Source organism: Pithys albifrons, chromosome 14 (genome assembly GCF_047495875.1).
Source record: "Pithys albifrons albifrons isolate INPA30051 chromosome 14, PitAlb_v1, whole genome shotgun sequence".
NCBI classification, from domain to species: Eukaryota; Metazoa; Chordata; class Aves; order Passeriformes; family Thamnophilidae; genus Pithys; species Pithys albifrons.
The window spans coordinates 8,467,132-8,535,639 of NC_092471.1; the positions used below are offsets into that span (position 1 = coordinate 8,467,132).

Consider the following 68,508-nt stretch of genomic DNA (forward strand, 5'->3'; position numbering starts at 1 on the left):
TGTTGGCAAATGTGATCCTTCTGCTCCATGGTGTGTCTCAGGCACACATGCTGGTGTCCTGTGGCTGTATCTGGGCTCTTGTCTGATTTACCAAAACCTATCTGGCCTCTTTTGGGCAGAATTTGCAGAAGGATCACTTCAAGCAAAAAATCTTAGTATAGTTGTTTATGTGTCAAATAGATTAAGGATTAATTCATCCATATAGAACAGGTTAGAATTTGTCCCCAGCATGTGGCACTTAGGGACATGGTATAGAAACTTGACAGTTTTAATTCATGTTTGGACTCAGTCATCTTAAAGATCTCTTCCAACCTAAATGATTCAGTGTTTCTAGCTTAAAAACAAAGACGTCATGTGCATTTACTTCCTTGGCAAGATAATTGCCCAATGCAGCTCTCTGCCATTGTGAAAAACCTAGGTCATCTTCCCTGAATAACATTTATTGAGCTGCCACTAGAGAAAGAAGATAATTTTGCTGTTAGGTGTAAAATGTCTTTAGTCTCCCCATGCGTATGGGTGTTTGGACTGGAGCAGATGTGTGGATACTGCTGAACTGCTGAAAAACCTTTGGCTGCAACACTTTGGTATGTGTGAGGTTTGCACAAAACAGATTAACTGTGTGACATGTAACAGGTTAGCAGATGGTCAGAACAGTCTCTGGCATTACTCTGGGCTGGCAATCCTGTCTGACACGGATGCTTGTGTGGGTGATGGAATAGGGGAATGATGCACTAGCATTTGATATGTGAGCCTGCAACTATGGCATTGCAGGGCTCTGCCAGAAGTGCTGGTAAACAGTACTTTTAGACTGTATTAGCACAAATGACCCCAAAAACTGGCCTTTCTTGGGTCCATGTTAGATAACTAGCTTAGTAACTACCTCTCAGTTTCTCTGCCCTGAGATCAGAAATGATCCCAACTGTGGCCCTTCCTGTTCTTTGCTCTGTGGCGTTGCCTCTCCAGTGGCAGAGCACTTCCTCCTCTCCTGTCCCTTACTGAGCTGCAGCTCTGTTGTCACAGATTTGGCAAGGGGTGCTGGCAATGTGGCCTCTATTTCTGTTCTCTGTGTACATATATACACATGTGGCGCATATATATATATATATATATATATATATATATATATATATATTTGGCACTGAAGGCTTTCAGCATCACTGGACAAGGGAAGGCCAGAGGCTGCAGGTCAGGTGTGAAATGCTGGGTTTCTAGTGCAGCAGAGAAGATCAGAACCAGATATCTGTAAAAACATCCTAGTGAGCAATGAAGAACTTGAACTGTCCGAGGAAGTAGTTAAGGACAGATGAGACATGTATCTCATAGGCAAAGGTTCAGCTGATCCTGCCTGAGGCAAGATCTATGAGCTGGACTTGCAAAGTACCTCCCAGGCCTGTTTTCTGTGATTCTGCAAGTCTGTCCTTTAGGTTCACACAGCACTGCCTGGTATGTTTAGCTGGCCTGATGGCTCTCAGCCCTCAGGGCCCCTTCACTGTGCTCAACTCCAGAGCTTTTGAGAGCTGCATGGTACACTCAGCCCAGGCGGTCTGCTTGGCTCAGAGATGCCTTGTGAGAGTAAAGCAGGAGAAATTTTCCATAAAAATAACATGCCCAGGATGGAGTACACTGGTGGCCCCTTGTCCCTCAGGACAGGGGTAAATGCCCAGCCTTGCAGTGCTCGTGCAGCAGTGCAAGGGGAGGGGGTTATCATTGCCCTGGGGGTTTGCAGGCTCCAGCTCACCTGAGAGACAGCATGTGGGGATGGGGGGTGGAATGGCATCTTTCCCATCCTACACCTAGAGAGCAACTGTTCAGGGCAAGAGCACAATGAGATGCAGCAGCTTATTCTCAGGAAAACTGCAGGAGCCACAGACTGGCTGCCATTCTTTGTGCTCAGTCACCAGGATGAACAACCCTACTTAGGTGTCAGCTTTTGTCCTCAGAGTGGCTTGCCAGCTTGTGAGTGGAATTCCTGATTTACTCCCACTGAAGCATAGGGTTTTCTATGCCACAAAGTGTCAATAAGCACTAATTAGCCAGTTTATGTGCAGTGATTTTGCCTGACTCCAAGGCCCATTTTCATTGTCCTTTATAAATCCTGTTCATGTTGCCAGGACTCCTAGTCAAGGCTCTTGGCGTGCTGCTGCAGCCCCATCAAAACGGAGATTTACTCCAAACTCTACTGTTGTTGCCTGCATGTGGAGTTAGTAGTTCTCTTTGTATCACCCCAGGTTAGAAAGCCTTTTTCACTTGTCTTCATAACTTCTATTCCAATAGAAATACACGTGTTCACTGTTCTCACCATGGTGGAAAGAGAAGTTGTATTGGGTTATTGAGAAATGCTGTGTATGTGGTTGGGTTGCAGTAAAAGAAAGCTGCTCTTTTGTGGCTGCTTGGGTCCCAGACTTTGATTCATTATTGCTATGCTGAAGAAAAGGTTTTCATGGAGACTGAAATCTGGCTTCAGGTAGTTTTCAGACAGTCAGGTTTCTGCCTTGGGTCAGGAATTCTTTGCTCTTTTTCTGACATCTGTTTCTGTGGACTTTAAGACGCAGATGTAAATTTGGTCAGGTTTTTTTTTGTTATTTGTTTGGGTTTGTTTTTTTTTTTTTGCTTGGTCATCAGCATTGCCAGAAGTAAAATAGCTTTTGATAAAATCACTGATTTGAGGCAGGCATGCTAGAACCAATGTCAGGGGGTTGCTGGCACCTAGATTCAATTTTACCTCCTATGAAATACAGGTTTCATAAAATGCTCCATGACTTCTCTAAGCTGTTTCAATTCTCTTATATTAGTTTAGAAAAAGTATTTCATCTTCTTCAAACAGTCCATTTTCATGACTTTTTGGCCTTTAAATTCAATCTGTTGTATCCAAATTAGTTGGCACAGCACAAAAATACAATACTGGAAAATTAGCTGCCTTACAGAAGCAGTGGGCAAAATTCCTGCTTGCAGTACAAATCTGGAGCAAATTTAGTGGCTTTATGACAGGTCTGAAGGGAAAGCAAAAGGGGACTATTTATTTTGATGCCAAATTATTTATAAATGCTATACAAATTGTGTCCTTGCAAGAACATCACTCTTTCTATACACAAAAATATTTGCATGATGACTATATAGCAGAGAAACTGTGGCACTAAACTTTCAGGCACCTGTACTGGAATAGCTCTGTATCATGGTTTTGTTCTAAAAGATGCTGCCCTTGTAAGTCTTTGCACCTCAGGGGTTTTTATGGCAAACTTATCATTCTTCTAGATAGTTATAAATGGGACCATAATGTATATACAAGGCCACAGTAATGAAATATATAATTAATTAAAACACTATGCAATTTAAAGTTCAGTTCAAACTGTCAGTGATGTGATATTACATTTTCAATGCTGCTTTCATTAAAGATACTAAAAGGAAAAAATAACTGAAAAGCCTTTGGCTACCTATTGAAGGAGGGGTGTGTGTGAATTTTATTGTCCATCTAATTACTTGGCTGAAGAGTCTGAGATTTAAAATCCCATTTCCCACCCAAGTAGGGATGTTGGATACTGTTTCCTGGCCCAAATCCAAGCCAAAAAGCGAGTTTCTGCATACCAACGTGCCCCTGCTGCTAGAGCTGAATGTACTTCTTGCTGATTTCTCCTGAAAATATGATATAATGTTGCTTTTGCTCTCTGCTCCACAGGCAGGTGACTTGACAGAGTGCGTAAGCAAAATAATGAGTGACATTTTGCTGGTCCTCAGAGCCCCTGCCAGAGAACCCTGGTAGGTACAGACTGGTGGCCTGAGGGTCCCTCACTCACCAGACCATTACCTCAGTTTAATGGTCAGTGGGAGCCAAAATGCACCTGGTGTGTAAAGGTGGGATGTAGCTGGGGGCCAGCTGTGAGCCTCCATATTTTATGAAAAACATCAAGATCCTCTGGAAAAGCTCTCTAAGAACTGATGGATAATGTACATTGTAGAGGAAGCCCCTTAAGTGTATTAGAGAGAAAAATCTGTTCTGTTTTAAATTACATTTATTGATTGTCTGTGCAATATTGGGCTTGAAAAGGGTACTGTGGGAAATGACCGTGTCATGCGTGGGAGTGTTGTATGAGCTGCTCTGAGCTTCTCCAGCTCCATCCATGGACCAAGTCCTGCACCCTGTGGGGAAACCTGCTGGGAATGATGCTCTACCTACCTTCAAGCTCCTGAATTCAGGGCAGGGCTTGTGTCTCATCTCTCGCTGTCCAGACAAATCTATGTGATTTGCTATGTAGAGCAGCACAAAATTCCCAGAAACATAAAACATGTTTATTTTGCCTCTGTGTGGTGCAACACAGCAGTGATCTGGTGAGTTAAATTGTTGCTATCTGGAAGACCCACCACAATGTCTGCAGCCAACCTGATGATTTATAAAGAAGCAAAAAATAGTGAACTAGACAACAAAGGATGAGACAATAAATTTTTCACATTTTACCTCCAAAGAATAGTAATGTATTGAACATTCAAAGCTCTTAATTAAGTATATAAAACAATCTTCTCCTCTCTCTCATTTAATAAGGTTTCTAGAGCAAAGCAAAGGTGTGGAGTTGGTCAGACTCTCCTCAGAGGATTAAGGCAAATTGTATAAGTTATATTTAATTCAATTAATCTTTCCAGATAGGTCCTAAATCATGTCATCAATCTATTTCATTCCACAGGCATAATCCTTAACGTGCAGCTGCCTTGCACAATAAGCCAGGGAGATGTTCAGTTGCATTCAAGGGAAATAAATTTAATTATAAACACATCATAGAGTCAAACATTTCCCGAATTTGGAATTCAATGTCTTGTCAGCCTTCCAGCAGAGAACAGCATCAAACTTTTATAGGGTAGCAGGCTTTGTCCTGAATTTATATGTACTGACAAGCACCTTAACCAGAGGAAATCATAAAAACTATGCCCTCTTCTTTTTTTCAACATTTTTAAACTTGAAGCTATTTTTATCTTTAGTAGAACTATCCACAGTTTTAGAAAAAGCCAAGAGTGCAGCTATTAGAATGTGTCAGAAAAGGAAGAAGTACAAAAACCTCCCTGGTTCACATGGCCACAGCATCCCACTTGAGGGCTGCAGGTGTGCAGAGGTGACACAAAGCATTCACAGCCCAGGTTTGTGACCAGAAGTTCAATATCTTGCTATATTTGAAACCTGGTCGCTCCTTTGATGACAGTTGTTACTCAGCAATTCCACCAAGGACCTCCTGTGTGGAGTTGATCTCACTCTGGGACTTGGTAAGTAGAGGTATAGTGGGACCAGAATGACCTAGTAAGCCATGACGTGGTGTGCAAGGAGGGACAAGCACCCCGCTGAGAGGGCATTAGGTTCTCCCAGGGGTGCAGAAGCCAAGCCTTGTGTGTGCACTGGAGGATTGGAGCTCTCCAATGGAGCCCTTGCTGAGCAGCAGAGCCTTGTTAATGCTTATTGAGCACATCATAGGGCATCTGGATTTATGAGTACAGGACTAATTCTGTTCTCTTTTTTTTTACTTGTTAGTATAACTCAGTATTCTCTTCTTAACCCTACAGATGTCCAGTTCTTTCTGGTTTCCTTTAAGAGGAATTATTGACAGGGGTTTTTGCCACTTTTTTTTTTCTAGTATAACTCCAGGTTATGCTAAATATTCTGTAATTTAAAACGGAATATTATATAACAAATGTTTTCAAGGAATTTTTAGGCTTTGGAAATTCTATGAAAAAGGGCAGAAAAGAAACCTTGAAATCCCTGAAGCATCATCCTTTTCCAACATATTCTCACAATGTTTCAGTTAGGGAAATGTGAAGTTGTTATACTTTAAAGATTTAACAAAAAAAAGGTGTTTTCATTGCTCCTCTGGTGTTAAAATGAGAGTCCAAGCAGCGAGCAATAAAGGTGTGAGAGGCAGCACGGCCCAAGGTACTCATGCAGGCTGAGCAATGGGACTTAGTGTTCTCAAAAGAAGGTTGTGTATTAGTGTACTACATGTCATAAATCTGCAATGGCAGAAAACTGTTCTGTTAATAGCTTCATTTAGTTCAGAATAAATTTTTAATCTTCACTTTTTGCAGGCTTAATTATTAAAGCCACTTTCACACTAGTTGCAGAACTTCACGCCGGCTTTGGCCCCACTCAGGGAGATAACAAGTTTTTATTGCCATGGCAGTTTTCCAGTGACTTGCCAACTCCCACCTACCAATTCAGCTTCTCCCATCTTCCATGGTTTGCATTTAGCTTGTTGTTTCTGATGTTGCAATGATAACTCGGTTTCACTTACAGACAAACCAAAGTTGTTCTGGTCTCAAAGGCTTGTGGTTGCTTCCACATTGCCCATTTTGGTGCCTATGTGGGATGCATTGGTGTGGGTTTGTATTTTCTCTTCTTAAGCTGTTCTGCACAACAGTCATATTTTATTAACCACCGAGACAGAGAAACTCTGAGCTGAGGAATAAGAAATCTGACATTTTCCTCATGCCAGGGAGATGCTCTGGAGTAGGTACTGGGAGAAAGGCAAGGTTGGTTGTGGGGACTCAGCCCTGAGTCCTGGGACAGTAGAGAGGCACTGGGTCACCAGCAGTGGGCTGCCTCCCCCCGCACACTGTGGGAAGGTGGCAGCTCCCCTGCCTGCATCGCGTGCAGCAAGCCCACTGTGCCTGCAGCAGCACTTCTGACACAGCAGCAGAGAAAAGCTCTGACATGACAAAAACAAGTGAGCACAGAAGCCCAGAGGCAAAGCTCAGGGGAGGAAGAGGCCACATTTTTTCTGGAGCGTAGTATCTGCTACATCTCTTTCCCAGACACCCTACCAAACATTATCTTTTCATATTACATTTTAATTTAGGTTTTGACTGCTTTTCCTAAATGCCCCTTAAATATGCTTATAATTTAGGGGAAGGATAGGAAATAGAGAGAGGTAATTATCTGTTCAACCCTCCACTGCAAACCCATGTGTCAACTAGAAAATCTCAGTTTAACTCAGAGGAAAGCAGAGCCCAAGCACTGCTTATTGGCCTTCCTTAATATGCAGCATCAGTCAGGTATAGCTATTTCACATGATACCTTACTAATGGTTTCTCCATGCTTGCCTGAGGCGGTGACAGGACAGGTGTAGGAGAGCAGGATCCTGCCCATGCCATGGAGAAGAGACACCTCTAGTGTCTCTTCATGCTGAGCTGCATCAGGACCCATTGTTTTTAGATGACATCTTTATCTGTGCAGGATTTGCCAATCTCTTGGGTGGCCTGGGACACCTTGCTAGTAAATTCAGCTGCTTAAAATTTCTACCTTTTCATTTTACATGCTTGACATCTTCCCAAGGTGACTTAAGCTTTCACTGATGAAACACTTGGCAATATTCATGATCCATTTTACTGAAGTTTTTAGAAAATTTTTGTTACTCAAATTGTAGGATTTTTTTATCTGTGAGGAACAAGATACTATTAATGAAAAATAGGTGATAAACTAGATACTATTGGAAAAAAAGGTGCCAAATGCTTCAGTGATGGATTGTAAGTGTTTTCAAGAGCATCTCAGTAAATCCATAGCAATATTTTCTGTATCTCATTTTTCTGACTGCAATTAAAACACAATATTTTTCTCAACTCTAAGTGCTGTTATAAGGGCATAAAGCTAAAGATGACATATATCAAGGTAAAGATGTCACTCTTGCCTGTGGTTAAGCTCTTAGACTATAATCTATTTATCTTGAAAATCGCAAGGATGAGCATGCAGGTCCTGCCAGGGACGGCAAGATATTGACTGACAATGCAGAAGCAAATGACAGTGACTGCTTGGGGTCAGACGTGTCTGGAGATGGCCCAGAAACTGGACTCTGACTGCTGCTGCAGGCCCCTGCCCCAGGGAAGAGCCAGGTGATGGTGTCCTCATGCACCATTGTGGGGAGGAAAACTGAGTTATTATCACAACACTCTTCAATCTGACTGACATACAGAGGTCGCAGGCTGCCAATGTTAAAATGACTTTGAAGTATTTTATAATTACAGATGACAATCTCCTAACTCAAAAGCATCTCATTCGACCCAGGAGAAATCTGTATTTGACCTCCTGATAGGGATAGATATGGTTTTAAGAACTGAAAATTAGTTATTTTCCTGTGTACAATTAAATCTGGCTGGACTACACTGCCAAGACCATCTACATTCGCCCTTGTGATGGAAGGCAATTTGATAAAGGTGAGTGCTGCAGTGTAGTGGACAAACTATAATAAAGTTCAGTGAAAACTGAAGCCAGTTCACAATGGGAGAAAAAAAATTGCAGTGCTTTTTTGGGAGTGAGGGAAATTAACTCTGGGGCCAATTCGCAGAAGAGTTGTGGTTATGTCATTGTTACAGGAAATTTTCAGAGAAACAACCAGATTTTTCTGTCTGAAATCTATGCTCTGGATCCCACAGCGATGGGACTTGTGGCAGGAATCGATGCAGGGCAGCGCTGGGGCCAGGTGAGGAGACACTGTGTTGGGAGGTATACAGAGCAGTCCTTTCTGATCAGCAATTTCTGAATCTCTCTACAAATTTCCATCCAAGTGGATATTTAATTATCTTATGCTTTTCCCTGGTTACATTTAAAACACTGTATTTAGATGCAGTAATGTGTCATGGAAAAAGCTTCTCTAGAAAAAAAATTACACCAAAGGAGAAGCAAGAGATGTAACAGAGAGGAGAATGTTTTCCTGATTGTCTTTGCACCCATGCAGTCCCTGAGATGATCTGTTTTCATTACAGCTCTGTCTTTATGGGTGTTGGGTGCATCAGAGCCTTGTGTTGTGCTTGTGAGGTGTAATCTGGCAGTGCCTGGAGGACAGGATGACACCTGCACCCTATTTTTGGGTCACCCAGAGTCAAGGGAAAGCCCTTCAGGTCCCAAGTTTGGCAGCTGGGGCTGCAGTATATGCTTGGAGGGAGGTACAGCACCTGGGATGGACAAGTCTGGCTTTAAGGCTTCATTTTCAAGGTAACTTTTCAGAGTTACCTTACAGAGCTCAGGGGTAAAGTGCAGCTTTCTAGACCTCGGCACTTGTTTGGGGACAATGTGTGGGGTGAGATTTCAGCTTCATGTGTTTGAGGACACTGGGAAGACTAATCCAGGATAAATTAGATCCAAAAGACAAATGTTCCAGTTTCAGTGACATTGCATTTAGGTGCAGCAGCAGAGAAAAATGGGAGAATTTTTACCTTCAAGATTTTCTTTGTTTTACTTGGCTAGTATACCAAAGTCAGTCTGTATATTGTTGTGTGTTTGCATTCATTTTAATTATTGCTAAGTATCCTAGCCTGTATGCCATGTAACAGTACCACCCTCCTTCAGTTTATCTGTGTTCTCTTGGAGATTGCAGCACCAGTTAGTGCCTCTTCTGGTGCCTTAAAAAGGAGGTCTTAGGGGTACACAGACAGACCTGATTTCTTCAGTGTATGTTTAGCAGGGAACTGTCCCATGGAGAAAACCTGAGGAGAGAAAGCCTTGAAGCTGGGAGTGGGCTTTGGTGGAGGTGAAAAAAATGATGGAAAAAAGGATTTGCAAATGGTATTAGGCTGCTTTGTGCCCTTAGAGAAGTTAGCAGTGGTGATGAAGCACACATTATGCTACTTCTGGTAGGCAACATTATTTTACTTTGCAACCCAGTAGGCAGGTTAATCAGTGCAGCCTGGCTCTCAATATGTCAGGATAGAGACAAAGATCCTCTGCCAAGGAGGAAGAGGAATCCCTGACTTGCTACAGTCGAGTTAGATAAGCCACCCTGTGAAAGGTGCAGGCTGTGCCTCACAGGGGCCCAAGAAGAGCACCCACAGCTCTTTTGAAGTCAGAGGCAGCAAAACCCCATGGTATCATCATATACTTGGTTACAGCCACGCTCCTGGAGTCAGTCACACAACTGCACACTGAGTCGTCTACAAGAAAACTGCCTGACCAGTCTGGATGGAGAGAAGGAGTATAAATGTGCCTAACAGACTTCCCTCCATGCAAAGAGTCACCAGCAAGAACTTGTTTTTTAGCAAGAATGAAGAGCAATCTATTCACATTCTGCTGCATTAAATTAACATGACAGATTAGCTCACAGCAAAGGACTATTGCGGGGGAAGATGTCTGGAACAGCTTGCTGGGAGCAAAGTTCTCTGAAAGTCCTGTGAAAGGCTGTCCTTTGACTAGTAAAAGACCAGGCTTTGACCAGTTTTGAATGGGGTCCTCTTTGTCCATGACATTTTAGCCTAAAGAAATGCATCGTTAAATCCTCCTTCTCCATGCTCCATCCTGGAAATCTCATGGCAAGAGAAGAGTTGTAAATCAACTCCTACCCTGCCTGCAATGCATAATAAGCTTATCCCTCTGCTTGATAAGTCCCTGAGTAGTCTGGAAAGGGGTGTGTATAAAGAAAATGATGTTTCTGAGATGTAGCCAAGCAATACTAGTTTTGGTGCATCAGGGATGGAGAATTACCTGCAAGGCAGTAGATTCACCATCTGATGGGGGCTATAATTAAGTGCAACACCTGCATGAAGAGGCTGCTGGAAGAGATGTCTGAAAATACCTTCAACAGAGGTTTCCCACTCATGAGGCTCTCTCCTGTCCTCCCCTTTAGACTGAGCCCAGCTCTGAGCAGACCAGTGAGCACAGATGGACTGGGGGAGCTTTGACTCATCACTGGTGACTCAGCACATCCTTGGCATTGGGGTAGTGTCAGAGTTCATGCTCCTGCTGTCCTTTTCTCTTCTGTCTTAGCAGTTGTAGCAAGTGAGGAGCTCTGCTTTTATCCCACCTGAAAACAGGAGAGAGCTGCTGTGTTTATGGCCCTTCCACTTCTCCAGACCTCTGGAAATGGATCTTTGTTAGTGTTATTTTCAGTCATAATGAATTCTTTTCCATTCCTATCACTATCACAATTCCAGTGCCTGATCAGTCACATTATTTTCACTTATATTCAAAGCTAATTGATTCCCAGTGTGGATTTTCTCTGGAGCAGAAAAAGCAGAAGCTTTCTCCACCCTCAGCCCTGCTCTTTCTGCACCAGGATGGGGTTCTTCTCTCTCTCCCCAGTCAGTTAGGGGCAGACGAAGACATCCATCTTGAGTGCAATGAAATCTTTGCAAATCCCTGAGGAGCTGGTAAGAAGGGACAGGGGCAGGTGATTCTTTTTCTGTGCTGACACCAGGGTCCTCCAAGCACTGTCAGTACCAGCTCAGACAATACAGGAGGAGCAGAAGTCCCCCCTGGTTTGTGGATCAGCATTAATTAGCCTATAGCTGATGCACAGACACTTGCTATTCTTTGCCTTAAAAGTCATCATTCCCAAATACGGGAGGCAATCGAAGACAGGTCACAGACATGGCCCCCAGGCAGCCAACCTTGCAAATAGTGATTTCTTTTGGCAGGAGAAAGGAGAAAGAATGGATTTTGCTCTTGCATATCTGTGTTTAGGAAGAGGGTCTGGTTTCTTTATAACTCCTCCTTAAAACCTTTATAAATGTACAGATACAGATACATAGAACAAAGCAAAAAGTGCCCTTTTACTTGTTTTCTACATAAGCAGGATTAGGGCTCAGCTTCCTCTTTCAGCTGAAAGAGTCAGAAAACCCAATGCCATGCTACAGCCTCTTAAGGGAAAAGGCTGGAATCATATCCAAGGCTTTAATATTTATCAGATGATGGTTTCTTTCTTTTGTTTGTTTCAGAGAATAGGACATAAATAAAAGAAGGGGCACATTTCTCTTAAAATCCAAGGGACAAGATGTTGAATTTTACATTTCTATAGCAACATATGTATTAGTAATATGCACACAAGGAGTAGCAATACAACTATAGCAATCTAATATTAGAGATCAAAAATAAAGCAAAGCAGGGAATTCAAGCATGTAATTTGTTCATTGTTCATTTATCAGCCTCAACAGGACAATTTTTGTATCTGAGCCCTGGACTCAGGGGAGTTGCATCATGCAGGCATGGAGGCTTTCTTTGAAAAGAGCTGTTTACATTAAAAAATAAACAATAACAACAGCAACATTCTTCTCACTGATCACAGTTGAAGAAAAGCAGTTTTATTCCCAGCAAAAGAAATTTGTTAAGAGAATTAGTGGCTGTCTAAGGCACCAAGCTGTGTGTGATAATGAGATGGGTTATAAATAGTGTCATTAATTCACATGTCCTTCTAACACATGCCACTCCAGTTAATGTACAAATCCCAAATCCCTCAATGCAAAATACACTGACCTCCTCATTAAAGCATCTAATGGCACAAAGCCTTGTTTGCACGTAGCTGCTGCCTACTGCTCCAGATCAGGAATAATTTCAGGGCAGCATTTCTGCTCCTGAGCTGAGAGAAAGTATTTCTGTCACCAGAAAATAAGACTGTCCTCACATCTCATCATCCCTTTTCCAGGTGCTGGGGAATTTTATGGGGCAGCACACCTCCCTGTGCCTTGCAAGGAGAGGCTGCCCTAACGCCAGTGCTGGGTTGCTTCTCCATCTTCCAAAACCTCTGCATGTCTTGTAGCATCCTTTGAAATCTTGCTGCTGGACCCCTAAAGCTAAATGCACCTTCTTCTATCCTCTGCTTATGCTACTAGAAGCAACTTTTCTGCCTAGAAAGACTCATTGCTGATGGGAGCTGGCACTTGTCTCTATAAAAGACTCATCCAACTGAACAGGGGGAGATCCTGCAGACTGCCCCCCCTCCTCTGCAGGCAGCCCCTGAGGTTTTTCTCCTGTTGGAAAAGAAACACTCTTTACCAGAGGCAGAGATGAGGTGCTTGCTGTTCCTGGGGTGATTACAGAAAGAACCCAACACAGTATGCACAACTGCTAGTGAACAGCCTTATACCAGAAGGAAAGGCAGAACAGACCATTTTATTTTTTCGATTTTATTCACCATTTCTTTTAATAGGCCTCTGAAGAAATGAACATTCTTCTGGAAAGTGCCTGTGGAGAGCAGTTATCCTCAAAATGGTTTGTAGGTTCCAGTGAATGCATTCTGCTTTGCCTCTCAGGGCACTCTGGGATGTGAAAGCCACAGCCCTGTACAACAGGGACAGCAGCTGAAGGAAAACACTGTGGAAACCCACAAACTGCACTTATTCTCTCTGTCAGCATCACATGCAACCTGAGTAATATCTATCCTGTTTCCATTTTAAGAGAGAGGGTGTTTTCAACAGATGGGCAAACTACCTCTCTGCTGTATCATGGCTTTTGTTGGTGAGAGTTTCCATGGTGTTCATGTTCTTTCTCAGTATTAGAGTTAGCACCATTTCATTATCTCCAATGAGGCTGTTTAAGTTGCCCGTCTTGTTGATAAATTAGGCCCTGGTAATTATGGGTTTTCCAAATAATCTAATAAGGATGCTTCTGCTTTGATGAGTGGAGGGCAACTGTAAAAGCAACATTTATAAGATATTTATATAAACTGGGATCAGCAGGAATGACTTGCCTGGATGGTGGTGATTCCCTCTGCCCTGTACAGCCAGAGCCACTGAGCCAGTTCTCATTTCATTAAAGTGTTTGGGGGAGTTTTGGTTAAAGCTCTCCTGACCCTACCCCAGCTGATCTGACTGCACTGCAGCTGCACTGGGCATAACACATCCCATGGCACAGGTTGCCTTGTGGGATGGGGTTGGTACATTCCCACTGGTCAGTTATGTGTCATGGAACTACACTTTGGGTTTGGTTGGTTGGTTTTCTTCTCAGAGACTTTTCTGTTTTGGCTGTTGCAAGGATGAATCCACACTGTGGGAAAGCACAGAGCTGTGTCAGAGTGGCTGTGCTGCTCAGCCCCCTCTAATGTAAAACACTCAGAAAAGCTAGAGCTAAGGTGGAGCAGGAGACTTGTACTGTGTGTCCCTCTCTTGTGCTGGCTGTGCTGTGCCATGATCCAGCTGCTGGAAAACCCCTTTCCAAATGAACTCTAATGAGCCTGGCTCTTGCTACTTAAAATGCATGCATATGGATTGGAGTAATACAATGGTAAATAGTAAGATGGATGAGCACTGTCTCGGCCTCATCTGTGTTTTGGGGAGATTTCATTCCCCAAGGCATCTTCCTGGAGGTTAAGTCATGGAGGCAGAACAACCTGAGAGATCTCCAGGGGATTGAGGTTGCTGCTTTCTTTCCAATTACTTTCTGTAGACTGTTCCTGGGATTGATGCTTTGGAGTGAAAATGCAGCAATATGTAATCCTGCAGTCCTCAGGTCTCTGAAACACACCTGCATTTGCTTGTGCAGAGACAGAAGGATCAAACCTGTGTTGGAAAATCTCCCTGCCCAGGGTTCGTGGGAGGTAATTCTGCTCTGAGTGTGCTTGCCAAGCCCAAATGCACTGAAATCATATTGACTTACAAATCATGAGATGCAGAAAGTAATATAACTGGTGTTAATTTTTTTTTCCTTTTAGGATGTAAGTCTTCAAAATGCACATATTTGGGCTTTATTCTGAGCGTTTCAGTGAAGCAAAGAAGATGCTGAGAATCTCCCTGTGATCACCTGCCTCTGGGATCTGCAACTCCACAGATGGTACCAGCTATCAGAAAAGCTTTCAAAATCACAGGGGTTCAGAGCTGTCTTATCTGTCTGCAGCAGGTAACATGCTCACTGTGGTATCAGGGAAGTGTTACTGGTGGTGTACAAGAATATTCTGTATAATGCCCAGTGGACACATTTAAAAAAAGGAGCCATGGCAAAAATGTGGAGAACAGGGATTCAAGTGACCTCCAGGAAGGACTAGGCAGGACTCAGGGTGAACAGAGTGAAGAGGGAACTGGACTGTGATTTTGGGTGAGGAGCTAAAGAACAGCCCAAGTTGTTCCTCCAAAACCAGCCAAAAGTTGCAAATAGCCAACATCTATGAAACCTCTACAGATATCTCATTATGTGACATTATTCCTTTCATAATCTATGCAAACACACTCTGGTTCTGCAATACAATGCTGCTGGTTGGCCAGCACTGGCTTCACTGTCTGTGCTGGGGTTCTTGTTTGGTTTCTGCAACTTTGGGGTGAAGATGGGTCTGTATGTCAGGCTGGAGACTAATGCCAGAACTGCTGATTCAGTTTCTGGTCTGACATCAGCAGTTCCTCCACGGATTAAGTAAGACACCTGGCTTTTTATCCTGAGGATAGTGAACTTTACCTTCATGACAGCTGCAGGCCTGCCTTCATTCACCTTCTGCGATTGCTCCAAGAGCTTCCAGTCCTGGAAGTGGCATAAAACATATATAGCTTTTTGTGGCAGAAGTTAAAAGTGGCTCTTTTATATTGGTAGATGTCACACACTGACTGGCTTATAAATATAACTTTAATGCCTAAAAAATGTGATAATCACCTTTATACTTGCCTAATTACATCGTTTTAAAGTGAATTACTGATATCGTATATTACTTTCTTCCCTTACAGTGAATGGTCTCTCCCTGCTGTATTTTATTACTTATTGTAAATTCATTCAAGCAGTATATTTTGCTTTCAGTAAGGTACCTTCAGTTACTTTTTCTGTCCAGGATAAATTGAGATAAATTTTGCCTGTGCCTGGGTTTTGCTCATGGCATCCATCTTTGCCCATGAAAAGTTACAGCTGGAGTTGAACAGGACTTGAGAAATGATAATATCATAGTGCAGAAAGTTACAGCTCACCAGTCTGCAGTCAAACTCTGAACAGAGGCTGCATTGAAGCAGCCAGGAGTTTAATAGGAAGTGAGATACATAAAGGAATGTGATGTATTCTCTAATGTTTATTCTGATAAAGTAATAAGAACATTACAAGAAAATGACACTAGTTATTTACTGTGCCATTGCAAGATTATACAGTAGCATATCACCCCAGGCACCATGGCTTGTCACTAGTTTCCATTTTAGCCCTTGGAGGTCTAAAGATTTATTGCTAGAGTTATAGAAATGTTGCTAGAGTTATAGAATTTTTTCGTGCGTGGGGGAGGGAAGACTTCAAATAAAAGATATCTCCATCCTGTTGTTGACAATTCTATGTTCCCAAGGCTTAGCAGATCTCATAGCTATGACCACTGTGTTGTCAAAATGTAATAAAAGCCTTGAGGCTGGCACAGATCACCTTCCTGCAGAAGTTGCAGAGCCCCTGTGAAAACCACTTGATTGAAGGCTCAGTTTCACAGCTCTTACAGTGGGAATAAGATGTGACCTGGAGGTCAGTCAAGCTTTGCAGTGGCTCTCTGGAGACTTGCTTGTGGTAATGAAGTCTCCTTGTTTCCATGCTTTTTGGGAAATCCTACCAGGTGCCCCAAGATGCAACAAGATGCAATACTTTTATGGGTCCATCTAGACCTTGGTTTGGGCTCCCAGCTCTAGAAACCCCAAGAGCTGGTCCATAGCATGGTCCAGTAGCTGTGTTGGAATGGATGTTGGCAGATACCTCATCACACAATGCCTGCTGTGGTAAGTCAGAGAAGTAGCTCAAACATAGAGTCCGTATAGATGGAAAAATAGTAAATATTTGGGTCTCCCAGGTTATGGGTCTGCCTGTAGCCCTGGGATGGGTCATCAGCACTGAATGGCCCAAACACTTTTCCTGAAGCAATGGAACCATGAAAAGCAAAACTGTTCTCTTCTGCTCCCCTCCAAAGTGTCATCATTCACTCCTCACTAACATCAAGTGTTTTATTTAAAAGGGTTTAAATATGCAAAGTTCATTTTGGATTTGTATTATTAGAATTTTTAAGTGGACAAGGGTGCAATTTTCTCATTACAAGGGAGAAATGTCACATTTTAGCTCAATGAGTTTTCAGTGCCACGTTACAAAACACAGGTAATGAAATATGCAGACTTTTAATGACAGTGAAAGAAAGCCTGGCAGAGCTCGGCTTGTTCTCATGTTCTCAGAGACACAAACCTCTCTTGTCAAATTCACATGGCAAGGGAAGGGAAACCTTTCTGGGAGCTTTGGCTGATTCTTGTGACAGAGTGGTTTAAAACATATCTTTGGGGATACTTCTGGGCATTGCTGGAAATCCCATCAAACCTGACTATTTGAAGCCAAGCAGTGTGTTGAAACCTCCTGTGATTCCAGTTCCCCCTGTGAGGGCTAACAAAATGTTTTGCTCTCCAAATTTCCCTTATTTTCTTATGATACTGATGAAAGGGCAGTGTGTATGCTAGAGGGGACCAGAGAACTTGTGGAAGGAGAAGCCTGGACTCGGCTGAGCTGTCTGCATTGGCTCACCATGGTAAAACCTCTGAAGTTTATTCTGTCTACACAGGCTGCTGAGTGGAGAGGAGCAGTTCCTCCAGAGATTTTAGCTTTCTGTAAGTAAAATCAAATGGTTTTTAAATCAGAGTTGAAAGCCAGTTGGGATGGATTTTGTTTAACTTCCCTATTTGAATAGCTCATGCTGTTTGAATACTTGTCTTTTTATTAGCTCACCCATGTTGGTGATACGTATGTCTATATCTTGTATCTTTGAAAAGAATAAGAAGCTGCCATGTAGGGATACAAACAGGTATTAGTCCATGTCTGATGTAGTGAGAGTTGGTGTTATGGCCTTCTAGCCCAAGCAGGGCATGAAAGTCTCAGTGCATCAGGTGCTACTGGAGCATTTTTGCGTTCATGTTGGCCATTCTCACTGTGGTTGGTGTCTTTCAGGCTGTCAAGAACACTGGGCTCACCACTGCACTGTTGTTACCTTGCAATAACCTTGGACACACTGTAATAGCTGTGAAGGGCAAGGTCACCTCTGACACTTGCAAAGCCAATTAGGACTTATAGAGCACTAAACTCAGTTTTCTTCAAGCCATTTCATTTTATTGATCAGACATGTTTTTATTTCCAGATTACTCACTCTTGGGAACCATCCAGGTTTCATAGTGTGAAGGACTGTGTAAAATGTAATGATTCAGCACTCCCAGTGTGGCTGTCTGTGGATTTTAACCTTTAAGCCACATTTAGGATGCAAGACAGGACTTGAAGAGCACCATCATATATCTGATGCTCTTCTGAAAGAGTTCTCCAATTTGCATTTCCCTCTTGTCCTCTTTAAAATCAAAACACATCCTTCAGCTTTTTATTGGTTAAATCCTAGGGGTTTTCTGGAAGGGAGATTCCCAGCATGTAAGAGAGTTCACCAATTCAGACTCTGTGTGGACTGATACTCAATTGATTCTTTTTCCAAAAATTTTTGTCCAATTTGATAAGTTTTTCCCATGGCTAATGGGTCTTGGATCTGATAGGTGGCACTTCCGGTGAGAAGCTGGAGCTTATCCTTATCTCAGAAAGTGCTGCACAGCTAAATACTATCATTGCTTCTTTATCAGGCTTGTGAGTGCTGGCTCCAGGCACACACAGGCATTTCTTGGAGACTCTAGCACCAGCAAAACAACTTTACTGGCAATCTAATGCCTTTTTGCATAGGAAAGATACCGTATTTTTGCCTCAACTGAATTAAAGACTTAAAATCCCATGAAAGAAAATGCAGTGATTCTAGATCAAGAGAGAGAAATATACAATAAACATTTTAGTATTTTAAGCAATAAAAAGAGCCTTATGTCTTATAAATATAGGCACTTAACTTACCACGTGTATGCATGGTAAGTACATGCACATAGTCCTCTGGTGTCCAGAAACTGCTTGAAGGGCACAGAGCTGAGCAGATCTGCAGCTGCTGAAACTGCACTTGTAGGTGTTTCTTCCATTTGGGGAGATACCTTGGTCTAAGAGTGACTCTGGGAAGAGCCGTTGCCCTGAGCCAGGGTGCACTGGGAGATACAGGGCAGGGAAACCTGTGCTGGTTCTCTGTGAGTCTGGCTTATGTTTAAAACCATCAGCAGCCTATTCTTGTTACCCTAAGTAACATGGAAATCCCACTTACACTGTTGATGACACATAGGCTGCCAGGATATAGGAAGCAGAAACAAAGATACGTGACTGTGGAGTGACAGTTGGAGCATCTTTGTGTGAGGGATCTACAGAAATATCTGCAGAGCTGAGATGGTTGAGCTCTCTGCAGTTATTATCCTAACCAAGCCAACTGTGCCTTCGGGGCCAAGTAGTCCAATAGTCCCATGAAATTCAGCTGATGGAAATCCATGCTGTCACACTTCATTAGAGGATGGCCAGGGACAAGGATGAGGAGAAAAAGTTAGGCTGGTTGCAAACGCCTCATTTCCTTCAGAAATCAGACTAAAAGTTTTCCCAGCACATAGGCTGGCTGTGAGCAGCTCTGAGTATATGTGGGAAGAGAATGATGGCCTGCTGAGCTAAACAAAAGCAGAATGCTCTGAGCGCTGCTGAGATGTAGAACCTTTCCAGAGCAGCAGCCCGGCCTCAATTTTGTGAACTTCCATATTTGGTTGTTGTTTTGGTTTTTTTTTTTTAATTCCTCATCATCATCTCCTCCTTTGAGGTTGTTATGGCTGTGGCTGCTTAGGTCCCTTTATCCAGCCCATGGAAGTTCATCCCAGGGAAGCACTAAATGAAGAAGCTGCACAAAGATATCCAGGTGCTGCTGGCCCTGGGCTGCCAGAGGCCATCTGCAGGACACAGTCCACCTCTCCTTTGGAAAATACACCACCAGTGCCTTGAGTCTGGTGTGATGTTCTGCTTATGGACATCACAGAAAGACAGGAACTGGACTTTTAATTAAGTGGCAAGCTGTGAGTGATCACACTTGCAAACATTATTCCCCTGACCTTGTCTACAAGCCAAGAAGGAACTGATTCAAACAGATTTTCCCCTTTGCTTGCCTGAGGCTCCCATTCCTTCCTTGAAACACTTCTTCTAATTTCTTTTGAGAAACAATACCTCCAAATAAGGTAGCAGAGAATATATAATGAAATATGAGAAGAATTCTGTGGAATCCATCATAATCTCATGTTCCCAGTTCACCTCCTTGCCTCAGATTTCCTTTGTTCCCTGTCCATCCTCCCACCAGCCTCCCTGTTGTTCTTTTTCCTTTTGACTGCCCACTTTCACATTAATTTTGGCTTTCCTTCAGTCTTTTACTGCAGTATCTATTTCTTGAATTTACTGTAATTTGACATGTTGTTTAATGAGTCACTGCTATAGATAGAGTTTGAAGTAAATCAAATCACACAAACTAGTTCTTACAGCTCCTTCAAACTAATTTGAATTCATGCCCTTTTTTCTTCTGATAAACCTTTGTGGATTCTTTCTTCCACACACTCCCCCCAAATGGTGGTAAAGTAAATAGATGTATTTTTTGCACGTGGTGATGACTATATGCTGGGGATCAAGGAGTCCCTCAACTTCTTTCCTTTTCCCTCTGCACAGGTTATAAGCTAACACACCACAGAAAACCTGAATCACACCTCCTTCCTCAGAACCCTTCTCTAATCCTTTTATCTTCCAGCTAATTTAACTTTATGATCCAGAGTGAGGAAATTCCATGGCAGCAAAGTGAGTGTGCTTCTCCCTTTGCATCTTTCCTAAAGAAATGCAGCATAGTAGCAGCACTGAATCCCCAGCACTTTTCTGGCCAAAATTACTTTCTTCCACCTTTTTTCCATCATGCTTTATTGAACTTCTTTTCTCTAATACAGTGGAAATAATGCTTGCGCTTAGAGGAACCCGTGCTCTCCAAGTGACACCTAAATTTTCCATACAGCTCCACTTTGGTTTGGTGTTTAATCATCTTCAGAAATTGTTCCTAAACTTGTATATGCTACTAAGAACTTTAGTCTTAAAATAACGTTGTGCTGTGGTGGTGTGAGATGATTAGATTGGCAAGGATTTCTGTTGTGGTGTCATCATAATTTTCATTAGTACAGTGAATTATGACAGCTTGTTCTCTGCTCAAATTGATATGATTACTACTCTGAAACCCTGGCACATTTCACTAACACCTGACATCTGGAAGAGAAAGGTGGGAGGCAAAGCAAGCTCGCAAAGTTGCTGCATGGTATACTCTGATACTCTCTTAGAATCATAGAATCATAGAATCGATTGGCTTGGAGAAGATCTCAGAGATCACCGAGTCCAACCCTTCATTTGTTCCAGCAGCTGCTGCAGCCAAGGGTAATGGTCTGTGTTGGTCAGCAGAGCTAATGAAATTCTTGAGATGATAAAACAAATTACTCTTGTGATTAGTGATGGAAAATACCATCAAACAATGTGTTTGCTGAATAGGCAGCAACAGCAAATAGCACATTCCTATTTAGATTAAGGTAACATGTCAGACATGGGTGGATGAATTGGGGAACTATTTTAAAAAGAAGAGAAAGCATGCATGAAGTGTACAATTGTACATCAAATTGAAGGCCCATATCAGAACAGAAATGATTGTTATAGCTTGTTAAATAGAAGATTGTTCTACCAGCAAAACTGTAAAGGAATGTATTTCTGTCTCATCTAACAAAGGATAAATGCCAGCCCTTGCATGATGGCAGTCCCCAGCATGCTGGTACTGCACATGTGACATTGCTTCTGCCCAAGCTGCACAGACCAGGGTCTAGCACAACATACCTCAGCCTTGAGCCCAGCTGAAAGGAGGGCCACAGATTTACATGCTCTTCTCTTGTGTGGGTACAGTTCAGGCAGGTGCTGTGACCTGAATGGGAACAGCCGCCACCTCATCCCTGTTCTCCCTTTAGTGGAGGCCAGTGACTCTGTCAGATCAGTTTTCACACTGCAGTTGGCTGCAAGAGCCCCTTGGTGTGGGATGGTACAAGGGCTGCCCAGTAAGGCCAGGTACACCTACACTGGTTTGGCCACAGCCCTGCCTGTGACCCTTGATAGTGCATCTGATGCTGCTGATAGAAAATGATGCTGTCAACTTGCCTTGCTCCATACCTGACATTTAACAACAGCAGCAAAAGGAGCCACCGAGAACAGGGCAAGTTCACAGTGGAAGTGAATTTTCTTTGTATTACCAGAGAAATTCCTTTTCTGCAGCATTAAGCCCCTCACCAGCAGCCCAAAATGCAGACCATTAGGAATGTTTTTAAGTGCAGACATATATATTCCAGCAGTCACCACTGGTGATGATTCTTTGCACAGTGATCTTGTTCCCTGTGGAGTCAGCAAGTCCCACACACTGCCAGTGCTGTGAGTGTCCGACAGGGAAATCTGATTTGTACTTCTACCATTAAGCTTCTATTTCCAGCCCTGAAAATTATGCTGGGTGACACTAGGCAGCCTGGCTCCGTAGAACAGTGTAGACAAGACTGTCAGATTGCTGCCTTGGCAGAATAATCTGCTCTGACATTGAGGAAACCATTGTACAGGTAAAACCAAGCCCTGACCTAGCCAGAGACATGCACGAGGGCATAACACCAGCACTGCCACCCTAAGAGCCCTGGATGTGCCACGTGTGACACGACTGCTGAGGGCTCACCTGGCACCAGGAGTCTCCAGGCAAAGCTGAAGTGCCTTCACAGACACTTGTGCATGAGTTGCAACTATATGAAGCAAATCCCCCTAACCCTGGTGGTGGAGTGTCCCCTGCAAAAGGGAGCTGAGGCTGCTCATAGCAACCATACCTGTGTCAGGCTGAGGTGCAGACAAGGGAGGCTGCAAAGGGCCTTGGCACTACAGCCAGCTCGTAGCAAAAAAACCACACAGTCTTTCAAAACTCTATGTTCAGCTTTTCTTACAACAGGGTGAGGACTTGTGGCTACCATTATCAGAGATATTTTCTGTACAGCTGCATATTAAACATTTAAGAAAGAAACCAAAGCCCATTAATCGCTAGCATATTTCTTACTACTGTGCTGGCCAAGGATTACTTCAATACTTATTTTAATGGATTGCTTGGCTATGAACGATTTTAAGGTTAAAGGTCTTGCAAAACTCTTTTTATAAGCTTTCTGAAATCTAATCCATCACTAATTTCCATATGTCTTGCACAGCACTAGGCTAATGTAATGCATCACCACATAAATCCCTCTCTGATAAAATTATCCCAGGTATTACAAAAATTCAAAGCATTGTTCTTAGCTATGTGAGCCCTTTTCAGATGTCTCACTAGCTGAGACATAAGCCTAGTGTGTTCAAGATTTTTTTCCTTCATGACAGCTGGAATAGGAAGTTTAAGATGACACCTGGCAGCTTAGATTTTCCACATCAGCAAATGTCACAGACAGAACTGGCTTTTTTAATGACAGCTCTTAATAGAGAACAACTAACTTCCTACTCTTGTGTCCTCAGACTCAATTTTTGGCCCCAGTTCACGTGTTTTTCATTCCACAAGCCAATCCACTTCCTCTAATGCCATGTAGAACACTGATGCGACTCCTTTGCTCTTTCATCATTGATTTCCTCAAATAATTTTGGTATTCTCTACCAAGAGACATCTTTACCCAGGATGTATAACCACTAGTCTAAGCATCAACAGTGTTCTGCTTCTGATAGTTGTCTTGTTGGTTGTCCAGCCATGAACTCCCACAGAGGAGACAAGGAACATTACGCATCTAATTCTGGTACACACAAGTCTGCTCAGCTAAGACCAGACAGTATTTGCCTTGTCTACCCTCAAGTTATTAAGAAATTTCCTATAAATGGTGGGAGGAGATGAACACGAGAAGCCAAGCCAGGCTTATCACAGTATATCTTACGGGCAAATTTATGTCCAGGGTCTAAGAGAAGCAGACAAAAATCTGACTTTTCCAAAGAGGATAAGGAAAGCTTGAAAATACAAGCCTGTTCGCACCTCACAAAGCCAATGCAACACCTGAAATAGTATAAGAGAGGAGATAAACTGGAAAGGAAGCATTGTTAGTATATTGGCAAAAACATGGTGATAGGAAGTCTCACATGTAGAGTCATATACAGTGGTTGTGGCAAGAGAAATCATATATCAAAGCCTGCAGACAAGTAAAGACAAGAAAAAATAGACACCACATCAAGTGAGCAGTGATTCAGACAAGGCAACTGTGCAAGTTTCTGACATTATGTCAGCAACAACAAAAATAAATTGTGTACATTTAGCTGTCCTCAGATGCAAGACCTTCTCCAAGAAGTCCGCTGGGAAACAGCACACCGAGGAGGAGCTGGGAAAGGCTCCAGCAGGGAGATGAATAACTATCCAGGAGTAAGTTTGTTTGATACTCTGTAATGCAGCTGTATCACATCTGTGCTGTGCCAAAGCCGATTGCCAAGCCAAGGTGAGCCAGCGTTCAGAACTAATAGCGGCTGCTGAAAGCAAAGGCAGACACGAATTTACAGAAAAACCAAAGGTCTCTGACACCATCTCTGAAGAGATTTGTTGTTTTAACTGAATATACCTGACACCTTAAAGTCCTTGAATACTACCAGCAGTACCCTTGCAATGAACATGAAAGGAATACAAAATTCACCTTTGGCTAGGAAAGCATCACCTCTCCAAGGCTGCTCAGGGATAAAGTATTTCAGGTATTTCTGAAATTAGGAGATGCTCAGGGGGCTGGACTTTTGCCCTCACCAGCAGCAGAGGTGGCTACTTTCTGAAAACAAGTTTTGTCAGGGCTTGCAATGGAGAGGACTCACCCCACTGGGTTATTTAATGCAAGTCACATGAGAGTTCTTAAAATTGCAAGCTGCCAGCCAGGTTTCTGAAGCCAATATGTTTCTAATAAGTGCTTGTTTTATTTACAGGTTACCATTAAAGTGAAGATTTGGATCACATTATTAAAATAATGTTGCTGAGAATGATGTGACCAGAATATCTATTCATGCCTCATGGTCATAAATGATTTATGCCAAGCCCACCTCCATCCTTCCCCTGTACTACCTCATATGTGCTGACATTTCTTCGTGAATATTTAAGGTGATGTCTACTCTCATCACTTGTTCAAAATCAAACACGAGCACACTGCAGCACGCAATGGGCAGCAGCTATTCAGCACACAGCACACCGACAGGCAGTGACTGAACACACCTTTGTAAAAAGGTAATACTTAAAATGCTGCTTAGGGGTGTGGGGTTGTATAACTTTCACCAAAAGCCTTTAAAACTTTACCTGAAAAGTGATATTGGAGTCCTGTTACAGCCTTTTCTTATTTTGGTGCAGGAATTTTTGATGGGGTAGGAGTTAAGTGGGGGTGATGGCATCAAATGTGAAGAGCACCTGATTGTCTCAGACTCCAGTGGGAGATTTGCCATCCCAGCGCAATGGCTGAGCCTTTCAGAAATCTTCCCTCAGTCCCAGAGTCCTCTTGGGAGTTTGTTTTTCCTAGGAGGTCTGCTGGTGCGTGGGCAAGTACGTGCATTAGCCAACTAAGTGACAGCAGAGCTCACTCCTCCACAAATGTGCTGACCTTGCATGACAGCATTGGTAGCAAAAGACATTTCAAGATACTCCTGAACAGGGACACCAGGTAACTTGCTTGATTATTGAAATGACACACCTGATTGCCTGCAGGGCCGTGTGTTATGCTATTGTTAAACTTTCTCAAGATATATTCATATATATAAAGAAATCCTGTGCTTTGTTTGTTTGTCTTCTCATCACAACCTCTTAGACATGTTCCTGGCCTATGATCGGGCTGTCAAAAACAGAAAACACAGTAATCTGTCCCCAGTCCCTGTGGGATTTGTGCTGCAGAACTACTGGAAGATGCACATGATATAAGGACAGGGACTTGGGGTTATTAATAGCACCTGCCTCTGCTATGCAGCTTTGCAGCTGAGCACCACCCATGCAAAACAATCTCTGCCTACTTCTGCACATCCTGGGTGAGGTATTGGAAATAATTCAGCCTGCAAAATAAGGACAGGCTGGATGCAATGGGGCTGTCACATTTACAGGGCACTGTGTCCTTCTCCCTCCATCTCCTACACCTGAACCCTCCTGTGGGACTGGGATGCCCCCTGGGCTAAGCTATGGTTGTGCTCCCTCTTTGTCATGGGGTCTCTGCCAGAGCTGCATGACAATGTGATTGTCACAAGGTGCTGCTAAAAGCAGAAAGAAGGAGATATTGAGTGCCCTCAAACTTCCCTCTACTGGTCACATCTGCTCTGTCCATGTTCTCTGTCCACCAGGATCATCCTGGCACAGGGCTGAGTTTACAGCTCACCTTCCGTATGATGCATCCAAAAGGGAAAGACTTCTGACAGCCTTCCAAAGCCCTTGCATCTTTTAGGCACTACAATGAAATACCAACATTTCGGCAAAATACTATAAGCATATGTGTATCCCCATCCACGTTTTCTTACAGTACTCTCAAAGTCAGGTGGGAGCTCCACTCCATTATTTTGGCTTGCTTTTTACTCCTATGAGTGGAAACAAGTGTCACAGGGCCATTTGTGATGAAGGGAACTGCTCGCCTCCATCTCCCCATGCTTCCTTAGTTCTTTTGTTGCAGTGACTCTTGCTTGGAGAGTGCTCCCTGTGTATGAAAAGCTCTCCCTCCTTACAAGCCCCTGGAAACACCACCTTGAGTAGCTTTACACAAATTACACCAGTACCTTGTAAGGTTTAGAGAGTTTTCATCACCTCTGGCAATACCACAGCAGTCTCATCTGTGGGCAAACTCGCCCAGCCACTGCCCTTTGTCCATGTTGGGATGGACAGGAGCCATGCAGATGACAGCCATGCTGAGACTGGGGACATCCTTCTGTGTCACTGCTACCACACGTTCCCTCTGTAGCATTACTGTCTGTTCAAAATATCCTCTAAATAAAATCCTATGTATTGTTCAAAATTTTTACATCTAGAGACTCTCCTGGGAACCTCTCATTATGCTTTTGGAAGTAAAGAATTGCTGTAAGTGCTTCTAAGATTATTAATGATATAAACATTTTGGTTGTTCAGACCCATGAATATTCAATCACACGAAGTTGGGCTTTTGTTAGATTCCAATCATGATTAAGGTGTTGGACAAAGCAGACACTCTCTGGGACACTTTGCATGTGTATTTAGGGACTACATAATAACTTGTATCATTGCTGTAGTTGTGAATACTAATTGCAATGTTAATGGGAAATTATCTTCTTCTAAACATAAAACCAAAAATTATAAGCATTTTGTGATTGTTTGATTGCAGTGTGTTGGCAGGAAGAGCTGGAAAATGTCCTGGTGGTTAATCTCTGCTTGTCTCCCCTTCAAGGGGAAATAGTGAAGCATATGTGCAGGCCAATTTGAACCTGCAAAGCACCTAACAAGATGTTGGTGCTCTACAGTAGAATGTGTTCTGTTTAACTCAATAAAAATGCTCATTGCAAGCAGTGATATTGTGAACCTGCCAAACAAGAAGGAGCCTCCTTTACCCAAGCACTGATCAGACATCAGAACAGGCAACAGCATCAGCTTCAATGTGATTTATTCACAGCACAGTCTTCAAATCCTCTGTGCTGCCATAAAGAGCCACCAAGTGATGAAGAGCTTCAGGAGAGACTGAGTGAGGTGTGCTGAGTCTTCTGGGGCCTTTCCCCATTGCTCACCCGTGCCTGGGCAGCAGCAAAACTGGGCACTGCAGAGCCCGGGCTCTGCTCCAGCTCCACCCTTGCTGGTGCTCTGCTCCATCCAGGAGTGAGAGCTGGCGCCAAAGACAATGCATTAGCACAGTCCTCTGGCAGCTTGTACTCTTTATGGCAACCGAGGTATTTGAAATACACCCGTGTCCTTGTGCACCAGGATGTTGACAAAAATGAAGGAAATTTAGGGGAGCATCCCAGGGGGAATAATGACAGGCTAAATGTTATCTTTATTACAGCCACATTAGTGTGATTAGAGAAGGCGGACGCAGCGCAAGAGGCATGTTCTGTCCTCTCTCAGTTTTCCATTACTGAAGGTATTAATCCAAAACCAAACCCACCCGTCCTTCCCAATATCTTGCTCACATCTTTCATTCTTCTCCCTGCTGCAGTCTGTGAGCCTTCAGCTTGTTGCCATGCTTCAGATGATTTTTAAAACATCATCACATGGTAGGTGTGGATAGTTAATACTCTCGGATGTATTTTTAAAACATCATCAGATGGTATCTGTGGGTAGTTAACAACCATGGATTTTCTGTGCATCATTTTCCCAGCACAGGGACTGCCTTCCTCACTACACACAACCTAAATACAGAAAGCTTCACCTCTAAGAGGGCTACATGGTATTGCCAAGTCAGAGCAGTTTTTGAGCACTGTCCTGTGCAGTCATGCACCACGCTTCACATCCCTAAAGCATCTGGAAAATGGGCAGAGGGACTTCCCCTTTCAGAAAAGGGAGAAATATCCTCTAAATCTGAAGGACAGAAAGACAAGGAGAGAGCAAGGGCAAATGGTGTCCAGGGAAATAATCACCAAAACTCAGGAAGCAAGAACCTTGAAGGAAACAGAAAATTGAGCTTGAATAATTTTCCAACTCATTAGCTGTTGAAATGGAGCAAATTCTACATCTGGATCTGGCTTCATTAAATTGCTGGATTGAGTCACATTGACATCTTATTGCCTAAGCCCATCCCTCTCCAATCAGACTAGGAAGCCCATCCCTTGGACAGGCAGTGCTCAGCAGTGCTGTCCCATTCAAGACATACCACTCAAGCAGCTCTAAGATGCCCATTCAAGTTTTACCACCAGCCTTTTGAACCCAACTCTGTTTTTCAAAGTCAAAGTAGCCCACATTACCTCATTCCCTGAAAGTCTGGAGGTAAAACAAGCCTGTACAGAGCTAGCATAGCTTACAAATGCTGCTGCTCCTGCTCTTCAATCCCACCAAGATGCTCTGGAAATGCTGCACTGTGGCAGTGCTGGGGGATGAGACTCCAGAGCACCAGGCTGCAACAGGACAGCTGGCTGTTGAACTGTGTAACACACCTCCAGGATGATGACAGCTCAGAAAATCTGTGGCCAGGAAGGCCCAACGAAAAATCTATTAAAAAATAGATACACTCATTTAGTCCCCTTAAGTCCATTTTTAGGCACCTACATACATTGCCCACTTTCCAGCTGGGACAGACGGGATTTAAGTTGCAAGGAACTGAGATCAAGCTTTGCAGGATGCCTACACATTTCAGCATCCCACACACTTAATACCCGTGATTGTTACAACATAGCAACGAGTCTGTAATTAGTACAGACATTGCCACAGCTGCCTTTGTATTACTTATGAGTCATGCTACTAAAATATTCTTTATTCATTATCCAAGACCTTTTCATTCCTTGCCAGCCATTACCATGTTGCAAGCTACACAGGCCTGTCAGGCCTGTCAAAACCAAGTGCTTTTTCATAGGGATCTTCATATTTAATTTGACGAAGAGTTACTTTACAAAAGAGTGAGATCAAAAAGGTTCTACTCTGCACAAAAGAAGAAAGAAAAACTTAAACGCATCTCAAAGTAAGGGATTTTTTTCCGTGTTGCTTCTCCAGGCATACATCTACAGTTAGAAGAACCACTTTCAAACTTGGCTTAAATTGTTCTGTAGGTTAATTAAATATTGGTATTTTAATGCCTTTTTAGTAACCAGAGAGGAAAAATGCTCATGAAAAACTCAAACTGAATAGAAAACTTTTTTTCTTCTTTATTATAGTGTATGGAATAGAAAGGGGAAAATGTGGCTGAAATGTACAAGCAAATAAAAGTAGTATCAGAAAATTCCTTTGGGCAGATTCTGTTCTAGACTACTAGTACTTACTAAGGTTTTTTTTATTCATTGTGTTATTAAATCACTGGGTTGGAAAGTCCTGGGATCATTTCAAGCCACTATCTCATTGATTTCTTATTCCTAAAGCATTCTTAATATAAGATTGTCATTAGAGCTGATGACAACGATCCCCCAATTTCCCTTGGCAGTGAACTAATTGTCTAAATGTTCTTGCTGCTGAAGAGGAACACTGACAGATTAATTCAGGCCCTGAGATCAGGTTTGTAAATAAATCAGCAGGTTAAAAAATAGTAATTTGACAACGTCAGAAAAGCTCCTCTGAAAACCACAGGAGAAAATGAGTGCCTCAGCCTGCTGACTCCCAGCTTCATGCAGCCAGAGGGATGCAGGGAGCAGCATGGCAGGAGAGCATCCCACTGCACAGCAGGGCCCTTGGGTGCTCAGCTACTGTTGCTTTAAAGACAGTACATTTTGGTGTTTAGATCACATCCATTATTCCTTACTGCTGGAATGCAAGCTGCAGACAAAGCTGTCTCCCTGAGTCTAATGTCTTAAGGGAATGGTGTTTCTCTATTCAGTTAATTTCACAATCTCCTGTTCTGCGTTTCTGAAATCTTCAAGTTTTTCTTGAAAGTCACTATTCTTTTCAGATTTGGTTCTGTACTTTAAAGACTTAGTTTTGCCAAAAAAGTGAAATTCCTGAATTTGTATTTTGGAAAATATACTCTCAAATGTTTCTCCCTCTAAAGTTCAAAGAGTAGCTTCAATTTATTTCTGGAATTTCTTGAATCCTGTTTCAAGCACTTTTCTGTTTGCTCCACCTAACTGGTTAATGTATTCTTTGTTCTGCTCCTGTTTTCTAGTCCTTTTTCCTTCTTGCTAACTTATTTAGCATTTCTCTTTAGCATTTGGAAAACTGCTGTATTTATGCTCCAAATAGCAACAACTTTTCCTCTCAGGTCTGCACCTGAGCTGGAGCATTTTTCCTGAGCCATGAAAGCACAGGAGAAAGGAAAATGTCAACCTGGTACCTGTTGTTCCAACATTGAACTAGTGTAACAGATTGCTGATGCTAGTGATGCCTGAGATGGGCCTGTAAAGTGTCAGAAGAAATCAAACTGAAGTCAAGAATAATCATTGAACTATTCAGTTTAGCAATCTAATTATTTCCCAATTAGGAAGGACATGACAGAAGTGCAGTACATAATGCAATGAAGAAGAGAGAAAGAAAATTTCTTAAGCATTAATCTAGAAATAAAATCAAATTTCTATTTCTGAAATGAATCAGATTTTTTCCTGCCCACAGAAAGAGTCTCTTCACCACCAGGAATGTATCACTGCATCGGCACAACAAAGGGGACAGGACCAAAGCAACTGGGATGAACCACCCAGCAGGGAGCCAAAGAAGTGCTGGTTTTACTCAGCTTTTTTGCCTCCTCTTTTGCTAGTTCCTTTGACCAGGACTGAAAGCACGTGGCTAAAGACTCAGTGGTAAGTTTAAGGCATCATTTGTTGTGGGCTAAGAGACATGGGTCACTAGAAGGTTCATCTCTAGGAATGATCAGAGCTGCTGTTTCCAAATCATGGCTGAAGGAGTTTAAAATAATGGAAAATAGCACAAAACTACTTCTGAGAGCAGAGTAAGCTTCTCTGAAGCACTAACAGACTCTAAATTGTAAATTTCTTCATTAACTCATCTTGCTAGTGAAGAAATGGGGCTTCAGAGGGAATTCAGAAATCATTTCTTCCACATGAAGAATTCGTGCACTTAATTTGTTGCAGTAAACCTCTGTTCTGAATGCTGAGGAGCTCTGTGTTAGCCAGATGATGAAATGGCATCTGCCTTAACTGCTTTTTTCCCCATTTAACTAGTAAAATATTTCCATTTCAGTGATGAGATGAAAAGCACAGAGGAGAAAATCACAGGAGAAAAGAAATGCCCAGTTTTCTAACCAGGGTTTTAGAGTGAAATAGCTGATATTGCCAGATTCAGCACAAAATAAAATTATGGAGAATTCTTTTACAAAGCATTTACAATGAGCAAAAAGTGTTTTGGAGGAGTATACAGTGTACAAGTGGGATTTCAAAACAACACAAGGGACTTAGAGAGATGCATCTCTTTCATTACCAAAACTGTTAGACTTGGATCTAAAAACACTGACAATAGAAGGATTTACAGACTTGGGAGTCTGAAATCTGAGTCTGGTTTCTGTAGATTTCCAGTTTTTCAGAAGAAGGTGATTGAAAACTGCAGTCTCAGAACCATGCCTGACAATTGGCTCTGTGCACTGATAACATCTACCCCACTGAAACTGCCTCCAGTAACACACAGTGCAGCCTGTGACACTGTCCCTGCAGGACAGTGGGACCTCACTCATTGTACTTCTGGTTCAGCATTGGAGATATTAAGGACCCTGGCCTTTTTTTCTTTTAAACAGTGTCTCAGATACTGGATTTTAACACAGCTTACTTCATGGGGAACATGCCTTTTTTAAAAACAAATTCTGACTAAAATATTAATAAATACTTTTCCCAAATACTCCTTTTTTCCCTCCTTCCAAATACTTAATTCTGATATATCACAGACAAAATCTTACTGCATATAAAAATACATTGTTGAATTTGAAGTGAAATCTGAAGAGTTTTAATTGCTCAGAGCCTTGGGAGGCCCCAGCCCCATCTGCAGCAGGAATGCATTCAAGGATTCAGCCTCTGGATTAGTCCCATGGCTCAATGGATGAATCTAAGGTTCAAATCTAAAAGGCTTGGAATACCCAGGTGGCTGAGCCCAGAAAATTGCTTTCCCCACAGATTTTTTTGCTTCAGGGTTTTTGCTGCAGTCCCCCTCCCTGTATTAAGTGCAGAGTCCAGTGTGTAGTTGCCTCTGCTGCTGAGCTGTGTATAAGGGACCTGCAGACCAAAATTTCCAGGAATAACTTAATTACTATGCCGAGGCTTTAAGAGCTGAGAAAATGGATGATTGCAAAGCATATTTCTTATTCTTGCAACATTTTGGTGAGTTCTTAGCACAGAAAAGGCATCATTCCCAAAAATGATCAGGAGGGGCAACTGCAAACCGTTATTTATCTTTCATGGTTAACACAACATTTCGGGCTTAGTCACAGTGTGACAAGCTCTCTTGACATTGCAGATGTTGTTTAGATCTTCTCCCTAGTGCATGTAACATATGGAACTGAAGAATCAACACTTCCAAATGGTCACATGTTAAAGATGTAATACAGGGGAACAGCAAATATCAGTGTGAGGGAGCCCTCACTGTAGTCCCTGCTCCACTGTGGGAGTTTCCAATGCCTTTCTCTACCCTTCGAGGTTTATTTTGCTGGATGATGATATCTCTGTACCAGTGCTCTGTACCATTGTCTAGAAGAATGATCTTTGTCCCCATAGGAAAGCAGCCATAGATATCAGACAAAATAGAGTACAGGTTTGTAGCTTCATTATCTGCTTTAGCAGCTACAAATATTGCAAAGATAAAACATGAAGGGAATTGTATGTATTTCTATAAATGGCAAAAGGCAAAAAATAAAAGCATAAAACTACATATGTCAGAATTTTTTTGTTGTAATTAGCAAAACATTGTTAAAAACTGATTACTGAGCATATCCATCTGATCACTATTTATAATTTCAGAACACCATCCTGGTTATACCCTGCACACTCTGCTCAGCAGCCATCTCAAAAAAGCCAGGATTTTCTCTGTAAGGAGAAATCTGAACATGCCAATTCATTTACCAGTGTGCTACAAGCCTTGCTACGATCAAATTGCATCTCCCCGTCAGAGTTGCCAGAGTTACAGAAAGCACAAGATAGCACCAGGGAAGAAAACAGGTCCCTAGGAAAAGTTATAGAAGTGATCTTGTTAGAAACAGCTGAGCAGCATGGATAATGAGACTCCTCCTCCTGTCAGTAGGTTGTGCAGGGACTCTCAGACCAGTGCTGGGACAGTTCAGCCCCCTCTTGCCATTTAAATGTTATCACAACAATTCCTGTAAGTTTCTAAATTGAAAAAATAATGAACAGTACATAGAAATTAATCATGGGCTTGTACTGAGAAAGCAGTTAGACAAAATATAGAGGACCTTTACAGTGTCACATTTTTGACATAGTACTGACTAACAGGAGGGGATTCTGTTTGTCTCTGCTCTGCTTCCAGCCTAATCGGACCAGTATTGATAACAAAGCACATTTACTCCAGCTGGCTTTGAGCTTGCAAGTGTATGTGCAGCTCAAGTTAGGGCATAAAGAAGTAAACAACTGTCTCCACTCTGCTCTTCACAGGTTTCAGGAGAGGATGGCAACAACTTTCAGGTAAGCTCAGTTCAAATCCTGATGAAGACCCACAGAGAACTGGGTGAATGGAGTGAGCCCACACTGAGCCCTGTTTCACCCACCCTTGCTAAGCTGTGCCTGTGCAGAGAGCAGCTGCTGTAGGCCCTGCCCAGCTGTGCTTGTGCAGAGGGTCTCTAACCTTGACATGGCCTTGGAGGAGTTGGGTGTCTGTGTGGCCCAGCAGCACTTTCCTCACTGTCCCTGCACTGGACCAGTCCTGCCTGGGCACCCTCCAGGCACGCATACTGGCTTAAACTGCCTGTGCATAAAATTTCCAGCAGAGCTGATGTTTCTATTTTATTTTATTTCCCTAAACCACGGCTAAGACTGGTTTTATCAAGTACCTTTCTACTCTAATAAAATGCCATTGTCACTTACAAAGGAAAGCCAGAGGCACAGCAGATGAAGCTGTCCAGGAGAACACCAGTGACAGCATTGCAGATGCACTTAGATGTGATCAATTTATGATAACAATGCTGAGCAAGGGAGCAGATGTGGCAATCTCCCAGCTCAGGTTTGGATACTGCATCTCCTGACACCTTTAATCCTCCTTTTCTCTGCTGATTTTAGCTCTGAATTTAGTCTCTCACCTGCCTGAGGGTTATCCAGCACAGACAGCAGCCTCACCTTCCCCACCAAGGACTGATGGTGAAGAGCAGGCAGGCTCCTGATGTGCTTCTAGAGTGAAAAACATCCATGTTTCCTGTTTGGCAGCCTTAGACATTTTACTCTTGCCTCCATGTTGGGCTGGATGTCAGTTTGTACCAAGACAAGGACCAGTTTACTGCAGAAAAGCAGCTATTGTGCTGATTTTCTTTAAGTGTTCCTAAGTGGTCTTTCATACAAAATATAAATTACCTTGCCCATCACTTCCCTGACAAATAGCTTTTCTGTATTTTTTATTGAACAGCTGTAAACACATCACTTGGTATTGTACCTGTTACACATGCTTAGAGATCTTTCTGCCAGCAGTATTTCATCTTGCAAAAAGTGAAATATTGACAAAATACGTGGTCTTTGAGGTAAGATGTGATGGCCAGCTGGGCTGAACCCATCACTTAAAGGAACAACAGTCCCACAGAAATTTAGATGTTTCAGAATGATTGTGCTGCCTTGCCTCAGTTTTCAGAATCGCAGAGCAGTCTGAGATGGAAGGGTCCCACAAGGATCATCAAGTCCAAGAATACCTGGCTGACCATAGTTTTGCTATGTCTGAAATTGATAGTGTGATGGACACCAAGGCTATTTGATATGTTATTTTATGGCAGTGTATTGTGGTTCAATCCCAGCCAGCTACTGAACCCCACATAGCCACTTGCTCACTGCCCCTGGTGCGATGGGGAAGGGAATGGGAAGGGTAAAAATGAGAAAACTCACGGGTTGAGATAAAGATAGTTTGATAGGTAAAACAAAAGCTGCACATGGAGCAAAAGCAAAAAAAGGAATTCCTTCACTGCTTGCCAAGGGCAGGCAGGTGTTCAGCATCCCCAGGACAGGAGGGCTCCCTCACACCTAACAGTGACTTGGGAAGACAAATACCATTACTCTGAATGTCCCCTCTTCCTTCTTCTTTCCCAGCTTTATGCCAGGAACATGATGCCACATGGTCTGGGATGTTCCTTGGGTCAGTTAGGGTCAGCTGTCCCAGCCCTGTCCCCTCCCAACTCCTTGTGCACCCCCAACCTCCTTGGTGGGGGTGGGGTGTGTGTGAAAAGCAGAAAAGTTCTTGACTCTGTAGACACTACTCAGCAGTAACAAAAGTATCCCTGGGTTATCAGCATTGTTCCAGCACAATCCAAACCACAGCCCCATACCAGCTACCATGGAGAAAATTAACTCTACCTGAGCCAAAACCAGCACACAGTGGTAAAATGAAACACAATAAATACACAGTATTTATGTGTGAGTTATGGCATTTAGACTCACTTGAGTGAAATTTCAAAAAGCAACTCAACAGGCCACATCATGCCTTTGAGGTTTTGCCTAGTGAGGCTTTCTAGCCCCAAGAGCTGCCCTGTGCATCCTCCCTGACAGGGACAGTCACTCACTCCTCAGCAGTCAGGTGGTAAACAACAGTGCTTCATATTCTGTTTCCTTAACCACCTGGAAAAGAATTTTCTCACAGTGAAACTTAAACACAGCACCTCCAAATTGCACTGTGCTCAAAGGAGTCCCAGGGTGCATGACACTTGCTGGGGTCAAAATGCCAGCAGGATGCTCTGACTCTATTTACCTGCAGATTTGGCTACAGCTCTGGCACTCAGGATTTCCCAAACACAGGGCTATGATGTGGTCCCTTTGCATGTCTTCCTTTTTTCCACACTTGCCACCCTGGAAAGGCCCTCTAATACAGATTCACTGAACTAAACCACCAGGCACCAACACCTTGATAAAAGCTTCAGTTGACTCCTGAAAACTGAATCACCAATGCCATGAACGGAATTTCATGTTCTTCATATTTTCTGCCTATTTAGATGGGTAACACTAAGGGGTCACACACAGTGTGAACTCTATGGTAGCTGCCCCTTACAATGTCCCACTCATGAAGCCAAAGATTATTTGGCTTTTGTGCTATTTTACAATAGTCTTAAACATAGGAAGAAAAACAAAAATGCCTGTTTTGCACATCACTGGCTATTAGGCTATGTCTGGTTACATCACATCAGTTGACATAATAAACCAATGTCTACAGATAAAATGTGACACAAATGTCATGTTGCATCAGATTTGAAAGGAGCTGGCAGCTTTTACACCATGGATGAAAAATACCAAGTTCAATCATCATACCTGTAGGTCTTCAGGATAAGGCAATGCAAGCCACCAACTGCAATCCACATTTTCATATTCTAATGGTGCCTCCGTAGCTTATAAAATGACGATTTTTACTCTTTGTTATATGTTCCTATTCCTTCCCAAAAGTCATAGAAACTCTGTAAAGACTAACTAGGACAAAGCATGCATCGACAAGGAAATCATGTACTGAAAAAAATAAAACATAGAGCCTGTCTCAAAAAACCCCACCAAAATCGATAACAACCTTTCTATTGATTCAAAAAGGAAATGGATCAAAGTCTCAATGCCTCAATAAATATTTTTACCACAAAACTAGCTTGCCACTAGAAGAAAAAGCTTTTTTTTTTTTTTTTTTTAGGCCTGGGGGAAAAAAGCAAAGCAAATTTTTTGTATCGGAGCAGACAGATTACAAAGGAGAGGCAGCACTTAGGTCATGTATCAAGTGCTAATACCGTGTTGGATTTTTCAATGTTGTCCTCATTTACCACTCATACAGAAATTTTGCAATGAGGGAAAAACAAGGCTGATGTTTGCACCAGGACCGTGACTCATGTCCATGGCCTTCAAGCTACAGCTGGCAGAGAAAACATGGTACTGAGGCATCAGAGAACCCACTGGAATGTGCCTCCTCCTCATCCAGCTTCTGGAGCTGTTTTCACAGCTCTGAGACCTTTGGAGCGCCTGTGCCTGTGGCTTCTAAACCAGTCTTTCCAGAGCCATATCATGTAGGAGATAGAATCCTGACAGTCCTCTGCAGGGATTCTCCTTAGACACAGCTGCAGCTCATATCAATTACTCTCAGCAACCTGGGGGTGTTTGTCATGCAGTGCCTTAGTGGGATTCTGCCTTTACAGCAGATTATTGTCAGGAGACTGAAAACTCCTGTGCCACACTAATAAGGTAATGCTCTGACAACACAGTTGGTTAATAACTTTTCTTGCAAGCAGAAGACAAGTCAAAACTACAGAATTGCAGTCTGAAAAGGGAAGAAAAGAGAAAATGGCCAGCATCAGCACTGTCTGCAGTCCTCAGACATCACCTGCTCACCAGCACACTGCCTACACACTGCAGCATTGAGACGCAGCAGCGTGTGGAGAGCATGAGCTAGCAGAGGGATTCTGCTCCCCCAAGTACATCACCTGGATGCTTTCTTTACATGCTGATTTTCCTCCTCTCACAATATCATTTATACATCAGAAAAGTTTCCCTTCCCTGATTTCATTTACAGTGAAAGGAAAAGGACAAGTATCCCTGCAGGGACTGGGATGCTGAGCAGTGAGCTGAAAGTTTTTGTCAAGGGTAGCAGCAATTAAAAGGACACTGTGCAGGTCATGTTGTTCCCTACAAACTTTTAATAACCTCCCCCTTGGCTTTCTATCCACCACACAACAATGCTTCAGAAGAGGAGTGTCCTCTGCACACAGGATCTTGCTCTGCTGTGCTCCTCATTTTGTTATGAATCTTCCCTTTCTACTTGATGAGAGCACTCATCTCTTACTTGCCTTTTTTTTTTTTTTATTTCTAAAGGCTCTAATAGTTCCACTCCTTAGCCCAGTTCTGTGGGAAGAGAACACATGCAAGGAGATCCTGGGGGCAGAGGGACCTGTTGATAATTGTTGAAGTAATGTTCAACTAAGATTTTCAGTATCTTAAAGAGGTACCTCTGCTCTTCTTCAGGCTCCCCACAGTAGCTGCTGTCAAGAGCAGGCTGCACAGAAGAGAGACCCCATCTCAGAGGCCAGAACTGCCCAGTGAGTTTGCCTTTTGTGCAGACACTCTGATAAAGGGCAGCTGAACAAATCAGACCTTTTCTCTGAAGTGAAAACATTTCCAGGTTATCCTCTTTATCCTTCAGATTGTTATTCATTGTGTGCATTAGAGGAGCGCCTGCAGGTGGACCCAAGCAAGGTATTAATTCAATAATGTATCCAGCAGCTTACCAGTAGACTAAGAGTCACATTGCAAAACAATTCATCTTCCACCCTGTTCATAAGTGAAAAACAGGTATCTTGAGGCTGGTAACCTTTTAGAAACACCACCGTGACAGATTCTGCCTGACAGATTTGATATGAGTTTTGCCCACTGTATAAATATTGATGGGTTTAATGCTCAGCATTGCAGACTTAATCTTCTTAGCAGGTACATTTCCAGATCTAGAGCTGTGCTGACTGCAGGGTCCTCCCCACCCCAGCGTGGCAGCGATGAGCTCAAGGTGTTATTTAGAGTCATTAGCCCTTGAAAGGAAAAAGTTAATTGACAAGTGTTCACGGATGTTGTGTACTTGACTGTCTCAGGGGAATCGCTCAATTAATATTCTCTCAGCCAAGTGGATTCAGGATCATTAAGAGCCTCTGACACACTGAAGAAGGGATGGGGAAGACACACAATCGAGCAGGGACTCCTGTGATTGCACTGCTCTCATCGTGATGGGGGAAACAAGCCATCGTGGCACTGCCACTAGGCTCCCATATTCCCTACAGATCTCCAGGAAATCTTTGTGAGCACGATAAGGAAGCAAAGAAAAACAGGATTTCAGCGTGAGTGTTTATTTTCAGGCCTTGATCTTCCAAGGAGATCTTCTGAGAAAGTCTGTGTCCATGGGGGCTCAGAGCCCATCTCCACCAGCCAGATGTGTAATTTATAACTACTTTTCTTCAATGTCGAATCTAACTACACAAAGGACACACAATATTGAGAAAGACCTAACTTTACTGACACTATAAAATATTAAGGAAACAAGACAGGAAAAGAAGATTAAAAAAATATATGTGCATCAGTTTGCTCTGTTTTCTGGCTTCTGGACAGCTCCTGTTGGTTTATTTCATCTGTACGTCTCGGTTCACCTTTAGATAGCTCAGGAAAGTTTATTCTCACTTTTAAGAAAATGTTTTAACCTAACCACTTAAATTAATGAGCTGCCCTGAAAATTTTCTATTTTGAAACAGAGGCACTCTCAACTAATCCTGCCAAACCAAATTCTTTGACCCAATTTCTAAGAATAAATTCTCTCCTGAAAGCTGAATGCAGCCACACCAATCCATATTGTCCAGCCAACTGAAACTGAGGTTTTATAATGGAAATATGCAGAGCTCTCAGCAACAGTGATGCAAATTATGCTACAGTTTTTTGGTATTTTTTGCCAAGGCTATTCTGAGATTCTGAGGTCAGTACTTATATGGCTTGGTGACAAGGGAATTAACTGCACAAAGATCAGGTGATATTAGAATAAAAAAAACCTCACTGGGAAAAAATAGAAACATTCAATAATGTATGAAGCATAGATGTGCCATCGGTTAAAGTAAAAGAGCTGGAATGAGTTTTTTTCACTTTTACACTGACAAATGGATATAAGGAGGGGGGAAGGATTTTGTGCTGTCTATTAACTGATATTCTTTGAAAAAATTATGATCAGATCTCTATGATCAAACTTTTAAAGATGTATTATATAGAATGAAATATCTGGATATCATATATTAACTGCTAGTTACCTGCAATCATGCAGATAATTTTCCCTTGCCTCTCACTTCTCTTTAGGCTGCAGACCCACATGTCAGGGAGTGTATCTCACTGTCACCACTTGCCTGCGCAATAAATCAGAGGTAGTTTTGCTGCTGAGCTGCTGTGCTTAAATCAAACCATATGTGTATTAATAAATATAAATTCTCATAGCAGCTCAGTGTTGAAATCCTGATAGGGCTCTGAGGGGGCTGCCATCAGCATTGCATCCTGACAACAATTGCACCCTGGCACCCAGGATTTGTATTTCCACTCAACATTGGCTAGAGCAAGGCTTCCACTTGCTTCAGCTAATGTACATTATGCCCCTTTAGTCTCATTTGGTGACATTATTACGCACTCTTTTTCAGGGTAGGTCATGATAGAGGGAGAATATATTTTAAACCCTTTCTACAAGGTTTTAAGCAAACTCCTCACTCAGTGAGACCCTGGGGTACCAGAGCAGAGCAAGGTCTGGCTGCACTAAGCCAGAGATAACAGGAGCATCTCAGGGCAGAGCTGTTTGCTGCCACATCCCTAAATCTCTTTGAGCAGAGTGGGAGGCTGCAGTGCCACAAGTCCAGACTGTCGAAGAGCAGCAGTCTCTGCTCTCCCAGCACAGTACTGGCTTTAGACACAATAACAAATACAGTGCCCAACTCTGGAAAGATGCTGGAGTGATAAGGCATTTGACACCTGGGAATCTGACCCATGGAGAGGAATGGCAGCAGCACCTTAAATACTTGCTGCAGAGACCAGGTTTCCTGACAGAGCCATTTACCTCTTTCTGAAGTTGTAAGGACATGAAGCAAATTTTTTCAATGTGAACATCTCACGAACATGGATGAAGCATCCTCTGCAGTAGTCTTCCCACCCACGTGTGCTGGAATGTGGCAGGATGAGGTGCAGGCTGTGCTCCAGCTACCTTGAGCTCACTCGCTGCCACGGAGACCAGCACAGTCACCCAAAAATACCACCCAGAACAGTTTATTATTTACTTGTGCTCTGCCTTGTCTCTTAGAAGTACTTTTTTTTTCTTGGCTGGAAGTATAAAATTGCATTTCATAAACCTGGTATATCTTAAGACTAGAAATTTTACCACTCTGTCATTATTGCTTGTTTCAGAGAGAGGATATAGCTCTGAATCAGGGCAAAGCAGGGCTTTTTGTTCTCTTTGATTCAGAACCCAGGATTTTTACATTTCAAAGAGAAATATTTAACCATATTCAGATGGATTAAAATGGTGCTAGAAGTTCTTGTCTAGATTTAGTATTATAAACAAAGGTAATTAAAAGGTTTTCCTTGATAAAGCCAAGAAAATAAGATAAATTTGAAGGAAAAACAGAACTGTCATTCTACACAGCAGCAAGGATTCATTCACAATTTGAAAGAGAAAATACCCAACTTACCTTCAGCCTATCTTTTAAGGGAGAAAAGAGGTTTTTTTTGTCTCCAGCTGTAGAGAACAGAAATGATTCCAGCCTATCAAACAGAGAAACTCAGCAATGACCTGATCAGCTATGCCATCATTTTTTTTTTTTTCTGAAAGCAACAAGTTTCTGTGAAACTTCATTTTTTCCATTTTTATCCTGGGTCAAGAATTTTGCATTAATAAAGAGATTGCCAGTAAAAGATACAGACATACTGATTTCTCAGAGTGTTCTCTGTGTAACTGGGGATTTCTTTCCCTTGAAACTCAAGAGGTCACTAATGCAAACAGTGCTGCATGAGAGTCACCTGTGCTGGTCAAGAGAGGACAGAACCGAGGCAAGAGAGTGTGTTAGGAGAACCTGCACAGCTGTATGACCCAGGAGACAGCCTTAAGGATCTTACTCTATTTCAATGAAGACAGCTAACATCATTACTTTAAATGGTAAGATTTTTATTAGGATGCTGGGAAGTTTTGCTTCCAGATGCTGTCCACGATCCTGCCTGAATTTAGCTGATAATGGCATCAGTGCTTGATGGAAGACACCAGCAGCAGTCCTGAGGATTTACAGGTCCTCCAACCAAAGCTACTTATCATTAACCAGTAGAAGAAAAGTTCTTCTGGCATATGGGACTGATATGATGCTGCAGCTGAAGTACTGCAGGCACAACAGAAGGTCCTGTCAAATCAATGTTTTACTTTCATTCCCAGTCTGAAAACGTACTCTGACCACTGCTGTCTCCGTGGCTTCTCCTTACTTTTTTGGAAACAGCAACACTGGTTTACAACAATGTGTTGTCTCCCCTTGGGAAACATAAAGGTGTTTCTGCAGACCAGGGACTATTAGTAAAACCTCTGCTGCAGGGGACAACTCAGGCAATCCATTGAACTTTCTCTGCATTCCCTCAAAAGCCTCCAGGAAGCCTCAGGTAACTTAAATTATGTGAGGTCAGTAAGCACTGAACCTAGTTCCTTTTTGTTTTGAGTTCAACCACTTTGCTTTTAGACTCAACACCCCACGGGGTGAAGAGGAGGGAAGCAGTGTTGGCAAAGTTTGTCTTGCAGTGGGGTGAGAGCATGGAGAGGCACATGAGAAGTGCAGGGAAATGCTCTGATGCCTAAGCACACTCCTCCGCAACATCTGTGTTCTTCTTTTGGCTTCCCAGGAGCCTGGAGTCCTCTTGGGTCTGGGCACCCAGTGAGACTCGTATGGAAACCTGCAAAAAGTGAGAGCACTGTTGGGGCAACCACACGAAAGGGCCAGGAGAGGAAAGGATTTGGGACATTGAGGTGATCTGGTCTATGGTTTTGTTTCTCTACCCTTGCTGGAGTGTGTATCAGTGGAGAAGAAAACCATGGCAACAGAAACTTAGTTCTTACATTAATTTATTGCCATCAAGATATTTGCTAAGTGCCAACTGCCTGGGAAAAAAAATGCATTGTTCATCAGTACTACGCAGAAATTAGCATCAGAAGAATTAATGCACTTAATAACTGTCAAAGAACACTGAGAAATGTGCATGAGACATGAAGACATCTGTATTTATGAGTCCCTTCAACCTATAGCAAACACCAGCTAACTGGATAAATGTCCCCACAACTTTGAATCATGATTTTGTGTCATTTAAAATTTAAGTGAAGCAAGGATTTTCTTTATTTAGCTAAGGCTGGAAGTGACATAATGAATACAGGGCACAAGCTCCTGAATGAGTTGCAAATCTTTCAGCCTTAAACCAAGAAAGCAAAGGCATTTCCAAGACAGGTCAGGTCATAAGCTAATGTGGTTGGTTTGTACCCAGAGGAGAAGAGGTTTGTGACAGAAGTGGAACCTGTCAGACACTTTAGGGCCTTGGGCCCTGGGACATCTCTTTCTCCTCACTTTTCCTCCTTTGTCTAAGCAAGGAACACTTGGAGTCCACTAACATTGCTGTGCACGTGCCTCCCAGCCAGGAGAGTGCTCATGAAGCACATTCAGCCAGACTGCTGCTAATTCACTGGTGGCAAAGCAGCACTGCAGAAAATGCATGGGTGGCTATGGGAGATCCCGGGGTTTGTTTGCCAGGCTGATTGCTCCCAAAGCAACTCTGATGCTCTGGCTTGACTCCAAAGGTTACCCTCCTGTTATTCCCACACTCCCAACTGCACAACTTTTCCATATCACTTTGGTATCTCTCCTCCCTCAATATCACAGCCTGCTAATTTGAAGTAATAGAAAACAAACCACCAGCTTCCCAGAGCATCTCTGGGCTTTACATCCTTGTCTCAAGAGAGCCCTCTTCTTGGTTTTGACCCACAGAAAAAAAGAAGTACCTTTTTTCCCAGCCGTAATTCATTAAATGCACAACACACAGACTACAGGTGAGATGACTACAGGTAACACCATTGCATCATTTCATTTCTATGAATATTTTTGAAGGAATATAAATCTCTGGGTTTTTGTGGTTTTGGTTTTCTTTAATATACTGCATCACCAACAGGCATCACCAACAGATTGGAACATCTAAACATCTACTGTCAGGTATGTACTGCAGAACTAAGCCCTGTGTTTGGTTTCAGGACCTCCAGAGATATTAACAAATTTGAGTTGCAATGGGCTTGTTTTTCTATTTGAAGCAACAGCTTGTTCATACATTTCTAGGGGATGATGTTTTCAGACGATCCCTGACCTGGTGCCAGACTTCCTCCTTGAAATGATTAAACATTATTTGTTTACACTGAAGGCTGTATTGCTGAAATTCATTCTGTGTAAGCCAGTAACAAACTGACCACTTTATTCAGCCTCATGACTTCAACAGGGAACATTATTTAGTACCAGATACAAAACAGCACCTTAACTATGAGAAAAATAGCAACTGATTCATTGTTCAGCTGATGGGAGGAATTACCTTCTTCACTGTGTGATTCATCTTGATTCGTCCCACGCCTGGAATCATGAAGGAATAATTTAAAGTCAACTTTACATATCAGTAAGCTCTAAGCTAGCTGCAGTCACTGGGCTTTGCCAGAGGCAAGTGGGAAAACCTTGCTTAGTACACATTGCTGATGGACAAAAACAAAGTGTGAGCATATCTCAGTTACAGAGGAGCATCACTGTAAAATGAAAACATAGTTATAGGAATGGATGATTTTCCCTCACCTGTGGTTCACTGTGGAAAGCTGGCTCTCAGAGGAGAATGAAGAAAGGGAAACAAGTTAGAGAGAAGGCATAAAAATTTTATTGCAGGCAAAGCAAGATCTGTGCAGGGAGAGAGTGACAAAAATTGAACTGCTACATGTACTGATGAGGCAAACAGGACAGGACATGGTCTATCATCCCAGAGCAGTGCAAAGCCTGCTGCATGCCTGCTCACACATGACACAAGGAGAGGACAGGTTACAAAGAGGAAAGCACTCAAGTCAGAAGGAAATATGGGGGAAAGGGTGTTAGAAAAGTAGCAAAACAAAAATGATATTCCAGGACTCAGTAACACTGAAAGATAGGGATAATGAGAAAAACAGCCAGGAAAATAACTCAGACCAGAAGGATTCAGGTTCCCTGAAGGGGTGGAGTAATAAGGATGACCTTGTAGACAAATTGTGGAGTATTTATCTGCCACAGAGCACTGTTTCTTTCAGGATCCTGCTATGGTTAGACAAAGAGCTGCATGAGACAATAAGGCAGTGGATATTGTTCCCATGGCACAGCTTTAGCATGTCCAGAAACATGGGGGTTTTCTAGCACTGACCTAGCACAGCTAGAAAGCCTGCTGTGGTGTCAGGGGAAACACACACAGGGCAGCCCTGCAGAACAGACCAGGTTATAGATTCACTAAGTGGACACCCTGAAACACTGTAATTGTCATCTGGGTTGCATTATTGCAATATAAGGGTTTTAATGGAGAGTTAAGAGCAGTGCTGACCTTTAAATACCCCATGCATTTTAAGGCTGCACTAGAAGATTTTACACCAATTATTTATTAACATTATACATAAATGAGGTATTATCATTCATGAATTCTGTAACAGTCAATTTGTTTCTCTGCCCAGAGCCTTGAAGTGCCTATTTCACAATTTCTTAGAGATGTAACCATAGGAACTAAGTGGTTGCCAACATAAACCCTCACAATTAATGACAATAAGCTTTCACCATATTGAGTGATACTGAAATGGATACAGAGCCGATGAAATGCACCTCAAAGGCCATGGGACCCTGAAGGCAGTGGTACATCCACTGACTGCAACATTCACATGCTGCCTGAGCGAGTGCATTGGCTCAGCTGTGCATTTTTGAAACTCTCACACAGAGGAGTGTGCTGTGAAATGGAAGACCAAGAAGGCAGATTTTCTGCCCTGGAAAACAGAGATCCCTCTGAGCTGTAATTGAGAGAAAAGACAGTGCCCTTGACCCACTCCCTGAGCTTCACAGTGAAATGGGAAATGGCAGTGGAGAAGGGTCACAACTCCGCAGGGACTGTGGTGGCAGGGCAGTGCCACGTGTCATGCCCTGGAGTGCTGGGGAAGCTGCAGCACTGGAGGGTCATGCTCTGCCATGCAGTTCGGAGCAGCCCCCAGAGCTCCCCTCACAGTGGAGTACCCACCTCGGATGAGGTATTTACTGTAGATACCTCCTGCAAGGTCAAACACAAAAAGGCAGTTAAATAGCTTCTGTGGAGTTCCTTTCCGTCCCTTTTACACTGGGAGGAATATTTTCTCTCTGTTCCCCTCTGAGGAGGTGGTTTTGGTTTGTTGGATAGACAGTTCCACTGTAGATGATCAGCATTACGTGGGTGTGTGATTTCCAAGCAATAATATGATTGTGCTAAGAACTTACATGGGGACACAAACACTCCATCCCTGGAGGTGATAATTTTATATGCTTACATACCAGGCCACAGATGAGTGCTTTTGCTCTTGCTTGCCTGTGAACAGAAAGGTGCAAGACCTTCTTACTGGGCAACATTTTCAATAACCCCACAAATTAGGCTGGCAAGCTGCTTTCTTGCCAAGGAGGGCATATTCACCAGGTGTGAGGCAGAATGAAGTCAGAGGGCTCTTGCAGATTGAGCCTGGCACTACAGGTCCAGAAAGCTCAACCATGGATCACTAGAGGGCCCGACTAGCCAAGGGACTCCCTGTTTAACACACCTTTAAAAATTGCAGCTCACCCAAAGTGGACTCTGTCACAGACTGGCTCTAGTAACAGATCTTCATATTTTTTGGGGGAAAGGGGGAGAAATCTGCAGGGCAGAGATGCTTGCAAGGATACCAGTACATTTTGCTTCTGAACCACTGCGGCAGCTCCCATTAAGCAAAGCCCAGGACAGTTCCCTGCAAACTGCAAGGACAGCCAAGATGACAAGTGACTGAACAGGCTGAGAAGCAAGTCAGGAGTGTTGCTTGGGGCCTGGGTCCAGCCCTGCTCCCCACCCTCTGTGCTAGAACTGCTGGCATCTCTCTCAAGGTGCAGGCAAGAGGCACAGAAGGTTTGGACAGTTGCTGGCTCAGAGCATGTCTTGCAAACATCCTCATGTACTACTTCAAGAGAAATATCCAGATGACTTTTCCCACAGTATGTTAGAGCGGAAATTAGAGGCATCTTTGCAAATGGTTTGAGGCTTTGTGAGGTAGCTCCTTGATAAGAAGATATGAGGCTTTCCTGTTTCTTAGATTCTTCCCAGAGCAATGCTGTAGAAGATTGTGAGTGTGCTCCAGCTTCAGAGATGGAAACAGTTATTTGCCTTCAAGGCAGTGGAGTACACAAGGATGGCCATTTGGGGCCTGACCAAAAGTGATCAGAGCCCCTGTGTCACCAGGGATGATGCCTGGGGGAGGGTGCAGGGAAATGCAAGCAGCAGGTGAGGAACTGTAGGTACATCTCCCGCTTGGCAGCATATGGGGAGTGAGGGGCTGACTGAGACAATGGGATAAACCCTGCAAAGGAACAGAACTGAGAGTTTGTCATTTAAATGCTTTGAGAAGGAAAACATAGAAAAACAGGTGCAGCAATAGCTTCCTTTCATCCTCAGTAGCGCTGCTACAAAAAAGTGAAGTTCTTCTAGAGAAATAGTGGAGACTGGACACACTCCTGCACACACACATCCATTTTTAGCTTAGCTCTCTATATACAGCCCCTTGCATTAAGAAACCACATTTTGCTTCTGCAATGCAATAATCCTACCAATAAAGAAGCACATTTGAATACTTGACTTCATTAATTAAACTGTACTGAACCTTTAAACAGGTGTTTGGTTATCTTGATTATCAGAAACACTGGAATCCTCTGTGTTTAAATGTACCTCTCTTCAATTTGGTATAGATACACAGTCCCTGGCAGATAACACTGTCACACAAGATAATCAGCTCCTGCTGCTAGATAAACATTTGGAGGAAGATGCACATTTTTGTTTCTATTCCCTTGGCTTTAATGAGAATTCACCAGCTCAAGTTTGGCCCCATATTTAAATGTCATTAAGAGAAGCTCTATACAATCATAACAACAGTAAAAGTGCCCCAAATATTTTTTTAGCATGATTTCTACTGAAAATAGGCTTTTCTTGTAAATAAACGTTTCTTTGCAATTTTCATGCAGCATTACAGTGGCAGATAAGGAATCACACAGAGCAAGGATGGGACTGAGAGATATCATGGAATGATCCAGGGCTTGGTCATCTGGTAGGGGCTGGATGCTCCCCCCCCAAGCAGAGATGCAGCCTGTGCACACATGGCAGCCACATCCCCACCCAAAGCACTGGTGTCAGTGCATGACATGATGCTGGTGCAGTTATATTTGACTTGTACGTAGTATAAAGATCTGGCCACCAGCCCAAACAGGCAGGAGAGTTTTGGGCACTGAGTTCCCATTTACAGAGATTCGAGCTCCTTCACGCTCTGGCACACAAGACACTGTCCATTGGTCCCCAAAGCAGCTGCTCTCTGCAGAGGCAAAAAACTCAAACCAGGCAGATTAACTATTTTTCCTCTCTTTGTCTGCTTCATATGCTGATGAATTCCAGTGTGTCCTGCTCCACATCCCAATCTTGGTCACCATTTTGGTGACCTCTGAGGACTTTAAGATCTCAAAAACTCATTTTCTCCTTCAAATTCCACCAGGGATAACTTGGAGAAATAATAATTTGGCCCTATATAGTTTATAACCCATCATATTATATTCTAAACAACTGCCTCAGGGTACAAGAAACCACATTAAAATGCATGCAAACTGAGCTAACAAATGTCAGCCAGAGGTCCCAAATACAAACTGTGCTTCTCAGCCTCCAAGCAAGAAATCTGAATAAACAGATGTTCTTTGCACTGTGCCCTGAAGGTTAAACTTAACCTTTGTTAGACAAACAAGGGACACTGATATTCTTTTCTAAATAAGAAAGGTTGATGGCATATATAATCAAGACTTAGACCATTTGACATATTTTAGCTTAAGGATTTTAGCAGAGGAAGAGAAGTTTTAATATGTCTAGGAGAGGAGAAGCAGACAGACTGTACACAATAAATCAATAAATCAAGAGGTCAGAGGCTTCCACTGAGAGGCAGCAGCTCCCTGTTTCCATACCTACTTTGCAGCTCAGGATCCCTACCAGCTGGAGGGATGGTCTCCAAGTCACCTCAAAGGAATGGCTCCTCTCTGACACTCTGCTCACAGCAGCTTTTCAGGTTCACTCAGAGCAAAAGCCAGGTTTTACTCTTTCTCATACCAGTGAGTTAGAGCTTGAGATCTTGATGTGAGTAACTCCACCAGAGATAAACCTTGTCAGAAGTACTCTTACCCATAAGAAGGAAAGGCTTACAGTCTAATGCTCACAAAAAGTCCAGAATGACCTATAGAGAAAACTGTGAATCAATTTCCCATGAATGTAAAAACAGATGAGAAAGTTGGGAAGAATTCTAGCCACCATATTACTTTTTTCCCCTGGAAGCAGGGAAACTAAATATACTGAAAGACCATTTGCTTCCTTACAGGTTGGTCAGCAGGGTTTCTACTTCCTCTTTGTCTTCTTTTGGGCTTTGCAATATAAATGCAAGGCACATGTTCCTCTTGGGTTTTTTGGCTATCTGCATTGCTTCATATTTCTCTTTTCCTGCCTGTGCTTCTGTTCTGCTCTAACCCTCCCTGCATGTCTATATCTGTGGAATTTTTTCAACATCTTTTAACGCATGTAGATATCCATCTTTCTAGCTCAGCAATAACTAATGTGAATGTGAGCAGTCCATGTTCCAGCTGTATAGTGCTGTATGTGGCAGAGGTTGCCTCCCACACTTGATTGCTTTAATTTATCCATTTTATTTCTCTTCCCATAACTAAGTGAATTCTTTCTCTACCCAGGCCATGTTTGCTGACCTTGGAGATTATTTTTAATGTGGTTCTCTACAGAATGTTTCAAGTTCTGCTGATTTAGCTTTAAATTTTCTCAAGGTATACCAAAGGACATTCTTTTACTCTGTACTTGGCAAAGTGAGATAGGCTGAGTCCACCTGAATGCTCTGCAGGTGAGATATAAAAATCCCCTGGAAAATAGAAGCAAGCAGTCCAGCTTGTTCCAGCCATGATGGAACAGCAGCCCCATCCTAATCTAAAGAAAGATGTCTGGGACGTTCTCATAGGAGCAGAAGAGTGTAGATTGGAGGACCATATAGGCTTAGTTTCCGCAAAAAAATCAGAGTGAAATGCATCTCACTGTGCTGCTCATCATGAGGGACCCCATGGCCAGGCACTGCCCAGCCCTACAGAAGCCAGAGGTGCAGAGACACCAGAGTTACATTCGTTTCTCCTTTGCTGAGTTATACATCACAAGCTAATCCAGAATGACTCTCAGGGACCCCGGTTATTCAACAGAGCACAAAACCCAGGATTGGTTAATGTTTTGCCATATTGTTTTGGGAATAATGAGTTCAGGTGCAGAGATCATGCCTTGTAAACTGTCTGCAATAAGATACATTGGATTAGGGAAATACAGAACTATGATTGTTGATCATCTAATTAAATTTTAGGCTAAGTTTGCTCTAATTTGTTTTACTGATGTGTTCTAAGTGACTCACAAACATTTTGAAATAAGAGGGTAGTATGACAACTGTGCACAATGATACAGAAAATAAAGGCCTTTCCATGCCAACTGGAAAGAAATTCACAGTTATTTAAATAAAGATATGAATTATTTACATCACTTCTGTAGCACAAAGATGCTGATGCAGACACTATCTTAACAGAGAATATAAAAGCAGAAACTAAACATGTGTCTTACCTGCCAATAATTCTACATGTCTAAAGAAGTCTGAAGAAATAGTACCTTGTTTACTACAGCAGGCTGTTCCTCCTGACACACATAGGACATGAGTTTTTAGATATTACTTTCCTGAAATCCACTAGACTACATTAATATCTTCATATGAAATATTTTCATCCTAAAGCTTAATCTTTGCTAATGTTATTATACAGAGAAAGTGTCTGTTGAATACATCCAGCCACATATGTCCTTTTCTATCAAGAACTTCACAACACTTTTATTTCCTCCCACTGAAAAGTCATTATTTTGCAAGATTCAAAAAGAAGTTGAAAACAATTAGAACCAATTTTCATAGCCATTTTCCATGGGAACAAAATCTTCTATAGTTGGGGCTATCATTCCTTTTTAAAGTAAAACTTCCACTGTCCTGTTGTGAGTTGCACTTAAATAGGGACTGAACTCATTATCTCATCATTTAACCATCTGTAAATAGTCTAAATAGAGGGCATTAGATCTGGATAAGAAATTTCAGCAAAAATGTTCATTGGTATTTTGTGCAAATTAGAGCTAACTCCATTTTGTAGATGACAACAACAGAACTCTTTGTTTCTCACAAATTACCTGGAACAGTAGATATTTCTGCTAAATGGTGGCATTTTGGCTGCCCTGAGTGAAAGTTGAAGGAGCATGGCTGATGTAAAGTGTAGTTAAATATTTGTTAAAGTCAGTAGCAAGGCCTTGGTAAATTCAAAACAGAATCCATGGAAAAGGTGTGAACCACACAGGCCTGTTTCAGAGACCCATTGCCAGGGTTTTATTATTTCAATTATAAGCTGCTTTGCAGAGATGAACAAAAGAAATATAATTGTACCTAGAGGTGTTGCACTTGCTACATCTGTAGCATTAATGACGGTATCACCCCATCTCATCCCATCTGTAGCAGGGCATAATTTAAATAATATCCTTTTAAAAGGCAACTAGACCCTCTACTGAGGGGGAATCAGTCCCCTGGTGCTTATGTGAAGGCGGAGCTGTAGTGCAGGAGCACAGCAGACAAACATCATTTTCAGAGGAGCATTTAACTGACTGCACTTGTGAAAGATGCGTCAAAATGTCCTAAAATGAGCCCATTGTTGCTTTTTAAATTTGCTGACAGTTTGCCCCCAGGTAAACCTCCAGCACACTAATAGTTTTTCTTGGCCAACATAAACAATATAGACTTAGTGTCTTTCTTTGCTAAGTAAGAGGAGCAGTTACAATCGCTGCTGGGTAGAAAGTTAGCCAAGTGAACTCTCCAATTCGTTTGTCCCTGCCTGTCTCCCTCATTAATTTTTTATGGAAATCAAAGGCTAATTCTGTCTCTCTGCTTGTAATCACATTCAAAACAAGCTCATGACTCAGTAATCTGCTTATGAACATTGCCGTTCTCTGCAGTAACTCTGCAGACACCCACATTTGGGGCGGTCTGAATGCTCACACAGCTTGCAGTTGCCAACACAATTTTTAGTCCTTGCTGGTTTTGTCATTTTAGACTCTCCCCTCCATTATGAAAGCTAACAAGATGAACAGGAAACCCATCAACCCAAAGTAGAAGTCATAAGAAGCTATTCACCACACTCCCAAAACCTGGTAAGCAATTTCTGATAGCTTTAGTAAAAAAATGAAATTAGTAATGATGCTTTTTAAAAAACAAGCCCAGCCTGAAAGACCAGATGTGAAACCCCACACTTATTATCTCAATGCAACGGAAGTCTGATCCAAATTTGATATTTTGGCTTGAACAAATACTATTTGTTCAGTTCTTCTGCATACAGAGCATACTGTGGGTTAGGTTTTATTTCAAAATTAAACTAGTTGCCAAGATGTTAACTTTCCTAGCTGTGTTCAGCACCATAATTACCTGCTTCAACCAGTAATAGGTTGCCTTCATACAGTAGTAATAACCCAGCTATTATTCTTCATTCTTCCCCAGTCAAAAAGGCTCTGGGGAGGAACTGTGAGCAGGTATCCATGTCACCTTCCCACCAGCTACTGGAATAAAAAGTGACCATGGAGAATTTACATTTAATGGCATAATTTGTGTGTTCTTGATGAGAAGAAACAAAAAGCAGTGACAAACAAAGGGCCAGGAACAGCTCCATGGGAGCACGAGGTGCACAGCTGGGCTCATCATTGTTATCCTTTTAGCAGCATTTTGATGGCTTAGCAACCCATCTAATTTTACCTAAGAGGGAAATGGTGAAGCAAAGTGATCATACTTCTCCATTAAGCAAATGCCTTCTTATTTATAGCCAGATTTTGGATCACAAAAATAAAAGAGAGGAGCACAGAGCTGCTTTACTATTTTTTTTTTGTGCATAATTAGTATAAATGTTTTTCCACATTTAAACATGCACCAAAATCAACTATCTTGCAGCATGTAAATGTTTTTTCTGACTCTGTGAACAACACAAAGACACTGTTAGGAGAGTTTGTAGAAAAATGGTTTGAACAATTCTACTCAAAACCTGGTTCTGTACACAACAAACACATGTATGTATTGCAGAGCTCTGGTAATATATTCAGATGTTCTCTCATGCTTCCTGCGAACACAGTCCCCAGAGCATAATATTTTGGAAGAAGCTAATTTGTTATATCATCTAAAGAAAACAAGCACAGTCTTCCCATCTCCACTCACACAGCAACACATAAAAACAGAAAGGATTTCTTTATTCTTCAAGAATGAGCCATGACTTGCCTAAAAAAAAGCTTTGATAAGCACATAAAAATAAACACCACAAATATGAATGAGAGAGAATTCTAAATGAGACATTTATTAGATCTGGGATGGCAAAGGAATAATGAAGCAACATGTGCCTTCTCCTCAAAACTAATTCTGTTTGATTTGACATGTTGATTTTGTGTGTTTACAGCTAGGCAGGAATCTGCTGAAGAGAGGTGTCCATGAGGACATGCAAGTGGGTCAGAATGACATGTTTTTTCAAGCTGAATTGCATCATTTCTTAACAATTACCTCCCAGAGAAACTTAAGGACAAAGGCACGCCTCTGCCAGCTAAGCAAAACTCTCCAGGAAGTTCTTGTGGAGAATGTGCTGTGCTTCTGCTTATTTACACTTTTTCTTTGTTTTATTTTGCCAACTACAGTATTTCCATATTAATCTAGAGCATGCTCATTTTAGGCTTTAAAACTGGGTCAACACACCCAGAAAATTCACACCAAACTGCAGTTCCTGAGCACAGATAGGCAGAGTTGTCAAAATATTCTCTCTGAGTAAATTTGTGCCTAGAGCAAAACCAACAGCCTGGAAAACACAAGTGCCCTGCGAGCCATCAATTAGCCCTTACATCAGGATAAACTTGTGTCAAGAGGAAATTACTTCCATTTTACCTGAAGAGATTCAGCTCTGCTCTGACTTACAGAGAAGGACAGCTCAGGAAAGACTCCACTTGCTTAAAGAAAGGGCATATTCTTGCTGTGCTGTTTGATAAGGTGCTACAGGGGAGCTCCTGTACCCTCAGCTGGGTGTGATTTAACCTGAGCATTTTCTGAGCTTTCAAAGCATTCTGATTCCCCATCAAAATGAAAGAAAAAGGCTTCTAGGATATATGTTTTTGAAAAACCCACAAAGTCTCCCCAGAGCAACCCAAAACTTCATGACTGGGGCAAGAATTTCCTGGACTTTCCACACAAACCCTTGTCTCAGTCAGGTGTAGTGGAGCAATAAAGCAGTTCTCCTGACCTCATGCAATTCCCTGCCCAGACTATTTGCCTTTTAAGGGAAAATACTGTTTTTCAGGGTATATTTCAAAGAAAATATGCCTAAAGACATCATATTGTATAAGGTGTTTGCAGCATCTTTACATGAAACAGGGATTGCACCTCATCCCAGCATGCCTGCCAGGCTGTGTGGCCCAGGTACATCAGGGCTGCGGGTTGATGGGGATTTCTGAAACTATATAGGGATATTTCCTGCTCAAGCTGCCTGTGCTGCACTGGACCTTGCAGTTTCAGCAGGAAAATTTAATTTGCCATGTATTGTTACACTTGGTAACCCTGCTTATGGATCTGGCAGCATGACCAGGTGAGCTTTTCCCTTCCTGTAGATACTCGCGCAAGCCTATATGGGTAGCAACGAAGTCTATTTAGAGGATATGAATCTGAAAGTGGGTGGTTCAGATGCCAAGATTAACCTTTTGAACTAAAGGGAATGTAGAAATGTATCAAAGACTGTTTCACTCCCTCTCGTTCTGGGAAGTGTGTTATTAATTGCTGCAAGTTATCCTTAGATGAAGAAAAGCATCTTGTTCATGATTCAAAACATGGCACTACCCGCTAAAAGGCAGGAATGCCAGCTCCATAGAATCCAAGAGAAAAATTCCCATAGACTTGGGAGAAGCCAGGTCTTCCTCCTGAAACATGGTCCCATGTCTGCCTTCCCACACTGACATTTTCCTGCTGTAGTATCACTTTTTCATCCTTTTTTACATGCCATCCTGCTAATTTAATCCATTCCCCATTCAAGCTGTATTTTATGAGGCTGATTTTCAGGGCACCACTTTGGTCCATCTGCTACAGATCTTTACCTGCTTCTTTTTCTTTTTACTTTTCCCTTTTCCCTTTACATCTTTTTTGGAGCAACTGGAAAAAAAATGTAACCTCCAGTGTGCAGTGCCTTCCCAGTCAAAGGAGGCAGCAGAAATCCAGGCCTACTTCCTTTTTCCCATCCAAGACAATTTTGGTCCTATGAGGAGACTGAACTAACAGACTTGAAATTTGCTCAAATATACTTTTTCCAGACTAGGACTAATTTAGTGTTACTGGCTGCACATGGCTCCCAGTTCTGCCTGTCTAGTCTGCAAACAGCACAGCAACACATTTCTAGTTGAATGTCACAGGAGCCCTCCATCTCAGACTCCAATGGGATTTAATGAACAGGAAAATATCCTTTTAGAAACACCTCATGGCTTTCAGGCTATTGAATAGGTAAATATAAATTGAATGCTCAAGATCAGATGTTTTTAAAAAAATGTAATACATGAACTAATTTCCAACCAGATATGTTTTCTAATAAGACTTATATTTCACTTCCAGTTTCATACTGTCAATATAGTGCTCCATCTATTAGTATGGCACACAGGATGGATGGGTCAGAAGAGTTCAGCCCTAAATTCATAGGAAAAATGATGCTATATGTATTTTCCAATTCTTGTCTGTGTTAAACTCTCCATCTTGAGATATGCAACATTTACCAGCTTACACGTTTGACATTTCCCACTTTGACTGAATGCCCATTCTCCTTCTGCTCTGGACTATTTTAGAGTCTGTTAACAAGAGAAAACAGAACTGGCCAGGAAAATAAATTACTTTTTAAAAAATATCACAGTAGTGCAGACATGTTTCTGAGTAAATGCATACAGAAAGGGGACAACAATTGCAAACCATATGCTTGAAAGAACCTGAACAAATTGACTTTGCATTACAAATTGGGCTTGTGTTATTCAAAGGCTTAAGTTTGTCTTGTTAGTAGTTAATTTGAGTAGTAGTTAATAATATTCCATAAGAGTTAATAGTTCATTCCATTAAAAAAATCTAAATATTATGTCTATGACTATTATTTTAAACTATTATTTAGTATGAATATTAAATAATGAATTTCAATAATAGTTAATGGTTAATTCAAATCACCCATTTAATGTTTAAAGGACTTACATAAAGAGAATTTGCTTTCAAGACTATAACATCACTGAGCTATTTCAACATCATGGTATTCCCAGGAAAGGATTTGCATCAGAACTAGAAAACTGCTCTCCAGGAATAAATTACAAAGACTCAACCCCCTTCCCAACCCACAGGCTGTATCACAATTTCAATTACACTACCCTTTCCATTCATATCAGTGAAAGTTTATGTTTTACAATGCTCCTGAATTGGTCACTGCTAGAAATCACAAACCTGCTGCTGGTGACACTGGAGATTCTCCCAGGCCAGTATCATGACATAAATCTGAGCCCTGCAGTCCCCACGCAGAGGTGTGGGCACTGGGGATAAGGTTTGTGTGGTCCCTAATCTATGTTGAGGGCTAAGGCTTGTGACACTAAGCTCTCTATTTTAGAGGAGAGTTGGCCAGGTAATGCAGTCCTGACACATATCAGAGCATTGTGCTGTACTTTGTCAGAGCTTTGGAACAGAGAGAGACAAGGCTTACTCAGAAAACATCCCTGCAGACAAGGGACTTGCCCTGTCAGAAATGGCTGGGGCTGCACGGCTCTACTGAAGAAAGTTTCCACAATGCCTGGAAGATTTTTTAGCTGCCCAAAGAGTGATTTTAAAAAATTAAAACTAAATTTCTAACTTTACATTGCTACCCAGAGGCAGCCCTCTATCGACCACTAACACAACACTAATCTGATTATAAGGAAACATTGAGCATTCATTCTTCCTGTCATTAATCAAGGAAATGAGCTGGCCCATGCACAGCCTTTACAGTTGTTAGTAATGAGGCTGGCAGGGTAATTCAGATCAAGTCCTTTCTCCTTAAACCTCAGAGCAGTCTGATGCATCTGTGCTTCAGAAACCCCTGCCCTAATCTGTACTGGCATGGAGCAGAGATGTCCTGAGTGATGGGTTACCCTTCCTCACCTCCTCTCCAAATTCCTGCTGGGTAAAACCCACTCCATAGACTGTCTCCCTGCCCCAAGTGCTCATTAAGCTCCTGTCTCTTGTACACAGCTCTGCAACAAACAAACAGAGAGACAGAAACTGGCTCTTGCCAAAGAAAAAATTGCAAGAAGGAAGAGATTAATGTGGAACAGCTGTGCTGTGGATTTTTTGAATAATTTGCTGAAAATAAACTTTAATGGCAAATTAAGAACAGAGATTAGCTCTGCAGTTCTGTGTTTTCAGAGGGTAACTACTTGCACGAAAGTACACACCAGAACTTGGCACCACGAGCAGCTCAAGTGGCAGCTCCTGGGAGCAAGGCAGGGATGGGCTGCTGGGGCTGTGCCTGCTAGAGCACAGGCAGGCAGCTGGCAGGGAGCTGCTCTCCCACAATCTGCTTGGCTCTGGGCAGGCTTTGGGAGCTCTAATTGCAGTGAGTTCACTCAGGAAAGAAAAGGAGGTGGCAGCCAATGGATTAGTTTGGCTGCTCCTCTCTCCTCTGCATGGCTCCCAACAGGTGAGACCAAGAGGTTTTGGGCAGTGGTTGAGACAGTGCTGTCCATGGCAAGGAAGTCACTGCCTCTGCCTATTTCAGTCCTGGCTCTCCTGGGTGGATCTGTTTTTCCCTGTTACAGTCAGGAGGGCATCACCAGTACAGAGGTCCAGATGAACCAACACCAGACCCTTTAGGTCTCTCCACCAAATTCGGTTCCTACCCCAGGTGCTGTGGGGAGCTGGTAAAAAGCAGTCAGTGTGCACACTGCTGGCCTATTTGAATGCATTTTCTGAGCTGACCAAGAACTCAAATTGTTCAGCTTGCAGCTCCCAAATACTCATCCACTGTCTCCCCTGCTTTCTGCCCTTTCACCAGGTCTTATCCCCTTTGCCAGCAGCAGGGCACCAGGAAGGTGAGTTCTATGGTGTGACAGCCCCTTCCTGTAAACAGTGGATACAAGGTAAGGCACACTCTGTCCAGCTTATGGTATGTCTACTATGCCAGCAATGCCTATTTCTAGGACCACACCTGCTTCAGTTCACCCAGAAAACACCTTCCTGTTGGAGCCCTCAATTTTGAGCACAGATCTGTTGATGCAGAGAGTGTCACCTCCTCTCCTTCTACCCTGTGCCCAGGGTGGTGCCTCCACCAGGAGTGCTGGGGCTCAGATCCCTGGCTGCGAAGCAGGTGGGGGTTCTCCTGATGGGAGAGAGATTTCCCTGCTGCACTTTTGTGATCTGTGAATTAAACACCTTGGCTCCATCATCAATTTCTCCCATAATGGCTGGGCACTGACAGGGAAAGGGATGAAAACACAAAGCTGTTTCTCCTCCTCTGAAAGGATAAAGGCCAATAAAAGATGGATGTTGGCAGGCTGGCATGAATTACCATACAGGCTGATGTTCTGAAAAGTCCCAGCTTTGCCAACATGTCTGACTGCTTCATGGACATTGGATAATATGACCCCAAACACGACAGAAACTACTTGTGTCTGCAGAAATGATGGCAATTCATTTTGTGGTTGATCCAGCCAACTCTCATCACTGCTTTTGCTTCAGCTGAGAAAAGGCATTAATCTCTCTAATTTTTCTCTCTGTGATTCAGATTAGACAATCCATTTACTAAATGTGATTGATAAATTAATTAATTGCAGAACATTCATTGCTGATACTTGTTCAGAACACACAAACTGAAAATAAGTCACTACGAACCTCTATGTATGGAAGATAAATCAGGGATGCCCCTGGATATTTTAGAGTTCAGTGCTGGGGAGGATTGTTAGATTGTTTAACCTTGTCTGGTCTGATTCTTCCTCATCTTACATGCTCAGAAGCCACAAGAGATCACCAGCATTGCATGGCCAAACATGAAGGTCTGTTTGGATGCATATATTGCATCTGGCAAAGTAATTTCCCCCACATTGCTTCATGATTTTCTGAATTGTGCTCTTATTCCAACACATACTAGAAGTCCTGGGTTTTGGTGGGTTTTTTTCCCTGGTCTTTTTGAAACAATAATATCCAGCCAGCAAGTAAAACAAAAGCATTTTCAGTACTAAACTTTTGTCAGTTTTTATGTTTGCTTGCTTGTTGAAAGAGAAAATTTGAAGAATTACCTAGTAGAAGACAGACAAGGTCATGGCTTGCAGGAGACAGCGGTGGAAGGTTCCCAGCAGAGCCAGCAGCAGAGCCAGGCTCACAGAAAGATGACACTTGCTCTTTTACCAACCCACACAGACACACGGGGCAGGTGCAAGCTGGAATACCCTCTGATTAATGAAAAATTGTTTCTTAAAGCCAATGAACCACTCATCAGGGTACACAAAGCACAGCCAGTTCCTTCCAAATGTGGGGACATTTACTAGCAGTTCCATAAGCTTTATTACAGTATCTCCTTTAAGTTTTATATATGCAATCAAAGTGTCTACATCATGTTCTGCACAGTTTAAATACCTCCATAAAACAGCATAATGACCTTCACAAAAAGAAAGTTAATAAAGGCCAATAATAATCAAGTTTTACATCAGTGAGGAACAAATATTAAACATATGCAAATTGTACTGATAATTATGGAAGGAGTACATAGCATCCAGCACTTTTGATAGTCCCTGAAGATACTGGGACCAGAGACAAGAACAGGAAAAACTCTGGTGGCCAGTCCTGCCAAACAAGGCATGAGGTAGACAAGTGTCTTCAATGGGGAAACTAAATGCAAATATGTTCACAGTTCCCTCTTTAGAAAAGAAAGGAGCAAAGCAGTAGTTCAAATGTCACTTAATTTTTACCACTTCAACAGCCAAACAAAAGTCCCTTCCAAGGATTGGTTGAAACCCCTCTAAGAGCACACAATTAGGAAAGGCATTTAATGAATCGGTGACACCCCTGCACATCTTGGGGTGACTGGCACCTCTGTGCAGGTCCTTGCAAGCTGTCCTGCTGAGAGGTAGAGCCCAACATTTCCCAGCACACATAATCCTAATGCACAATATTGGTGATGGATCAAGGGCTGAGGAAAGCCTTGTAGACTCCAGGATTAAACACAGAAGGTCTCATCTCTTGTTGCTAACTTATATATTTTCAAAATTCATTAGTAAATGTAGCATACAGTCCTTTAACATAATTAAAATGGGAAGCCAAACCCTCTTCCCCCTCCCTCTCTTCTTGGTATTTGTGCTACCTGAAGATAAAACCCTCAGGGTGAGCAGTTGTGGGGGTGTTTGTGCACATGTCCTGGCATCTTTATTTTGACTATAAAGGAATAATCCTCAAGTGTAAACCCACTCATTTAGGAGGCTTGGAGTCCTATCCAGGGCAGGAGGCTTCCCACTGGAGGAGCCCCACTCCCCACTGTAATTTTGCTTTGGCATCACTTCATTTGTTTTGGTAGGCCTCTGTGGGCTCTTGTACTTTTTCCTTACTAAAAAATACATGCCCTGTCCAACCTGTGCTCCTGAAGTGTCAGGTGCAGCCCCAGAGGGACGTCACCTCTGCCTTCAGCCCTGCTCCCCACTGGGACTCTGAGGCCCCGAGGAGGCTGCCCTGAGCCAGAGCACACACCTGTTCTCTGCATCCCTGACTAAGTTCTGATGGAGAAGCACTTTTTAATCCTTTTATTATGTTCATTATGACTCTTGGCAAGGGAAATGAGCATACAAAGCTCCTCTATTGTGCACAAATTGGGCTAACACTTGTAGCAGACACCTATCTTGCAGCCTCTGGTCAGGGGCAGTATTTTGCTGCTTGGTCTCATTTGCTCTACCGGCTCTTCTCTTTGCCTCAGCATGTCTGAAATGCTGGGAAAAATGAGCTGAAAAGAGTCTGGAGCTCAGCCTACCTTCCTGTGAAACATACGCCTCCATCGCCTTCAACAGGAAAAGGAGCTGACCTTTAAATCTCATGTTGCAATTGGCTTGGAATAACTCAGAGCTGTTGCTTTATAATAATTTTCAAGAATGTTTGCTATATACAGAAATTCATGGAGGTTCTGTGTTATTTCGCTGCCTTCTTATTTCCCCAAACCCCAGGCAAATAATCTCTTCCACACCTGGCGGTGTCTGGAGTATGGATGATCTTCAGGTGCTGTTCTCATTTCTTGCCAGGGAGTGGGGGAAGTTTTACACCTTGCAGTCAGGGATTTTGTTACCTTTGTAGATATGTTCTGCCAAAACTTCAGCCACCTTTCAGACTAAAATTAAGCCTCCTTCATTGTGAGTTTAATTAACTTTTATTTGCTTGACATTTCATTTTTATTATTTTTAAGCAGTCTGAAATTCTTGGCATTAAAAGCACAGGTAAACTAATTCAGCTGATAGACTGTCTTCACAAAGGACATTTTTTTCTATTATCACACCACTAGGAATATCTTTCTGAGGAAAGAAATTGGCTGCAAAAATTCACCTTGATTACCTTGGTACAACTGGCACTTTACAAGAAAATAACAGGAGGGGAGAAAGTGCCTGCTGAGAACATGTGGTTACTAAGTCAGATACTTTATGCTTCTGGTTGAGCACTTCCAGGTACCAGTAAAGGAGAGGAGTGGCTGTAGAATATTTATTTTATTGGAAAGAAAGAATTTCTTTCCTCAATGGTTAAAATCCCAATTTTACCCTGGTTGGCTAAGGATTGAAGAAGGAAAAAAATCTCTGCACTCCTCCACTTAGTTCTTCCATGTTTCTGCTTCTCTTCCTTCTCATTTTAGACACATTTTGAAAAGTATCTGATGTCTCCAAGATGTGAAGCCTTTTGTGCCTGAATGACTGCACCGGAGCAGGAGCAAGAGCCTGTCCTCACTGTGGAAAGGGAGCAGGGAGCAACTGGACATTCATCCATCTCACCTCAGCCTTGTGCAACAGGAAACTTCACTGCAACAACACCCTCTTCTGTGGTCCCATCAGCTTCTAGTCAGAGCATGGATGACCCAAATAAAACAAAACGGAAAGAATTTAATCAGTACAAAAGGTAAACCCAAGGGGAGCACAAAATTCACTGCTTTTCATAATAATTGTTCATAATAATTTTATACATACACACATTTAAGCACAAACATACTTAAGAAGCAGATGAAGATTTTAGGAGAAATGTTGCTTATCATAAAAAGAATTTGATCAATTAATACACTGAGCATTATCAAGACATGAGCTTGCTGAAGTGCCCTCATGAGAAGTCAAGAAAAGAACACTACTTTTGCATTTACAGATCATCTCAATCCACAATGTTCTCCCTATCCATTTCAAAGCACTCATAATTCAGCAAAGAGAGGAAACCTGGCACTTACTGCATATGAAATATGTTTGTAGTGGTACAGTTGGTATATTGATTACATTACTTCTTTTTAAATATTTTAACACAGTCCTTGGGTAGTGGAGTATTTAATTAAAGAGAAATAAACATTAGTTTTCAACTTATGAGTAAGGAATGCCCTTACCAGTATGGGCTGCAGGATATGATCCTCACTGTCTTTGCAGATTTATCACTTGTACCAGACATGGAGGATATAAATAACATCAGCCTTAGACTGGTGGCTCCCAGTAAGTCTTCAACACTTCAAAATATTCTGCTGAAAAATCAGTGTTCTCTGAAAGCCTAGTCCTGAATCACAGGCAACATCTTTTCAGCAGAAATTAAAAATTGTTAGGAGATATACACTGGAGGTACAGTTGTCATTATTTAACCTTACAGACAACATAGTCTATTTGGCTGATAATAGTCAATATGCTGTTTTCTGGGAATAGAAAACAATGTTTAATAAGCATCAGGTTTGTAAATACCCATTTTATTCCTGTTTTTTTAATTAATTTTTGCTTCTATTTCCTACAGTCTGAGGATTTGAAGTGAACAATTCAATTTGCTAGTTCTACCCCCTTACTGAAAAAATTATATTCCAATCTGCATGGACGTGGAAAAGAAATATTCAGAGACTTGCTGCAGACAAATGGGCTCTCTGGAGACTTTTTACCAACGCCTCCACTGAAATCAAACTAATAGTAATGAACCAAACTTTTCTGCAGCCTGACAACAATTTCAGACCTTACCAGACCTAGAGGAGAGACCTCAGAGATGGGAGTGTCTCCGCCCAAGCACGGTGCTTAGAGTGGAAAATAAAGCTGAGCTCTTTAGAGAAGAGAGACCTCAAAATGCAACTTTGGACAAGAGAGTGAATTGAGAATGATCAGCCCCCAAGGTAATATCTTGGCTGTTAGTGATATTTGAATGCAAGCACAGACTTACATATGGTTCTACAGTGTGACAAGAGTGACACGGAGAAGGGACATCCATGGGCTGAGGTGACTCAGATATCACCACATGGACTGTGTGTAGGAAGGAGGCTGAGACCTTCAGAGCTTAAGCCCTGCTCTGGTGGCTCAGGTCCAGGCACCTGCAACTCCCTGCCTCTCCCCACAAAGGTGTCCCCAAGAGTCAGCATCCCTGTGCCAGTGCTGAGGTGATCACTCAGTGCTGAGGGAAAGCTCCGAGCTGGAGAAAAATGGGGAAAGTGAAGAGTTACACAGTGTCAAGGCAGAAATCACAGAATCACAGAATGGTTTGAGATTTGAACGGACCTTAAAGCTCATTTCGTTCCAACCCCCTGCCATGGGCAGGGACACCTCCCACTAGACCAGGTTTCTCCAAGACCTATCCAACCTGGCCTTGAACACTTGCAGGGATGGGGCATCAACAGCTTATCTGAGCAACCTGTGCCAGAGCCTCACCACCCTCACACGGAAAAATTTCTTTCTAAAATCTAACCAAATCCACCATCCTTCAGCTTAAAGCCATTCCCACTTGTCCTATCACCACATGCCCTTGTGGCAAGCGCTGAGGTTGTTCACTAAATGATGGGAGCAGGAATCTCTCCCAAGGCACCCTTAAGCTTTGGGCATGCTATTTAGCAGTGTCACTGTAACATTTTGAGGGCTGTCACCTGTTCCATAATTCACGCTATGACATTTCTACTTCTGCATTTTGAGACATGGTTTTTCACCCAGCTGCCAGCAGCGTGGCCCAGGTGTCTGCAAATAATCTGGAGCGTTGTGCCTGCAGTTCAAACTACTCTTCTTCTTGTGCAGCACCTTGTAATTGTCACCATTGATTTTCAAAGCTTGCAGTGCAGTGTTAACCAAGAGTTGCTCTTTCTGCGGGATTTCACCTGGCTGTTTTTCTTCTCCTACTCTTTATTTTTCTCCCCTCAGACAGATCCTTGTGAGAGAGTGCCTCAGTACAGAATTACTTTGTTTGGGTGCCAAATCCTCATTGCAGTGGGGTGTAATCAAGAGGCTTACATCCCTCTGCCAGAAAAACTCTTTGCTTTCCAGTAGCTCTCAACTCCCAGCATCCCTCTGGCAGTCAAAGGCAGAAAAGTGCAACCATATTCCCATCCCAAACACTTCTTTTTTTCTCCTTCCTCTTCAGGCTTCATCTCCACCAGACACATCCCAGCTCAGAGGCATTACTCTGGTCCAGGTCTCTCCCCAGTATCTTCACACAACTGGTCTCCAATTTGCTTCTCTGGCTCCAAATATAGCTTTTAAAATCAAAAGGAAAGCCAAGGCATGAAGGGAGAACAAGCAACCCAGCTCTCAGTGTGAGCAAGCCGTGCAGCACAGCCAGTTCTTGGCACCACATCGGGGGACACGGCTCCCCCCACGCCTCCTGGCTCACTGCCCTGCTTTAGAGCAGATCAGGCATCCAGAAAAGAGGAGATGTTTTATTTGCTACTTCTCTGGAGAGCTCTTGAGCTGGTCTCTGAGCAGCCCTCATTTAAGAGCTGGCATGGCAGCCATTTGAATTCTTTTTAAGCAATCAGTGGTGGAAGAAATTTTAGAAAAAGAATGTAATTCTTGTAAGAACAACTTCTGCCTGGGAAAGTGCTGCTGTTAGTAGTGGCACAAAGTAAAACAGGAAAAGAAAATTCTGCCTCCCAAGAGGGACGGGACCAGGAAAGGCTGCACCAGTGCTTTGAGCCCCATGGGTTGTGATCCCCCAAGGACCACAAGTATGCTCACAGGGCAAGTGAGCTGCCCTGAGCCACAGAGGTGGCATCTCATCCAACAAACACCACTGAATGTCCCACAGGTCCTTCCTGTCTCAGAAAGCAAGCAGATTATTTGATTTTCCTTTTAGCCTTTCTTTCTCGACATTTCTTTCCTGGTTTTCCTTCCCCAGCAAGGAAGCAAAACCTTCAATTTTCATATCAGTGCATCAGGTTTTACCCCTTGAACCATGGACAGTTCTCAAGCATGCTGATTGCTCAGATGCCCTGAGGAATGGTCAGGTTGCAGAGCTCCCTCTGAAGCACTTCTTTTGGGAATGAGAATGGCACAGGGTTATGCAGCACTGTTTCTTCTCTAGTACCATTTTCTTTCATACTTTTGAGACAAACACACTTCTGTGTGTTTTCTTTCACACTCCTCTCACTTTCACACCCCTCTCATTCATTTGTCATATGCTGTTGGCAGAGAGTCCAATAGAGCAGCTCGACAGTGGATAAGGTCTGGATGCACCAAATAAAAAGGATTTTAGGTTATTAAATTCTTGGGTGATTAAGAGAGAATATATGCATAGAGTTGTCCATTGTATTCATTCTTTCTTGTTATTCTTAATGAATACCTGTACAAATGTTGAAAGATAAGAAAAAGTAGAGGAAAAAATTTAACACTGCAGGAAGAGGTGGGTGTGATATTCATGACACAAGAAGGGACTGTGCCATGAGATGCAGAGGAGCAACATGAACAGTAGCTCCTCCACTGGGAACCCATGGTCCCCCTCCACAAACAGCTCCAACAGCAACTACCTGCAGAGCTGGAGAATCACTGCAGATATCTGAGAGGTTTGGATCAAGCTGCTGCAGCTTTTTTCTTCTAGAAACAATGCAAAGATAATTTTAATCCACATATCCACATAGGAAGGAACAGAGCAGGAAAAACATTGCCCCTGGATAACAAACAATAATGCTCCAAGGACCAGCCAGACCTTTCTGCACTTATCAGAGACTCACAACATAACCTGCAGTCATTTTTGTTTGCTTTCCTTATTTTCTGCTTTAATGATAGAAAGAACAGAAGATGAACAGAGTTTGGGGCTGGTAGAACACTGATGAGTAGTAGGCCCATCCTATTCCTTCCTCAAATTCATTCCTATCCTATCATCACTTCAGAGCTTCTCGCTATTATTAATTTCAGCATGTGAAAGAGGACAGGCCCTTCCTTCCCAGTCTGGGCCATGGTGGAAGAGATCTATGCCAATGGCAGTGTTTCTCCTAATAAAGTTTTGTAATGATGCATTTGCTGAAAATATATCAAGCCCCAGGAAAGCACTAAAACTGCTTAAGTCACGGAGTCTCAAACACCCACATTTGCAAGGTTAATAACTCTGAGAAACAGAGCAGACAAAAATGTCCCGCTCATGAAGCCCAGCAGTGAAAACTAGTCTGCAATTTCCCTTTCCAAAGGGACTTGGAGATTTTACTTTGCAGAAAAGCTGAAAAAAAATCATTTAAGACCCATTTTTTTCCCTTTGAAATGCAGGGCTCCATGGAATCTGATGGCACCTGACTCCATCCAGGAACAACAGGGGTGTGGACACCATGGAGGCACAAGCCTGGCCCTACCTGCAGAGACCACCAGGCTCTGGACTCTCTTTTGGCATGTTTCGCTTGTGCAAACCTGTCCTCCAACCCCTGCAATTAGCAGATATACTCCTAAAACCACACTGGAAAATTGAAGTTTGAATAGTGTGTCCTCTCCCAGATGCCACTGGGAACAAGGAGCCCTTTGGCAGGGTGTCTGAGAGGGGCTTTGCCTCTGCTTAGTGCCCTCATAAAGCTTATCAGTGAGTCCAGGAAAGATCTGGTGTTAGCTTCAATCCCTCCTTTGGCATGCCGAGGGCCATGGGGATTGGCAACTCACACCAGGGCTGCACCAGGTTCTGCCAAGCTCTACGAGTGATGGAACTTAAAAAAATACACTTGCTTCTATCTGCCACATTTTTCTGCTGGCAAAATACATAGCAGAGATGTGCAGCGACAGCATGAATTGCATTTGCCAACTGAGCTTATTTTGCTCGCTAAAACAGCTTTGAAACTGTGTTTGTTGTTCTAGAGTGGCCAAATTTCTCAGCACAGGCAAAGCTGGATTCCCAGCTCTCAGCTCTGCTGGGTTGCAGGATGGGGTCTGGCTCTGCAGACCCTGGGGCAGCCTGGGAGTCTCTCCTGCTCCTGCCTCTTGCATGGTTCCTCTGTTCCCTGGCTTTCCTACTCATGCCAGTGGGGAGAACTGACCTCGGGTGGGTCAGTTCAAGAGAAGATTTTTGACACTGAACATTTCTAAATCTTGCACTCTGTATCAGATAAATGTTGCCTTTCTTGCAATGTTTAAGACTAAAGTATTAGCCAGCAAACCCCAAACTTGGTTCTCTGTTAATACAATCTAAAATGCATTATCTTTTTAAGGAAGGCTCTAAAGTGAAGATATATTTTAGTTATAGCAGCAAGGACAGGTTTAATCAGTGTTGAACAATAGAGTTTCTCCCCTAACTCTTGAATAATGAGCATGAAATACCATCTGCCTTATATCTGTCCCCAAATACCCAAGGATGTTAAATAGCCTTTTGATTCTCTCCAGCTCCTTGAGCGGGTGTGAAGCTTCAGCTGAGTCCAATTTGTACCATCAGCAACTGGAGTTATTCTGCATTTGTCACTGGCATTACATTTGGCATTACACTTCTCTGAACTGTAATGAGGTGACACTGAATTATAGAACTCTTTATACTGTGTTAATACTGTGATCATTCAGGTGTTTTGAATCTGTTAGGACAGATAAGCTCTACATCTACTCAGACAAAAAGGCAGGAGTGTTTCCAAAGAATTTGACCAGATAAATTTAATCACAATTTCAGCCAGAAATGGTTCTCTTCCACCTCCCCTGCAAGCAGTCTAGAGAATGTCTTCTGAGTGACTTGCTAAACTTCTCAAATAAATCTCAGCTGTCAGTGGGAGGAAGACAGGCCTATGAAAAATGGTTTTCGTACAGAGACACTTAGGTCTAGCAAAGTCATACACTCTGAGGGTGGTTGAAGATGCCTCTGTGACAAATTTAGGATCCAGTGGCTT

At 42.6% G+C, this 68,508-nt stretch overlaps 1 long non-coding RNA gene across 1 annotated transcript; it reads left to right on the plus strand.

Moving 5' to 3' along the window:
• Window positions 1-29,039: 29,039 nt before the first annotated feature.
• Window positions 29,040-34,673, plus strand: LOC139678671 (uncharacterized). The gene is made up of 4 exons (XR_011699068.1): window positions 29,040-29,196; window positions 30,771-30,955; window positions 33,764-33,793; window positions 34,385-34,673. It is a non-coding gene; the product is annotated as an uncharacterized lncRNA (long non-coding RNA).
• Window positions 34,674-68,508: the final 33,835 nt, after the last annotated feature.